This window comes from Zingiber officinale, chromosome 6A (genome assembly GCF_018446385.1).
Source record: "Zingiber officinale cultivar Zhangliang chromosome 6A, Zo_v1.1, whole genome shotgun sequence".
NCBI lineage: Eukaryota > Viridiplantae > Streptophyta > Magnoliopsida > Zingiberales > Zingiberaceae > Zingiber > Zingiber officinale.
This window is the reverse complement of record NC_055997.1, coordinates 107,767,945-107,840,033: the sequence shown is the minus strand read 5'-3', so window position 1 is coordinate 107,840,033 and position 72,089 is coordinate 107,767,945. Positions and strand designations below refer to the sequence as shown.

General features: G+C 35.5%; 4 protein-coding genes across 9 annotated transcripts; 3 read left to right on the top strand and 1 right to left on the bottom strand.

Annotated features, from left to right (window-relative positions):
- The first annotated feature begins 12,294 nt into the window (after positions 1-12,294).
- Positions 12,295-17,485, top strand: LOC121997317 (transmembrane emp24 domain-containing protein p24delta3-like). Its single transcript, XM_042551668.1, has 4 exons — positions 12,295-12,584; positions 16,301-16,510; positions 16,599-16,675; positions 17,121-17,485. Exons 1-4 carry the CDS (start codon positions 12,360-12,362, stop codon positions 17,263-17,265), a joined length of 657 nt encoding a protein of 218 aa, XP_042407602.1. The 5' UTR covers positions 12,295-12,359; the 3' UTR covers positions 17,266-17,485.
- A 6,616-nt stretch (positions 17,486-24,101) lies between these two features.
- LOC121997316 (chaperone protein dnaJ 1, mitochondrial-like) lies at positions 24,102-38,463 on the top strand. 6 transcript variants are annotated; one of them, XR_006116259.1, is made up of 20 exons: positions 24,102-24,381; positions 24,466-24,574; positions 25,635-25,724; positions 25,820-25,911; positions 26,533-26,616; positions 26,699-26,737; positions 28,796-28,939; positions 29,012-29,053; positions 29,128-29,215; positions 29,675-29,739; positions 29,860-29,922; positions 29,998-30,070; positions 31,413-31,504; positions 33,639-33,710; positions 33,865-33,921; positions 35,306-35,354; positions 35,426-35,495; positions 36,213-36,302; positions 36,751-36,819; positions 38,037-38,463. XR_006116259.1 is itself a non-coding variant. In XM_042551665.1 (19 exons), exons 1-19 carry the CDS (start codon positions 24,322-24,324, stop codon positions 38,134-38,136), a joined length of 1,479 nt encoding a protein of 492 aa, XP_042407599.1. In that variant the 5' UTR covers positions 24,102-24,321; the 3' UTR covers positions 38,137-38,463. The 6 variants fall into 6 exon arrangements, 2 of the variants coding, with proteins under 2 accessions (XP_042407599.1, XP_042407600.1); XR_006116257.1 differs by having other exon boundaries at positions 38,001-38,463; XR_006116260.1 differs by having other exon boundaries at positions 36,751-36,899.
- Positions 38,464-44,885: 6,422 nt separating this feature from the next.
- Positions 44,886-49,238, top strand: LOC121997313 (ABC transporter G family member 1-like). The gene is made up of 8 exons (XM_042551663.1): positions 44,886-45,161; positions 45,288-45,367; positions 45,914-46,378; positions 47,246-47,332; positions 47,422-47,547; positions 47,612-47,803; positions 47,988-48,074; positions 48,397-49,238. The coding sequence occupies exons 1-8, from the start codon at positions 44,894-44,896 to the stop codon at positions 49,084-49,086; spliced, it is 1,995 nt and encodes a 664-aa protein (XP_042407597.1). The 5' UTR covers positions 44,886-44,893; the 3' UTR covers positions 49,087-49,238.
- Positions 49,239-49,341: 103 nt separating this feature from the next.
- On the bottom strand, positions 49,342-51,957 carry LOC121997315 (RNA-binding protein pno1-like). Its single transcript, XM_042551664.1, has 2 exons — positions 51,642-51,957; positions 49,342-49,903 (listed from the first exon to the last, which is right to left on the bottom strand). Exons 1-2 carry the CDS (start codon positions 51,891-51,893, stop codon positions 49,481-49,483), a joined length of 675 nt encoding a protein of 224 aa, XP_042407598.1. The 5' UTR covers positions 51,894-51,957; the 3' UTR covers positions 49,342-49,480.
- Between the last annotated feature and the right edge of the window lie 20,132 nt (positions 51,958-72,089).

The following is a 72,089-nucleotide window of genomic DNA, read 5'->3' as shown; positions in this document are numbered from 1 at the left end:
TCTAACACCCTAATTGAATCGAAAAAAAAATCGTCGGATATAGGATTCTTATATTACATTATCCGATCTAGTAAGATCGGATAATTTTTTATCCTAATAATCGAATCAATCCGATCCGTGATCACCCCTACTTATAGTAACTACTGTCGATAAATTATTACATATTGTAATAGTTATTGCCGATAAACTGTTACATGTTGAAGCAGCTACAACGTGTAATGAATAATGTTTATTATTATTTTAAAATTTTTTATATTTTTTATTATTTTATATTTATATTTTATATTTCATTAAATATAGGATCGGATATCTAAATAACTAACAACTCGTCGGATATCTGATATATAATAATCGTCGGATATAAGACCGGATGTAAATTCTGATATTATATTATCTGATCTAATAAGATTGAATAACTTTTTATTCTAATAATCGAATCAATTTCATCCATGATCAACCCTACCCAACGTCAATTTTTCAAACTCGGCCAGTATAATATTTGAATTCTCAGTGCATGAAAATCATTCCATCAAACCGGGCCGCGTGGGGCACCTATAGTTAAGTCTTGGCAGTTGGATCTGCTCTCCCTCAAGCATGTCATGATTTCCCACCGCCTTATTTGGGAGATAGCGTGAAAACGAGAGAGAAATATATATATAAAATAAAAAATTAATGAGCCAGATATTTAATTTGAACCCATCTATATATTTACAGAGAAATTTAATTTAATTTCATCCTAACTTATATTCATCCTCAGACTAAATAAAAAATACTCATGACGATGGATCAATATAATAACAACAACAAAATCTTTCCCCACTAAATGGGATCGACTATATGAATCTTTTTATACTATTAAGCTCTATCTCCTATTATATTATCATTTATATTTAAATAAATTTTATCTTGTTTTATTATTGCTAACTAAGTCTTTTTTGATCTTTCTCTTCCTTGTTTGATATACATATTTATCATAGTTTCACATCGCCTAATTGGAGCATTTATTGGTCGTCTAAGTACATGTCTGTTCCATCTTAAACGTCTCTCGAAATTTGTCCTCAATAGATGCAACTCCGACTTTCTCTCTAATGCTCTCATTCCTTATTTTGTTCATCTTCGTATGTCCACACATCCACCTTAACATCCTCATCTCTGCAACTCTCATCTTATGCTCATGTGCTCGAGTCATAGCCCAACATTCAGCTCCATATAATATAGCAAGTCTAACCACGGTTTTATAGAACTTACCTTTAAGTTTAAGAGGTACTTTACGGTCACATAAAACATCTGACGCTCCCCTGCATTTCACCCATCTAGCTTGTATTCTATGTAAGACATCTCTCTCAATCCCTCCATCATTTTGTAAAAATGATCCTAAATATTTAAATCTCTTGGTTCCGGACAACTCGTCCTCTCCTATCTAAACAATTGTTTCATTACTTCTAATATTGCTAAACTTAAATTCCATATACTCTGTCTTTAATCTACTAAACTTAAAACCTTTCCCTTCTAGTGTTTCCCTCCAAGATTCTATCTTAGCATTTACTCCTTCACGTGTCTCATCTACCAAAATAATATTATCTACAAACAACATGCACCATGGTACTGTGTCTTGAATGTGTGCAGTGAGTTCGTCCATAATTAGTGTAAAAAGATAGGGACTTAGGGCTGATCTTTGATGTAACCCTATCTTTATTGGAAACGGTTCAGTTACTCCGCCTGAAGTCTTTACTCTGGTCGTTACATCCTCAAACATATCCTTAATTAGTTCAATATATGTTACGCTAACACCTCTCTTTTCTAAAATTCTCCATATAATTTCTCTTGAGACTCTATCATAAGCTTTTTCTAAGTCAATGAATACCATGTGTAGATCTTGTTTTTGCTCCCAATATTTTTCAATTAATTGTCGAAGGAGATGTATAGCTTCTATTGTCGACCTTCCTGGCATGAACCCAAATTGATTTTCTGTCACTATGGTCTCCTTCCTTAATTTTTTTTCTATTACTTTTTCCCAAAGTTTCATAGTATGACTCATTAGTTTAATACCCCTATAGTTTGCACAATTTTATATGTCTCCCTTGTTCTTATATAAGGGAACTAGAGTACTTATCCTCCATTGATCAGACATTCTTTTCGTTTTCAATATCATGTGTAAATAATTTTGTAAGTTATTCAATACCTTGTTTCCCTAAGCACTTCTATACCTCTATCGGAATATCATCTGGTCCAACGGATTTTCCATTGTGCATCTCATTTAAAGTTTATTTTACTTTTGATGTTTGAATTCTACGATAAAAATTAAAATTTCTATGCTCATTTGACCTAGTTAAATTACCTAAGTTAAGTTGGTCACCTAAACCTTCATTAAAAAGTTGATGAAAATACATCTTCCACCGTTCTTTTATTTCTCCATCATTTACTAATACCCTATTACATTCATCTTTAATACATTTTATTTGGTTAAGATCTCTTGTTTTCCTTTCTCTCACTTTAGCTATTTTATAAATGTCTCTTTCCCCTTCTTTTGTATCCAATTTTCGATATAACCGTTCAAAAGTTTCATTTTTTGCTTCACTCACTACTTTTTTAGCTTCTTTCTTGGCTATTGTATATTTTTTTAAGTTTTTCTCGTTTTTACAAATATATAATTCCTTATAAGCTATTCATTTTTCCTTCACTTTCTCTTGTACTTTCTCATTCCACCACCAAAATTCTTTACTTAGTGGTGCATGTCCCTTTGACTCACCGAGTACACTCTTAGCCGTTATTTTCAACTTTGATACCATCTTATCCCATGTTGTATTAGAGTTACCGTATATTTCACCTAATGCTTGTACTTCTATCTTCTCCTTAGAGTCATCGTCATCTTAGATATTTATGACGATGGATCAATAAATCCAAAAAAAATTACACATTTTATTTGATAGCAAAATATTTACAAATACACTATTACTAAGAATAAAATTATAAATATCTAAATGACAACTTAATATCCTTTCGTCATACCACGAGTGCTCAAGAGAGAAATATCTATGTGGCAAAAGATGTTCATTCGTCGTGACGCCCCATCAATCCGTCCCTAAGGAGATAAAAGTGGGGATAATTTTTCCCATTAATTTCCAATATTAGTGTCAATTTATGATCACTGAAGATTGTGACCCATATCAGCTTCTAATCTATTGGGGTTGTGGGGAGAAATTGCTGGAGAGTCAGCTAGAAGAATTTGACCAGGTGACTCGACTAAAATGACTCGGCTTAGAATGACTTAGAATTACTTAGAATTCTAAAATGACTCAGCCTGAAAACTCAAGTCAAGGATCTGGAGAAAACATTAGAACAATTTTCCTTGGATTCCAAGAACCTTGACCTACTTCTTGAAACACAAAGAGCAATCTACAATGGAACTGGACTAGGATTCAAATCGAAAAAAAATATAAATCATATTTATCACTTATACAAAGAACAAATAGAAAAATGGTCCAAGCATGGGTCCCCAAGTCCAACCTGATCAATCAAGTTGGACTTGGACAATATTTGGTCCCTAAGGATCAAATACATTACCTCGATAAACCATATCGAGGCTATGATCCAGGGGAAGCTAGAAGAAAAATAATAAAAATAAAACTAGATTCAAATTAAATTAAAAATTAAAATTAAATTCAATTAAATTTAATTTAAATCCAAATTAAATTAAATTAAAATTAAATTAAAATTAAATTCAAATAAAATCAAACTAAATTCAAACAAAATCAAAATCCAAAGGAAGGCTCCAGAATAGCTGGCACATCCGAAATTAATCCACCCGATAAGGGTAAACAAGAGTAGATTACCCGGCCAGGAAATTAAGGTTAGATTAAAATGGGCTAGGTTTAACTTGACCCACGGTACTGGTAAAGTATTGGATGATAGTACGTTGGGGAAACTTAGTCATCGCATGTCTAGGAAGATATGGCTTCGACCTGGTGCATTTGGCTAAGTGGAACTAACCGAAGCTACCCTTTATGGATCCTAACCAGTTAGACCAAGGTTTTGTACTAAGTTCAATTGGTAGGACTATTTGGAAAACCTCGAAGGCATGGTTACTTTAATGATGTCCTTGTGACTCACCATAGCCCAGAAGTTTATCCAAAGAAACGCCTACTTGTTGAACCCAAAGCCAAACCTGAATCTAACACAAAGTTAAACCAAAACCCTAAATTTGAATCTAATTTATCTCACAACAATTATATGATTACCTGAATTGAAAAGTTAGATCGGGTGAAATGACTAAGAAATAAAAATTTAATTAATTAAAAATTAAATTCGTAATTAAAATTAATTCAAAATTAAATTCATAATTAAAACTTTTTCAAAATTTAATTAACTTAAAATTATTTTTTTTAATTAACTTAATTTTTTTTTTCAAAATTTAATTAACTTAATTTTTTTAAAAAAATTAATTAACTTAAATTATTTTTCAAATTAATTAACTTAAATTATTTTTCAAAATTAATTAACTTAAATTATTTTTAACTTAAATTATTTTTTATATTAATTAACTTAAATTATTTTTCAAATTAATTAACTTAAATTATTTTTTATATTAATTAACTTAAATTATTTTTCAAATTAATTAACTTAAATTATTTTTCAAAATTAATTAACTTAAAATATTTTTCAAATTAATTAACTTAAAATATTTTTCAAAATTCAATTAACTTAAAATATTTTTCAAAATTCAATTAACTCAAAATATTTTTTCAAAATTCAATTAACTCAAAATATTTTTCAAAATTTGATTAACTTAAAATATTTTTCAAAATTTAATTAACTTAAAATATTTTTCAAATTAATTAACTTAAATTATTTTTTAACTTAAATTATTTTTCAAATTAATTAACTTAAATTATTTTCAAAATTAATTAACTTAAATTATTTTTTAACTTAAATTATTTTTCAACTTAATTAACTTAAAACCTTTAATATTTATGTCTTAATTATTCAAACCATCTAACAACCCCCCATAGGATTAACTGATAATTAACTTAGTTTGGGTGAGATGGAAAATTAGAGAGCTTATCTCAATTAAACTGTCTTTTGATCCAAGAGGAAAAATCTAATTCAACTACTTTATGTGTAGGAATTGGATCAATGGATATTAGACAGTGGATGCTCCAGACATATGACTGGACATAGGTTGAAATTTACTAAGCTCAAACTAAAGAACCTAGGGTCGGTTGCATTCGGCAACGACAGTAAACTTAAGGTAATCGGAAAAGGTAATATCGAACTTAACTCTGATTTTATTATTCGAAAAGTTTTATTAGTTGAAAATTTCAATTTTAATTTATTAAGTATAAGTCAATTATGTGATGCTAGTTACTCAGTTAATTTTACCAAGTCAGAATGTATAGTCAAACATATTGATAATCCAAAAATCATACTTAAGGGCGCTAGGAAAGATAATGTCTACATCATTTATCTACCAACACCCTCAATAAAGTGTTTTCTAACACAACAAGAGGAAACTGAGTTGTGGCACAGGAGATTGGGTCACACTCGCACTAGACTCATTTCAAAAATGAGTCAAAATGGACTAGTTAGAGGGTTGCCCAAATTAAAAGTTATTGAAAACTCAATCTGTAATGCTTGTCAACAAGGAAAACAAACCAAGTCAACCCACAAGTCAACCAATCTAGATAGAACTACTTCTTTACTTGAGCTCCTTCACCTAGACCTATTTGATTAACATGGAGCCAAGTCACTAAGCAAGAACCAGTATTGCTTAATTAGTTATAATTGATGACTTCTCCAGGTTCACCTGGGTAAAATTTCTAAAAACAAAAGATGAAACCTTTGAAGTATTTAGTAATTTTTGCAAATTAACAGAAAATGAAAAAGATACTAAAATTAAAATAATAAGAAGTGATCATGGAGGGGAATTTGAAAATCATAAATTTACCCAATGGGTATAAACATGAATATTCTTGCCCTAGGATCCCCCCCCCAACAAAATGGCCTAGTAGAACGTAAAAATCGAACCATACAAGAAGCCGCTAGGACCATGCTAAACGAATATAATTTAAAGCATCAATTTTGGGTTGAAGCAATAAATACGGCAAACTACATTCAAAATCGAATTCTAATTAACAAACTTCATAATAAAACCCCTTATGAAATATATTATAATAAAATTCCCAACTTAAACTATTTAAAAGTATTTGGATGTAAAGTTCATATTTTAAACACTAAAGACTACTTAGGAAAGTTTACACCCAAATCAAACCAAGGAATTTTTTTAGGGTACTCTACAACCAGTAGGGCCTATAGAGTCTATAATCAAAATACCCTAAAAGTTGAAGAAACAACTAATGTAATATTTGATGAAGAAAATAATCTACTAAAAATAGATCAAAATGTTTACATTAACCCAAGAAACAGGGAAGATGATGAAATTGAACCTGAACCTATCGAATCTGAAGAACAAATCACTAACTCAAATGGTATACGACCAACAAGAACAAGCACAAATCATCCATCTGACCAAATTTTGGGTGACCCAACTTTAGGAGTCAGAACTAGGTCATCTTATAGAAACCAGAGCCAAATAGCCCTGATTTCAAAAATCGAACCCAAAACCATAGAAGAAGTCTTACCGGACCCAGATTGGACTCTAGCAATGCAAGAAGAATTGGCCCAATTTGAAAGAAATCAGGTCAGGTCTGGGAATTAGTGCCTAAACCCGTTAATAAATCCATAATTGACACTAAATGGGTTTTTAGAAATAAATTAAATGATCAAGGTGAAATAGTTAGAAACAAAGCTAGGTTAGTAGCTAAAGGGTTCAGTCAAGTAGAAGGGTTAGACTATGATGAGACCTATGCCCCTGTAGCAAGACTTGAACCCATTAGGATGTTGCTGGCCTATGCAATACACAAGGAATTCAAGCTATTTCAAATGGATGTAAAATCCGTATTTTTAAATGGATTTATTAAAGAATAAGTATATGTAGGCCAACCCCCAGGATTTGAGGGCATAGAACAACCAAATTATGTCTTCAGACTAAAAAAGGCCCTATACGGACTAAAACAAGCATCTAGGGCTTGGTATGAACGTCTGTCCAATTATCTAACATCAAAAGGATTTAACCAAGGTCAAATAGATCCAACCCTCTTCGTAAAAACCTTAGAAAATGACATTTGATAGTCCAAATTTATGTCGACAATATTATTTTCGGTTCAACAAACTCTAAATTTATAAAAGAATTCACCAAACTAATGGAAAATGAATTTGAAATGAGTCTGGTAGGTGAACTTAATTTATTCTTAGGTTTACAAATTAAGTAAACTAAAGATGGGATTTATATTTATCAAACTAAATATGCTAAGGAATTAATTAGAAAATTTGGCATGGAGAATTCAAAAATAATTAATACACCAATGGCTACTAATGCTAAAATTGACTTAGACTTAGAAGGTAAACCAGTAGATTTGAAATACTATCGAAGTGCGATAGGAAGTGTACCGTACCTAACTGCGAGTCGATCAGATATTATTTTCTTAGTAGGTATGTGTGCACGATACCAATCTTGTGCAAAAGAGTCTCACTTAACCCTTGTCAAAAGAATCCTTAGGTATGTTAAGGGAACCTTAAATGTAGGACTATGGTACCCTAGATGTGGCACCCTTGACCTAACCGGCTACTCTGACTCAGACTACGCCAGGTGCAAGCTAGATAGAAAAAGCACAAGTGGTAGCTGTCAATTTCTAGGACAATGTCTAGTAAGTTGGTCAAGTAGAAAGCAACACTGTGTTGCTTTATCTACCACTGAAGCTGAATATATAGCCTTAGGTGAATACGCATCTCAGTTACTATGGATGATGCATACCCTTAAAGACTATCAACTGGAATATCATAAAACAAAAATCTTAATTGATAATATAAGTTCAATAAATCCAACGAAAAACCCAATTCATCACTCAAGGACTAAACATATAGAAGTGAAGCACCATTTTATAAGGGATCACGTAGCTAAGGGTGATATTGTACTCAAGTATGTTGAGTCAAAATCAAACCTACCTGACATCTTCACAAAGCCCTTACCTGAACTTGAGTTCAGCTCACTTAGAAGACAAATAGGAATGTGCTTAGTAGAATAGGACTTATCTTTTCTTGAAAATTCTGTCTTTAAATCAGTTTGGCTTTAAAATCTTAGGAAAAATGATTTTCAAAGCTCCAAATTTTTCTTAGTTTTTCAAAATCTGGTTTAGCATAGGATTCCCCCCTTAGAAATCATACTCCCCTAAAATTCAACCAGAGCATCTCACAAACACCTAGGCTTACCTTGCTTGTGGTTGAAAAACATAGAATTGCGTGAGATGCATAGGGTACAGCCTGGACTCAAGAATGCTTATATCTGTGCATCAATATGAGTCTGGCATTAAATACTTTATTTACAGTAATCAAGTCAAGTCTTCCAGTCTTAGTCAAATCTAACTGGACCAAATGACTTAACTTGACTAACCAATTGAAAGCTGCTGCCCTCTAGGCAATCAGCAATAGCTAAAGGTTAGACAGTTGGTAAACAATGTTAAGATTTTAAGACTAAGCATGCTTGAACTGTAGGGCTCTGATATCTCTCTCTAAAGTAAATTGGATAATTTGAAATATATTTAACGTGACTCATGTTTGGACTTAAAGACCAACTGAATTTGAATAAATAACCTTACTTAAATTTTTTATAAGTCTAGCCACTCCCTCTCTGCGACTAAAAGATAACTAAGTTTTTGTTAAAACTAAATATCTTTCAAAATTGAAAATGTTGTTATCAAGCTAAGTACCTTTCAACTTTAGATATATCTTTAAATTTGTGTTAAAACATCTTGTCAAATTTATAATATCCTTTTAGGATCCTTCAAAATTCAATATTTTCAACTAAAGTATTTGCAAAATGCTTAGTTAATTCTTGAGAAAATTTTATTTCAAATATAATAAACACTATCATATTTTCTCAAACATGTTTTTGATAAATGGCAAAGGGGGAGAGTAGGAAAATTCAAAAGAAAGCCTTCATTAAGGGGGAGCCTCAGAAAGTTTAAGTTTTAGCCTAATGACGCTTGCATTTAAAATTTATTTAAGCGTATTTACTTAAACTTTATGCATCCATACTACTTAACTTTGAATTTCAGTTTTCATAATAAAAAAGGGGGAGATTATTGGTGCGGAAAGCAACCGACGATCAAACCGTTGTTTTGATAATGGCAAAGGAATTCAAAGTTAAGCTTATTTGTGATCTAACAGTTTGATTGAGTGTTTCAAGAAAGACCTAGCTGCGGTTAGGCAGGTTGAAAATCCTAGGGGGTGGTAACCCTAGGTTATAGGGGGCGGTAACCCTATGCGGAAAGTCTTGGCGGGTCGAGTGCTTCAGGCAAAAATCCTAGGAGGTGGTAACCCTAGGTGGAAAGTCCTGGTGTTGCGAACCAGGTGAAAGACTAGACGGGTCGGGAAGTTGGCGTCCAGCAGAAAGTCCGGAGGCATCGAGCGCTGAGCAAAAGTCCAGTTGATCTGGAGGATCGCACTGCAACAGATAAATCTCCTGAGTGGAGTAGGTGAGGACGCATTCCCCGTAGAGGGAACAGTAGGCGTCGGGTCGACCTAGGATTTCCGATCGGAAACCCGAAGTCAGACCCGGACAGTCCGAAGGCTGTCAGTTTATTTGTTAACATATTATCTATTGTGTTCAAACTCAATTTTGCAGGAGACTAACATTTTTGTGCAGAGTTAGAAGTGACCGGGATCGGTCGACCGAACCCACAAACCAACAGATCAGATCTCCAGAGGTTGGACTAGGCTCAAGCAGGGGATCGGTCGACCGAACCTGGGTTGGGTGTCGACTGGATCAGGCTGACTGGGCTGAGTCAGAGCTTATCGGTCGACCGAACCTGTTTATCGGTCGACCGAACCTCTGATAGAGTTTGACCAGGACGAAGCGGAGCGAGAGGATCGGGCGGATCAGATAGGAAAAGATCGCCTGATCGGTCGACCGAAAAGGGGATCGGTCGACCGATCCGTCTCGGGTCAAACTTGATCCCGAAGCTTGGGGATCTGGATCAGACTTTGCAGAGCTATAAAAGGAGCCCTTGAGGTACAGCTCAAAACAACAAATTCGAACAGAAGAACCTGCGATCTTCCTTGTGCTGCTCCAAACGCTTCTGCGACGCTCTGCTACTCCGACATTCAGCGACTACGTCTACATCTCTTGTATTGTCGGTATATCTCTTGCTAATCATCTATTAGAGAAAAAAGAACAAATTGATCTTGTAGGATTCCCAAGAAATTCTTCAATTTCTTTCGGAAACAGATGATTATTTATAATTAGGGATCGAACTATAGATATCTGGATGATAACCTAAATATCCTACCTCGACAACTTACCCTGATGACTCAGCTCAGAATGACCTTGGTCTTGTGACTAAGCTAGAGCCACTCTACTAAGTTGGGGACTGGACTAGTCTCGAGAATTTGGTTAAACATATAACTTAACAACATGGAGCGATTAATTAGACAGGGCACTCCACCAAATTGGAAGACTCAGCAGACTGGGCACTCAACCAACTAAACATTCAACTAGAATGGAGGACTTAGTTAGACTAAGAGAAGGTCACGTAGACATGTCCCAGAGCGGGTCAATATTAACCATCTTTTGAGTCTCTCTCCCTTTAAGTAAAGCTAAGTTATACAAAGACTCGAATGAGATGTTTAGATCAATAGGATGTTGAAGTGAGCTCAAGTAGCCTGAAGGAGGAGATAATACTTGATCTCAAGTAACGTCGGGGAGAGAAAAGCCGAGTCGATTCTTTAGACCAAGCTAAATTGGGGAGAGATAAGTCGAGTCGATCCCTCTGTTGCAGGGGGAGATAGTGCTGAATCTCGAGATCAAGCTAAGGATAGGTAAACCGAGTTGAATCTCGAGACCAGATTAGGTACGGAAGAGGTAGGCCGAGTCAGCCCCTTCGAAGGGAGGGGAGCTTGATCTAAGACCCCTTCACAAGGGGGAGAGCTTGATCTCAACCTACCAACCCCTTTGCAAGGGGAGGAAGCTTGAAGCTGCCAAAGTTCAGAGAGAGATAAATGCTAAATTGACCCCTTAGTAAAAAACGGAGACATAATAATGCTCAACATGGTTCAAACTCCGCCAGTATGATATTTGAATTATCAGTGCATGAAAATCATTCTTTATCTCTTGCCATCAAACCGACCGTGCCGCGTGGGGCATCTATTGTTAAGTCTTGGTAGTTGGATCTGCTCTCCCTCAGGCATGTCATGATTTCCCACCGCCTTATTTGGGAGAGAGGGTGAAAACGAGAGAGAAATATATATAAAATAAAAAATTATTGAGCCAAGATTTTTAATTTGAATCCATCTGATCTTAACTTATATCCATCCTCAGAATAAATCAAAAAATACTTACAACAACGATGAATTAATAAATCCAAAAAATTTCACATTCTATTTGACAAAAAAATCTTCCCAAACACACTGTAACTGAGAATGAAACTACATATACCCAAATATACCTAAATGATAACTTAATATCCTTTAACCGTATCACGAGCGCTCAAGAGAGAAATATCTATACGGCAAAAGATGTTCATTCGTCTTAGTGCCCCACCAGGGAGATAAAAGTGGGGATAATTTTTCCCATTAATTTCCAATATTAGTGTCAATTTATGATCATGGATAGATCACTGAAGATTGTGACCCATATCAGCTTCTAATCAATTGGGTTTGGGGGGAGAACTCGCTGGAGAGTCGGCTAGAAGAATTTGACCAGGTGACTCGATTAAAATGGCTCAGCTTAGAATGACTTAGAATTACTCAGTAGCTCGGATTGATTCGGCCTAATGACTTAGGTAGAGTGACTTGACCAAGAGTAACTCGATCAAGTGGTGGCTTGACCAAGTTGGAGGACTCGATCAATTTTGAGGACTTAACCAAATTGGAGAATATTAACGGTATTAGACAAGTTTTTTCATCCTAAATAGATTTGCGTAATTTGTGATATTTTTATTATCAAAATTAATTTTTACCAAAAAAATGCTTTTATATCTCTGATATTATTGCTAACTTAAAAATGATTAAAATATTTAATTTTAAAACATTAACGGATTTGAGTATATTTTGTTTGGACCACGCGGTCCACGCAGGCGAGGAGGGGGCCAGTTTGGTAAAAGTTTAAAAATATGGAAAGTCAAAATGATAAATTCAAAGAGTACGGGGTGCATTTCAAAAAGTCTGTAACCTACATCATGCCGAACTAAATTTTAGCTACATCGAACGAATTGTAGATCCGTGGAGCTTCCAACGAGAGGGGCGAGATGAGGCGTCAAGGCGAGGCGATCTCGGTGCTCGCCGAGGCGCCGCTTCTCCTTCTGTGCTCGTTGATTCTGATTGTTCCGGGTGCGTCTGGTGTCTGGCTGAACCTGCCTGCGTCGGGCACCAAGTGCGTGTCGGAGGAGATACAGCCAAACGTGGTGGTGCTAGCTGACTACGGTGTCATCCACGAGGGCCAAACCGACAACTTGACCACCATCTCCGTCAAGGTACGATCGCTCCTTGCCTTCAAAACCATAGATCGATTAGTTTTGATCGGCGATCAGCGTGGTATTTATGATTTAGACTTGTTTGGGGGGTAAAGGTTCGAAATTTATTAGAAAGCATAATATTTTACATCTAATCTTTATATTAACATTTGTACCGAGGGAAGAACATAGAAGTACATAGTGGATTACTAAGGCCAGTATGTTTTTTGTTCATTTATTTGTTTCACATCACAGGAGCTAAGGTGTAGCGTGAAGGGGCATAGATATCTTTTAAAAAGGATCCGAAAGCTTGGATCTTGGATTTTGAGTTGTTTATTGTTGAGCAAATTATAGAGATGAGCTTGAATAAGGTCTCTTGAGGGCTTTAATTCTGAAAGCAAGAATTATATAGTAGAAAGACTTGAGACTAGCTTGTTATTTATTTATTTATACTTTCTTGAATGAGTTTAGATATCTGAAAACAGATCCATCCGTTTGGAGCTTTCAGTTGATCACTGTTGAATCATTCAAAGCATACAGATGATCTTGAGGCATATTGGTTGCTCCATCTTTGCATATATAGATGCATTAAATGTTAGTTTAATCCAGAAATGCCGGCATGTAATTCCATATCTCTTCTGCAAGTGACAAGGGTGTTTTAGTGTTGGTTTCATGATATGTTAACTAGATAAAAAAAACACTATCATCTAGATTAGTAAAATAATGGTTATATGTTTTCCCGGTGGTATCTCTTTTCCATTATAGGTGCTTACACGCTTGGTTGGATTGGAGATACTATGTAAGTATGCATGATGGTTTGTGGAAGTTGTATGAATAGGAAGCACCTAAGGATACATGCAGCTCTTGTAGATCTAGCAGAAAGATTCCTAAAAATTATGGTTTGTTTGGTGTTGATATATATTCCATCGCACCATTTGTACGAACCTTTTTCTATGCCCACTACAAAGAAAGTTTCAGCCAATGCCACAATTTTTTTTACTTGATCTAGACATATCATGCTACTTCTGGTTCAAGTATCAGTAAACATCAAGATTGATTATACCAAATTTTTGGCGCTATCACCTCCTAAGCTGAATTGGAGATATAAGAGTACATGGGCTTTGTTTTAGAAAGTAATTGGCATGGTTTTTAAAAAAGTGAATATCTGGGTGTACACAAACAATCCCTTAGTAGGATTTGGAAGGGGACCACAGAGGCATATGGCATATATTGCCCTCATATGCTATTTTTTCCCCCTTTTTTAAAAAGGTTTCTATTTGGTTCATTTGAACTTGTTTAGACAAAGCCAAATTTACTTAAACATTCTGAGCTACCCTATTTGGCACTTTGTAACTTGTAATTGATAACTTATACACTTATTTTTTGCAAGTGACAAACACTTTAGATATTAACTATATATCATTTATTCTACATTGTTTGTTAGTATTGGTTATTATATTTTATGTATTTGTGTTGTATGATTAACATAGTTTTCTTCTATGTGAAAGTATGGATTATATATGCGTTGATTAATATTCATAATTGTGTATGTGTTAGTAATTTTTATTGCCATAAAATAGTTTAAAATTTTTTAATACTAATCACATACACCCTTGCATACTATGTATAGTGGGTCCTCCATATACTGCTTGCATGCACTTTTTAGACCTTGGTGATTAAAACTTCTAATGTAAATTTTTCATGGTATAATAACCAGACTTGAATTTTGATTGATTATGGCTTACTCCACAGTCATTTGATTTTTAACTGATTATGGTTTACTCCACATTTATTAGAACTTCTAGCAGGTGTTCTATCACTATAGTTCACATATGCTTCTGATAAATATTGGATCTACTTCATGCAAGCAACCCTTTTCCTGGCTGTTTAAATCTTAAACCACGAGTGTTAAATCCTATTATGTCTTAGATGCATTGTCTAGAATCAGGATATCTGCTTATTAACTATCGTTGAATTTGAATTTCTTCACATTCTGTGCAATATTGAGACCCATGTCCTTTAAAACATCCTATGATTTTCTTTATTGATCTCTAGACACCTTTCTCTGCATTCTATGTTCTGTATCATTAGGCTAGGGAATGCTTGGACCTGGAGACTTGGGAGTTTTATGAGTGAGTAGCTTACTCACTTTGATATTTTAATCTAGTTTGAGAAGAATCTCCAGAAAATTTGATTGGATTGTTGTTCTCATGATAGCCTATTGGCGAGATGTCTTGCTCTTCATGATCATCAACTGCCAATTTTAGTTGTGGTTGAATTACCAATATTAAAACCTTATTACTGTCCATTGTCACATTTTGAATAGCTCTGGTTTTGGTTTAACTGGTAATTTATTCCAATTGAAAATGAGGGCCTCTAGATCAATGCAACACCTATTTATGATGAAATTGTATACAAAATGATATATGTTAGTTATGCACTATCCTAATTACTATTTCAAAATCATTCTTCAGATCAATCATCCGTGAACGATGTGTGAGTTTCACAAGCACTTGATGTCACAGCTTGTACACATATTTGCAAACTCTGGAAGTAAATTAAATAGCCAGGATAACTAAATCTTGATGAATTTCGTATTCAGACTTGAAAGTAAGAGATGGTAATGAATCATAAGACAGAAATATCTTTCTTTTTAGCAGATAAAAGTAACTTATCAATTGATGTTTTGGTCAGTAATGTCGGAATAAAGCAATTATAGCTTGTGACTTGGGTGGCGAAATATTGTAATAAGAGTATTCATCTAAAGAAGTAATCATTTCAGATTTTCATGTCGTTGAATCTTGGAGTCAAATGTGGGATACTAAAACAACAAACCATGAGTCTGAACTATTTGGTTGCTACATCAATCAGTTCTCAGTATTGAACTATGCAAGGCTATATCTCTGATTATATTTTAGATCTTTTGGGTCATTTTTAATTATGTTAACTATTTAGTTCAACTTGGCTAACCAATTCACCTTGAATGAATTATTTTAAGAACATAACCTGAAGCAAAATGTCTGTTTTAGTTTAATCAGTAATGCAAAGCAACATATGAAACTAAACGGTCTTTCTTATTTCATGGTTTGTGTAGTACAATGAATGCAAAATAATGTACAAAATGGTATATGCATCTTGCAACACATAAGAAAAGCAATCACAAGAATTGTCAAATAGTATCCTGTAATTGCCCGATGTTTGGTTTCCTAAATAAAAGTTAGATGCTGTTGGAAATAATCTGCATTATCAAGGATCACATTTGATATATACAATGCAGAGATGACAAGCAATTGAAATGTCCATGCCTGATAGTTGATTCCCTTTGTATGAATTAATGGCAATTTGAGATAAGCTCACTTTCTGATTCTGAAGCATCCAACCCTTAGTTGAAAGCACTGGATGTAGATATGTGGTGATAAACTTTGTTATGTTTTTTTTTTTTTTGTATATTGTGATGCGGGGAAATGGAAATGAATGACAATGGCTGCACATCTCAACATTCTTTTGACTGAGGAACTGATATTTTTTATTGTGATTCCACCTTTTGTTTATGTTAAGAAATTTCAAAATTGTTTTGCTTTGCAAAACGCTAATAAGCCCTCAGTTTATGTTCTTCATTCTTCATAATTCAACGGGTTGAATGAATGGAGATTGCATGAAATCCTATGCCATTTTCCCATTGACTTTAAGATTGCTGTGAAGTATATGATTTTATTGATAGGGTTGACCTTATGCAGGTTACATCACCTTATGGAAATACACTTCACGAGAAAGACCATGTTACAACTGGTCAGTTTGCATTCACCACTTCTGAGGCTGGCAACTACTTGGCATGTTTCTGGATAGATAGCAGTAACCAAGGTGTAGAGACAAGCATTAGCATTGACTGGAAGATTGGAATTGCAGCCAAGGACTGGGATTCTGTTGCCAAAAAGGAAAAAATTGAGGTGAGTACCTAAAATGTTAGATCGTCATCCACGGCAAGTTTATATGCAATCTTCTTGTGACAACTGTGGCATGGCTCCTCAATTCCAGGGTGTTGAACTAGAGCTTACAAAACTAGAAGCAGCTGTGCAGGCAATCCACGAGAACTTGCTGTACCTCAAATCCAAGTAATTCTGAAACTTGATGTTTCTTTCTAGTGCTTGTGCAAATTGTTAACTGCTAAGAATAATGGTTTGCTAAAATTTCCATCGCTTCCCATAATTCCCTCACATTTGCAATTTGTCTGTCAAACTTCCAAAATGTTAGTTTGCTACCCAAATAAATTCACTTCCCTCTCTTAACCTGAAGTAACTTTCATGAACTAGTTACACGCATTGAGTTTCTTTTTTTGGTACTCACTAAGTCATTTTGAATCAGTCATATCCCTAAGTTACAATCTGCAATTTGCCTATCAAACTTCTAAAGATGTCTGTTTTCCTTCAAAAGTTACATTCTGAAATCATTTCTCTCTCCAATCTCTGACATTGTATCTTGTGACATTTTACATTCAAAATCCTAAAATTTTATGTATCTAACACTCTTATGATTTTTTTCCCTCTTTTTTTTTTCCAGGGAAGCTGACATGAGAGAGGTGAGCGAGAGAACCAATGCGAGAATTGCATGGTATAGCATTTTCTCACTTGGAGTTTGCATCTCGGTTTCCATCTTACAGTTGTGGCACTTGAAGAGATACTTTCAAAAGAAGAAACTTATCTAAAACGCGATTGTATACAGAAGGATGTTGTTGTGTATTAATTTTTTGGCGTTGAAAAATATTCACACTGATACACCAACAGCCTTTCAGCTGCGTATTCCAATAGTTTGCAAAATGACTGAATTCATATTGTAAGGATCACACCTTGGCAATTGGTTGCTGAAACTTATTTTGTTGTTTTCTGGGGGTAAAGTTTGGATTTGACTGCCATTTGCTCGTTTAAGTCTATAGCCTTGATTGATTGTCTTTGTTCCAAATTAAAGTGATGTTGGCCACATCTTCTCTGCATTCGTGGTGAAAAGATTTTTTTATTTCTTAAGATCAAGTTAGTAGTACGAGTTATCCCTATTTACATGGTTAGTGGTACGAGTCATTCCTATTTACATGATTAGTGGTACGAGTCATTCCTACTTACATGGTTTAGTGGGATTAGTATAATGTTATCTTTATCTCTTGTAGTGTATTTAAAGGGTCGATGGTGTAAGTATTTGTACTGCAAGAAAAATAAAATAGTATTTTTTTTAAGTCTCTCCCCTCTTCTAATATTCTTCTTCACGGTTCGATCATCGAGGTCTTCCTTCTTGGTGGCTTCGTTTTTCGTTACATGGTATCAGAGCCAAGTTGCATTCGTGAAGAAGGAATCGTTTTTTTTAATATGGAAGGTGGTGGTCATATTGCGGGACTTGGTATGATGCTCTTGAATCAGTCCAACTATCGGATTTGGAAAACTTGTATGGAATCGTATCTTGTTGGTGAAGATCTATGGGATGTCGTCGTCATCAATGGTGTAGTTGCTCCGGAGGATGCCCCCGCTAATGCAGAAGTGCTCAAGAATTGGAAGCAACGTAATGCGAAGGCAAAGTTTGTTTTAAAGAGGTCTATTTCACATGAGATCTTCGAGCATATAATGGGATGTGCGTCGGCTCGAGAGATTTGGGATACGCTTGATCGTTTGTTTAATAAGAAGAATGAAGCTCGACTACAATTACTCGAGAATGAGTTGGCGGTTGCAAAGCAAGATGGAATGTCATGTTCAGAATTTTTTCTGAAAGTGAAGAACTTGTGTTCGGAAATCTCTCTTCTAAATCCCGAAAAAAAGATCTCGAATGCTCGGTTGAAGCGGTATATCATTCGTGGACTTCGGCCGGAGTACACTCCATTTGTCACCTCAATTCAAGGGTGGGCTCAACAATCGTCGCTTGAAGAGTTTGAGAATCTTCTCTCCTCGCAAGAGTTGTTGGCTAGACAAATGGTCGGAACGCGCATCAAGGAAGAATCAAGCAATGCCTTGTTCACAAAGAAAGGTGACTCGATGAAAGATGAAAGTAAACCGGAAAGAGAATCTTCGAAGTTATCGAAGAAAAGTTTCAAGTGTTATCGTTGCGGCAAACTCGGCCATATCAAGAGGAATTGTCGAGTTAAGTTGAAGTCAGGGAATTATGCGGATGTTGCGGAGAAACGAGAAGAACAAAAGGAAAAAGATTGGAGTCATTGTTTTCTCGCTGACTCAATCATCGAAGACTCACAGTGGGTGCCTTGCTTGATGGCTGAAGGAAGTTTAAATGAGAAAAATTCTACCAACAAAGAGTGGATCGTGGATTTCGGATGCGGTCACCACATTACCGGAGATGAGTCCATCCTCTCGCGTTCTTGGACACACGACGGCAGGAGTGGGATCATGACCACAGATAATACTGTTCATAAAATTTGAAAGGAAGGCACTGTTGTCGTCGATAATGACCATGGGGAATCAATCACTCTCAATAGTGTGTATCATGTACCAGGGATACAAAAGAACTTCTTCTCCGTCGCAAACACGGTGGATGCTGGAAATTTCGTGCTCTTCGGGCCGCGAGATGTGAAGTTTCTTCGGAACGTCAAGGAAATCAAGGCCGATGTTGTTCATACAGGTACGAGGGTGAAAGATTTATTTGTCTTGTCGACATCAAATTCTTATATCGAGAAGATGAGGAGCAATGATACGTCTTTCTTGTGGCATGCGAGACTTGGTCATATAAATATGACAAAAATGAGGGCCATTATCCAAAAGAAGTTGGTGGAAGGGTTGCCTGATTCCATGAAGATTGACAATGAAGGAGTTTGTGAAGGGTGTCAATTCGGAAAGTCACATCGACTTCCTTTTGAGAACTCAACCTCTCGATGCACGACTCCTTTAGAACAGATCCATAGTGACTTGATGGGTCCAACAAAAACTACATCCTACTCTGAAGGTAATTATATGTTGTTGTTCGTAGATGATTATTCTCGGTTCACGTGGGTTTATTTTGTGAAGCATAAGTCAGAGACATTCTCTATTTTTCTTGACTTCAAGAAAATCGTCGAAGGGGAATTAGGCAGAAAAATTAAGACGTTGCGGACAGACAATGGAGGCAAGTTTTGTTCAAATGAGTTTCTCTCCTTTTGCCGAGACAATGGTATTAAAAGGGAGTTGTCATGTCTGGATACACCACAGCAAAACGGAGTTGCGGAGAGAAAAATCAGACATCTTGTGGAGACTTGTAAGAGTTGGTTGCACGCGAAGAAATTGCCCAAGGAGCTATGGGCGGAGGGAATGAATTGTGCAACCCATGTGATCAATCGGGCGCCCCTTAGTTCGACAAATAACAAGGCACCATATGAATTGTTGTATGGTGTTAAACCAAACGTGAAGCATTTTCGAGTATTTGGATCTCTTTGCTATGTTCATTTGCAGGATTCTCAAAGGAGTAAGTTGGATGCAAAAGCAGTTAAATGCGTTTTCGTCGGCTACGATGAACGAAGAAAGGGTTGGAGATGTTTGGATCCTACAACAAATAAATGTGTTGTGTCTCGCAACGTCATCTTCGACGAGATTTCCTCCTATAACTTTGAAGAGCCACCTAGAGAAGAGAATGACATGGTTACCTTGCCGCTGTCTCGCTTTCCAGAAAATTCTTCTCTAGAAACTCAAGAAGAAAGGGGGAGTGTGGACCAAGGCGAGAATGTTCAAAAAAATCAACGGCCAAGAAGAAATGTTGATCGACCTCCTCGTTATAGAGATGAAAATTTCGTCACTACCTTTTCATGCTTTCTTGCTAATCAAATTGATGACGAAGAACCCTCTTCATATGAAGAAGCCAAAGGAGTAAAGGAGTGGAAGGTTGCCATGAAGGAAGAAATGGATGCATTGCTGAAAAATGAAACATGGGACTTAGTTCCGAAGTCTCCCGGAGTGCAGCCAGTTTCATGTAAATGGGTCTTTCGCATTAAAAGGAAGGCCGACGGGAGCATAGATCGGTTCAAAGCAAGGCTGGTCGCTCGGGGATTCTCACAAAAATATGGAGAAGATTACGAGGAAACCTTCAGTCCAGTAGCGAAAATGACTTCGGTACGCACCATTCTTGCCTTAGCAGCTAATTTCGGGTGGAAACTATGGCAACTAGATGTCAAAAATGCATTCTTATATGGAGAGCTTGATAGACATATATATATGGTGCAGCTAATCGGATTTGAATCTGAAAGTCATCCGGATTTTGCATGCAAGCTGAAGAAGGCACTTTATGGATTAAAGCAAGCCCCGCGAGCCTGGTTCGGAAAAATTACAGAATTTTTACAATTTTGTGGTTATGTGGTATCCGACTCGGATTCAAGTATGTTCGTCAAGAAAAGCCAAGGATTTTTTGTGGTTGTTCTACTATACATCGACGATATTATATTAACGGGCAGCAATCATTCAGAAGTTGCTCGACTTCAAGAAGAACTATCCTTGCGTTTTGACATGAAGAAGCTAGGCGAGGTGAGTAACTTTCTCGGAATACAAATTGAAAATTTGGATGATGGGGTTTTTGTGTCTCAATCCAGCTACGCCAAGAAGCTCGTTGAGAAGTTCGGAATGATAAACGGGAAGAAGCGATCAACGTCACTCGATGTAGGTACGAAGCTTCGTCGTGACGAAGGAACACAACTATCGGATCTCCATCTCTATCGTGTCCTTGTGGGAAGCCTGATTTATTTGACAATAACAAGACCGGATATTGCCTTCTCTGTTGGCGTTGTTAGCCGATATATGCAAGCACCGAGAAAGCCACACCTCGAGGAGGCAAAGAATATATTGAAGTACGTTAATTCCACTCTTGACATGGGCTTATTTTACAAGAAGGGTGCAAAATTCTCTTTGGAAGGATTTGTGGATGCTGATTTTGGTGGAGATTTAGATGATCAAAGATCAACATTCGGATTCGTTTTTTTATGCGGAAAAACAAGTATTTCATGGTGCAGCAAAAAGCACAGTTCGGTGTCACTGTCCACCGCCGAAGCCGAGTATAAAGCTTCGGCCCATGCCGCTCAAGAATGTGTTTGGCTTCGTAGACTTTTTGAAGATCTCCAAGAACCCATTGATGGATCGGTTCCTATTCATGATAATAACTGAAGTGCGATCAAGCTTACATCAAATCTCGTCTTCCACGCAAGGACGAAACATATTGAACTTGAGCATCACTTCATCTGTGAAAAAGTGCTTAGCGGGATTATCGACATGGTTGTTGTTCGAAGTGAAGATAACATCGCTGACATTTTTACAAAGCCCCTTTCAAAGGGTCCATTCGAAGACCTACGTTCTAAACTTGGGCTGATTCGGAAGACATCACTTTAAGGGGGAGTGTTACAAATTAAAGTGATGTTGGCCACATCTTCTCTGCATTCATGGTGATAAGATTTCTTTATTTCTTAAGATCAAGTTAGTAGTATGAGTCATCCCTATTTACATGGTTAGTGGTACGAGTCATTCCTATTTACATGATTAGTGGTACGAGTCATTTCTACTTACATGGTTTAGTGTGATTAGTATAATGTTATCTTTATCTCTTGTAGTGTATTTAAAGGGTCGATGGTGTAAGTATTTGTACTGTAAGAAAAATAAAATAATATTTTTTTAAAATCTCTCTCCTCTTCTAATATTCTTCTTCACGGTTCGATCATCGAGGTCTTCCTTCTGGGTGATTTCGTTTTTCGTTACAGTCTTTATTTGTTGTTTACTTTTAAATGTTTCTGTGTTTCAATTTTTTTTTAGTACTTTACAATTTTATTCAATGTTTATGTATGATATTGCAATGATGTCATAATTATATTGTATTGGTTGAACTCCTGTTGCATAATTAGGGGACGGACTGTGAGGGCGGCGTAGTTTCCTTTTGCTAGCATGGTTGAACTAATCAAATCAAATTCAATCTAAAAATCCAGTGAAGTTAAAATTAAAGAGATACATTGTTAGAATGATATTTTACCGTTTGGCACACTCAAAGTTCACTATTTTCCAAAAGGCACCACATTTTAGTCATTTGAAGAAATAACCATTGGTCACCTTGTCTAGCGAGATGTAAGATGTTGTGCTGCATGAGTGTGATTGATGTATTAGATTTTAGGGTCCATTTTTAGGGAATACGAAAATATCTTACTAGGTACTTGACCTTTTCATATAAAGAGTTGTTATGCTAGATAAATGCCTCAATAATTTATTCTACTCTGTGAGACTGTCTTGAAGGAGCTGCTAAAGGGACAGACAAGTGGGAAGGCATGAGCGACACAAACAGGAGTAACTGGATCAATTCCCTAAAGGGCATTTGTCCGATGTGATTAATTCTCAGGAAGTTCGGCTGGGCATTTATCCGATGTGATTAATTCAGGAAGTTCGGCTTAGAGTGTTGGATCACTTGTGGCTTCGTGGATTAACCCTGATGGCTAATCCAAAAGGAAGTTTGTATATTGTAAGAGCATCCATAATACATCATCATTATAATATTCATCATCTTATCAAAAAAAAATATGAGATCCACTATCAGATATTCATTAACAACATCTCTTTCATTCACATCCCTTTTAACATTAACATTTATTATTTATGAGTCTCATCGTTCACTCACTCATCTTAAAATTATATCATATTGAATAAATATATTTTAAATATGTTTTAAAATATTTAAATTATTATTATTATTTTTTAATAATAATCTTACTTATAAAAAAATAATTTTACTATTTTTTAAAATAATATTAAAAAGTTTACAATTTTTTTTAAAAAAAGAAAATAAAAAAAATTGAGAGAACCTTTGAACACCCTCTTTCTTCTCTCTTACTAGTGAGCATTATAACAATAGAGAGGGGGTGTTAACTGAGCATTAGAGCATCTTCAATGAGATATTAAATGAGCATTATAATACCCATTTAATATTCCCTATACATAAGAGAGAGGAGAGAGAATGTTCTCTCTCAATTTTTTTTCTTTATTTTTTTTTTAAATTGTAAAATTTTTAATATTATTTTAAAAAAATAATAAAAGAGATGAGTGGGTGGACGATGAAGCACATAAATAATGAATGTTAATATTAAAAGAGATGTTAGTGAAAGAGATATGCTGTTATAATGAATATGTGGCAGTGGACCCCATACTTTTTGATGAGGTGGTGGATATTATAACGAATTAGTGTTACGGATGCTCTAAATAATGTCCATTTAACAACTCATTGAAGATGCTCTAATGGGTAAATTTTGTCCCCGGAGTCATGGTGTTGTGGTAGGACATACCCGTGGTTCGAACCCCAGCTACGGTATATTTATAGGAATTTTTCCTCCAAATGAAGAATGTAATTAAATGATAATGGATTTCTGGACTAGTCGTCATGTGCACTTCCCGATCGATCACCCCTAATTCGACATTATTCAGACGGATTAATGATTAGTAAATTTTGTTAGGTCAGATTGATCACTTTCATAATTAATCATATTGGGCATTTTTCCTTTTTTTTTTTTTTTTAATTCCATCCCTCTTTTTCTTTGAACCAAAAGGGCCAAATTGGACCGCCAAAAAGAAACCGAGATGAGGCCCATGGCCGCTCTAGAATCCCATAGCCGCTCTAGAACAATTCTGGAGTACGACGGCGAGTCATCAACAGTGCCACCATCTTCGCCTCCGATCTCCAATTCGCTCCCGTTCAATCTCCCCGCCCCGAGTCCACCTCATCCATCTCTCCTCCACTCGCACCGCGACGCCACCATCTCCCGCGCCGCCACCATCTCTCGCCTCCGATGAATAGACTAAAACTTCTGGGTTCATCTAAAAACTCGATCCTTTTCCTCTCTAGAAAGGTTAGGTTCAATAAATTGCTCCTATTCTGGATCAACGAGTTCTTTTATTTTTCGAAATGGTCATTTTTTTTCTACATTTTTTAGGTTTCTGGTCACTCTTGGACTTCTCCGGCAGTAGGTTCGCAGTTTGATATTATCAGGGGAAGGGACGCTATCTCGCCATTTGTTAGAGCAATCTCTCATCTTTCAACGCGTAATCATTTCACTAAACCTGTCTCTTGATCATTTTGTTAAATTCAGTGCAGTTTTGACTTTGGTTAACTCTTGATGCCCCACGAGAACTCATACGAATGAATTGCTAAACTGAGCAAATAAAATAATTACTATAACATGGAATGTAGTTTTGTAATATCGGTGTATAAATATAGATTGCTGCGAAAATTACTACCAACAAACTGTTCCTGATTCTTGATTCTTCTGTGGGAAAGAGAACTTATCTATGTCCAATCAAATGATCCAAAGTCTGAAATATGTGTGGGTTAGTGCAAATTTTTGGGAGTTTCTTATATGAAAATACATAGTGATACAAATATTGTAATGTAAATACTACTAAGGTGAGTTTGCCTCTAGATGAAATCAATAGACTATAGCTATTCTGATATAAATATAGGCAAACAAGTTCCTATGATAAAGGTTGTTATTTGAAGGGCCTTAATTTATTATGAGCGCCTTTACCAAGATTTGGTGGATTTTTTTTATCAGCAAAGTGATTATCAGTATTGATTATGTTTCTTTGATGGTTCTTCTTCTGGCATTTATATTGGTTGCCATTATCTTCAGTTGTCCTCTCACCTTGTGATACTGTGATGAATATCATCGATTGATATCACGTGGATGAAACAATTTTTCGAACTGTTTTGCCCTTTGATATGGCATGGAAAATCTTGATACCATTGTAATTTCACAATATATGCATGTTCAATTCATAGTCGTGCCTTGGGGATTAGACAATCCTCCTTATGTCAATACCAATTCAGTTGTTATCACTTGGCCCATTAACCTATGGCACAACTGCTGACTGTGTCAAAGAGTGGTTCAGCTACAGCTATGGTATCTGTTCCTCCGTAAAAAACTTTTATTAGCCATATAGTTATCCATATAGTAGTTCTAATAATGATTGTCAATTTGACCCCGAAAGTTTCCTATGTTCATCTTCTTTTGGACTATATGAAGTTATCTAATATGATTTTGAGGTTGTGTTTGAAATGGATTAATTTAATATTTATGTATGTATCTACAATTCCTTTTTTTAGGTTATGAAGCTAATCTTGGCATTGCTAGAAGAGCTCATGACTTATTGAGATTGAAGAAAGTTTTGTTAAGCCAGTCATTTCATGCAACAGGTGATTGATTATTAAAAAAAATGGTTTTCTATCATAATATACAACAAATTTGGTACTTGTTGATGAAGTTTTCTTGTGAATCTTTGTTTTGTAAGGACCTTGTCATGCCATTGAGAAGGACTACTATGAAATCCTTAGTGTCCCAAAAAATGCTTCATTAGATGACATCAAGAAGGCTTTTCATGCGGTTGGTATCTTATCATCAGTTTGTCTAGGTCAACTGTTAATTACTTGTTTTCACTTGATTCTACTAAAAATTATGTTGTAGAAAAAATATTAACTGTCAGAATTTTGCTCCTTTTTTTCGTGCTGGAACTGAATGTTTGGTAATTAATGAAATTTTGAGAGGAAATTTGTTTGAACTATGGGAACTGGCATTGCAATCTGTTGGTGGTGCATGAATAGCATGTACCTTGTTTGCTTACAATGCAAGCATTTGTATTGCTCATAGATGAATAAACATAAATCAATATCAGAAAACTCATGGTTACCCGGGGAAAATTTTCTGTTCATGGATCTTATAGGAGAGAATTGTAATGCTTTCGCATGTCATTGTGAAAGAGATGAATTCATGGCTAATGAAAATGACTAGAATAATTTTGTTGTGAATAAATTCATCCAAATTCTGGTTGACCTCACTTTCTTGGTTGCCTTCACTTTCTTGGTTGGAAGACGCATTATTAGTTTAGTAATGCTTCCATGCTGATTTAGTCCTTACTGGATTTTAGCTCCATCTATAACTTGAATTGCCTTGTTCTTTGCTAAGGATCCTTTTTTGCCCTTTTCCTCTTCTTGTCCAATTTTTAAGCTTGCTAAGAAGTACCATCCAGATGCAAACAAGAACAATCCTGCATCAAAGAGAAAGTTTCAAGAGATAAGAGATGCATATGAGGTTAAGTTTTTAAAACCTATTATAGACTCTGATTGTATTCTAACAGAACACTCAGTTTGTTTACTTGGACTCCTTACCACAGACATTGCGGGATCCCGAGAAGAGAGCACATTATGACAAGGTAACTGTTATTGTTTGACAATTTTTGTTATTTCTTAATGCTCTTGTTCATGTACCTTAGTTTGAGTGTATTTTATTTAATTCATCTGAAATAATATCACAAGAAAGGATAGTCATTCTTCCTATCTTAGTCCATATGGCCTACGATGCCTCGTGTTGAATGCAACCGGAAAAAAAAAATCATATTGCCATGTGTGTGTGTGTGCTTGAGCACTCACACTCCTGAGGCAGTGCAACATCCATTAACAGTGCTCACATGAACACAATTGTACCTTGGTATATCTCAACATGATTGGAAGGTCAATCCTTGATCTGTTTGAATTTTTTTTAATTATCTTTTTGCACATCTTATATACCAGAGGACATTGTTTAGATTATATTCCTGCCTTTTGCTACATATATTGTCTTGAATTCATCATACAAAGGCTTCAAATTTTTGTGCCTTGCATTTCCTTCACATTATCGTGCTGAACCTATTTTGCCTTTCTCCATGCTGAGGTTATCCTGTATGCACATGCTTGATCATGCTAACTTTCCATATGGTGGATTAACAGGCCTTGATATGACTTGTAAAGAATCTCAAACTGTTAACATGAATCCTATGATTAAGTTGTGAAACCCATCTTAGCCTGATTATGCTCAGGTAGCAGAGCAGCTGATGCTTTTATTTACCAAGATAGATTGTGTGCTCTCACTGGTTTGCATGTTTCAGTAACTGGTGTGAGAGAAAAGTGGATCTCCAAAATTTTTTTTTTGGTATTATGTCAGAAAGTAGACTAGGTTTTCTGGAAGTAAGAAATTAAATATTGCATTGTACATTAAAACCAAAATACTAGTGTAAACAAAATTAAAGTTTGACAATGTCTAGACAAAATATTAAATTGCCTTTTAGTTGTGGCAATGGACATGCTAGAAGTAGATTAGTCTTCTCTTGGGGGATATTGTTATGCTTCAGGAGCCATATAGGTAGCTTTCCAGAGATCTTATATGAGTTGAATGACTATGATGAATACACAAATGATCGACTGTATTCAACCCTGATCCTGTCCGAATGCTGAATCGACGGACGCTGGACACGTGGCGCTCTCCGAGTCGCTGACGTGGATCTCAGGCCGGTCGGACGACGCTCCGGCGAACCTGCAAAGAAGTCGGGCCGGGAAGGGGTTCCCGGCGGCGACCCTCCGACGCTCAAGTCAGGCAAGCAGATGGTGGAAAAAATAGCTCCAAAGGCCTTTTTCGCGTGCCTCCGGCGAAGTCTGCGGCTCTTTATATAGAGCGGTGAAAGAGCCTCTACACGCCCACCGAGGCGCGTACGTGTCCGCAGCCCATACCTCGGTATGTGTTTGTCAAAATGCTTACCTGACGCCATACTGCTACAGTCCAATCACGTCTTCGATGGGACAGCAGAACACCTCGTTGTCAGACTTGGAATATGGCCTAGCCATAGGACTTGACGGCTGTCAGAGGATGTTCTTGTTCTCCTTTACCCACCGCCGGTCGGGACGTCTGTCCGTCCGGCTGAACGGGGAGTTCACGCGCCGGCCGGACGGATCTCCTCTCATGCGCAGTCCGGGCGGCACTCTCCTTACGTCCGGACTGCCGTTTGCAGCGATATGCTGGGGAGAACTTCGGTAGGGTGCTATGTAAGAACTGTTAGCAGTACATCACCTTCTCTTAAGCCTTCCGCTCGGCTCTTTGCTACTGTTTCATTGAGCGTCGGAACCCCGATCCTTGTTCTAACCGCCGGATCAAACCCCATTCGGGAACATGCCTGGTTAGCAAGCTTGGAACCCTGAACTCAGTGTTACACTTTAGTTTGATGCACTTTAGTGCCTCGTTAAGAGCTACTTCAACAATGCATACAATCTTTTGCATATGCTCTTAATGGTATGGTGTTATCAAGATTGGATATTCTTTATCTGTCATTATTTCATGCTTACACAATATGAAGCTGCATAATGCATGCGATGTCTTACCCTAGCTTTTTTTGGTGTTGCTTTTATTGTTAAACTAATTTTATAAGTCATGTACTTAATTATTCTCATAATGGTGATTGAAGAATTTCTCCAGAGGACCAGAGAGGGCAAGGTACTCTGCAGATAGTACAGAGGAGTTCCGTGAAGCTTATCGTGATCCTTTCTCAGAATTCCACCAATCCAACCGTGGTCCTTTCTCAAGTTCATTCTACAGAATTTTCTCGGAGGTATTTTGTTCTCAGTAGTTAATAATAATAATAATTTACAGGCCAATTCTATAATTATTGTTCTTGATTCAGGTCTTTGAAAATGAGAGAGAAACATATGCAGATGATGTAGAGGTTACTTTTCTTGGACCGTGTTTTTTTTCTATGATCATGTTTGTCTCTATGAATTTAAACCTTGTGGTGCATAGGTGGAGCTAAATCTTTCATTTGCTGAAGCTGCTAAAGGTTGTATTAAGAAGGTGTCTGTTGGTGCACAAGTTCTCTGTAACTCATGCTGTAAGTAGAAACACTCTTTGTATGGACTTCTAGTTGCAAGACACTCCTATTCTCTTAACTGAGAATAGGTGTTTCAAATACAGTGGTGCATCTGTTCACTTTCTAGCCAGATATCCTATTGCCTGATTTTGCATGCATTGCCTATAGCTTCTTATCTGGAATTTTCCATTACAGTTCTTATATCTTCTTTTGTAAATCGTTGTGAAGCATATTAAATGGTGACAGTTCTATTTATCCTTGTTTTTGTTAATCATGGTTGAATTTTTGCATTGAATTCTGGAGTAGAATTCCAAGTTGAACTAAGAATGCTGAAAGGAATTTCATAAGAAAATAATGAACCAAATGCTCACTGTGTGATGAACTAGGAGGCCATGAATACTCTCCCTCTCTTTGGTAAAGTTCCTTATTCTTATTTTTTGCGTGTGATTTGATGTTTTTGTGGCTTGCAATGAGATGCAGATGGAAGAGGCCATCCAGTTAATACAAAGCCAGTGAGATGCCCTACCTGTGATGGCGTTGGAAGGGTGAGCTCATTTATTTAGTTCATGGCTATATGACTGTAGTGATCTTCCATATCTTCAATTGAGGATAGAAAATAAATGCAACTCATTTTCTTCTTTTGCAATTGTCATATCTTAATCTAGGTCTCAGTGTTTCCTTTTACATCCACATGCCGATCATGCAAAGGGTCAGGGAAGATAATCAAGGTGGGTTGTTATTTTAAAAGAATGGTTCAGAATATTATGTTCTAGTTATGTTAAAGGCCAAGCATATCCCTGCAGGATTATTGCGCAACCTGCAGGGGGTCAGGGTTCGTTGATGGTGTGAAGAATGTTGATGTAAATATTCCAGCAGGTTATGTATTTTTTTGTCTCTAAAGTTGCACCAAAAATATATCTCCTTAAATTTTGGCACAAGAGTTTGTTGTTTCTGCTTTCTGGTTATATAAGATCTAATGTAACTCTTAAGATGTTTATTCCGCCCATGGGCGTATGTAAATTATTAAAATAATCCTTCTTTGACATGATAGTTTTATACAACTACTCCAAGACCAAGATCCCAATGCATGTATTGATTGTTTAATTGTTCATAGTATGACTATAAACAACATTTTGAAAAAAAAAATATTGGAATAATTGTATCAGACTGCTGAGAATGCAAGAAATACTTATTGTGCAAGATGTTGCATCCTCATACAAGTTTATCATGACGAGTGAACTTGATTCTTCTTATTTGTATTAACACTCATTCATTCATCTGAATACATGGTGGATTTTGCAAACAATTGGTAGATTTGGGTGAGAGAAATGAAAGTTTTCTTATAAACATGTGCTAAGCCTATCCATGGTTGGAACAATGTTCCAAATTTTGAGTCGTGGCCAGCCAATATGTGCTAAAATTTTCGTTCCTCTAGCTGATCAACTCGTGAAAAACTTCCGATATCTTGGTACACTTGAGATGAGTTCTTCCGAACCTTCTGTCTTTGTTGTGATCCTTCCGCCTTCATCTTGAGCTTTGATTGAGCCTTCATTGTCATGAGCCTTTTGCTTGCTTCACAAGGTCCATCAAGCTTCCACATTCATCATGATCTTCACTTGAGCTTCCTCTTTCATTGCAAACTATGCTGGACCTTCATCGTGAGTCTTTTGCAAGAATGAAACTTGCGATATTCATTCAAGCCTTTGTTATGAGCTATACCCAAGCCGTCGACTCGCAAGCTCCTTGCATAAGCATCTTCTTTCTTCATGAGTTCCAATGAGTCTGGAACTCCTTCCATAATTGCCCTCCTAAGCCCCAAATTCTCGAGTAAGCTTCTCCTTCCTCCACCTCCACCTCCTCTTCTCTTTCTTTTCCTTCCTCCTCCTTGTTCCAACAGTAGGCCAAAATTGAATGGTACACTATTGAAACTGTATCATTTCGGTCTATGACCAAAACTTCAGAATGAGCTAACCATAGGCTGTAGTATCTGCTACTTATCACCCCTCATTAGTGGATCATTTTGGTGAATAAAAAATAAAGCTGAATTATGATAATCTTTATAATTAAAATACTTGGTTCCACTTAATACAATTACTCACAGGTCACTGTTGTCATCATCAACCATGTTTATCCCAACTACTTGCTCTTCACTGTCACTGCATATATACATATATTGTATTTACACTTTTTTGTTGACTCTCCATTTTTTTTTATAAAGGGGTTGATTCTGGGGATACTATTTGTGTGCCAAATGCTGGAAATCAAGGAGGACGGGGCGCCCATCCTGGCGATCTAAACATTAAATTGAAGGTTTTTTCTCCTTTGACATTTTTATCTTTTCTTAGCATCTGCTTATAATAATGATTCTGATAGCCTAAAATATTATATTCAACATTAAAGTCTTATGCAATGCTTGCATTTGATGGAGGCCTCAGTTTTCATATATCATTTAGCTTTGTGATCACCATTGGAAACAGATTGAAATAATATTTTCAAAACAAGCCAATAATACTAATCAAGTACATTTATTAATGTTTTTTTATGTCAAAATGTATCATGTTTTTAATGTGCAGAAGGCATCTAATTTTCTTCATCGATGTTTTTTTTTAGTAAGTGATATATACTGTGTGAGTATTTTTCTACTGTTGAATTTGTGGATACAATTGATGCTTCCTTGGATATGAAGCTCTTTGAGAGTGTTATATGTGGCACCGGTTGTTTAAGGATGGACTAATTATTAACTCGAAGATCTTAGTGTGTAGTTATTTGTAGGAATTGTTTAATTAGTTAAGTAAGTAGAAGTAAGATAATATAGCTTCTTTACTCCCTACATAAAATTACTGGAAAGATTGAAAGAAAAGCAGGTTACAATCTCAACATCATTTATCTTCTTTGTTTTTCCCTCTCTTCAAGATCTGTGGGGTTCTACCACCTTCAAGCTTCAACGAGCCCACAATTTCAATGTATGTGGAAATTTATAATATCTGTTTTTTGTTTTACATAGGATAGAAATTGTGATGTGTAAATATTTTATAACTATCAGCTCTTTTTAAGAAGGATGCCCTCAATGCTGTTACTGTTGTGTCTCCTTTTCCCATTGTTTTTATGATTCTGTTATTTTATTTCTTAAACATCTTAGGGTGCGTTTGGTTGGGGGTTATCTTTGATAATCTCGATTATCCATCCAAGGTTATCAACGAAAATCCTGTTTGGTTTAGGTAATTGATGATTCCCGAGTAATGTTCCATGCCCGACACGTCAGCAAAAGGGGCATGCAACTCGGAATCGAAAAATCTCGGAAAACTGATGTTTTTCTTGATTTCGGGGTTAACGAAATTTTTTTACCTAAAATACCCTCGAATAAGGGAAGAATGTGATAAAAAAGAAAAATGTAAAGAAAAAAATATAAAAAATAAAAAATAAAATAAAAAGCTAAAAAAAAATAGAAAAACATTAAAAAATTTTAAAAATAATTAAAAAATAGAAAAAATAAAAAAAACATAAAAATGTAACCAAAATTAAAAATATATATAAAAAATTAAAAAAATAGAAAAAACTTAAAAAAATTAAAAAACGTTAAAAAATTAAAAATAGAAATAATAAAAAAATGTAAAAAAAATAAAAAACGTAAAAAAATTTAAAAACCTTTAAAAAAATAAAAAATGAAAAGAAATAAAAAAACCTAAAAATAAAGAAAAACTTGAAAAAAAAAACGTAGTTTAAATAATATATATATATATATATATATATATATATATATATATATATATATGGTTGGTTTTATAACTAAGGGTAATATAGTAAAATATTAAACTAGGTTATTCATTAAAACCTTCAAACAAACAAGTTTTTGTTGTATTACCTAGGTTGAACCAAACAACATTTGGTTATATTTTATTCACCATAACCTTAGTTATGTGATTACTTGGTAATCACATAACTAAGATTATACATGATAACTTGAACCAAACGCACCCTTAGGCTTAGTTTGGAAGTTGGAAGGGAAAAGAAAAGAAGAGAAAAGAAAGGAAGGAGAGAGAAAGGAAGAGGAGAAATGATGTGTTGTTTTATTTGGGAGCGGAGGAAAGAAAAGAAAGGAAATTACTTTTGAAGGGTATATTTGGAATAAAAATTAATGATTTTCCCTTCAACAAAAGTTTCCCTCCATTTTCTCCCATTTTTGGGTGGAAAATCTTTTAATTATGAAAGAAAAACTTTCCCTTCCCTCACTTCTTTTCCTTTACATAAAAAAACTCCCAAACGTTATTTTTTTTTCACTTTTCCATCCAAATCTTTTCCTTTCTCTCCAATTTAAAACTCCCAAACAAAGCCTTAGGGTTATGCCGATGAAGGAAATGGTGAATTATGCACATTATTTTCAATTATTTCCAATCATTATTCTGAACTTGTTTAATGTTAATCCATCACTACTGTGATGATTCAGGTAGGAAAGGACCCTGTTTTCACACGAGATGGTGCTGATGTATATGTTGACACCCATATAAGTTTCACTCAGGTAATAATTCTTTATTCTTTCACTAATAGTTTTTGTATAATAATAAAATTGATTTTTATACAATTTATACTATATGCTCCTGGTGGAGCTTTTCATGTCTCAAACATTTGAAATGATGAGATTCATGCATGTATAGTGTATTTTGTTTGAACAGGCTATCCTTGGTGGTAAGGTTGAAGTTCCCACTTTGACTGGCAAAGCAGAATTGAAGGTGTGTATTCTTACATGTATAGTGCTTTCTTAATAATGTGCCCATGACTCATCTTTCCTTTTTATGTGTATGTGAAACTTTCTGCGAGAAGTTTTCTCTGTAAAATTTAGCTGTCTCTCCCTGATATGTTTCTAGAGCCTATGAAAGATTAGAATTTTATTCACAAATGAGTTATTTGACACTTCCCCATACGAGATATCTAATATGAATAAACTTGGCAAAATTAAGCAAAAAACTGACCTTGTTCAATTAGGTAGCAACTTATTTCTACGTATGACAATTGGGACGAACACTAAGGGTGACGTGTGGAGTTGTGGTGAATTATAGAATTTGAGATTTTTTTGTATCTGTGGATGATTGGGCATAATCTTTTTTTTGGGGAAGGATGATTGGGCATAATCTTGATAGAAGGAAACATTGTTCTTGGTGATATTAGTTAAATGATAAGAGTTCATCATCATTGTGGGGCAACTACACGTATAGGTGGAGTAACTACAAGTATATTTTCCTCTGGCGGCGGCTAATGGAAAACTTTCATAAGGCCGGTCGGCCTATGTTCGGTGTTATCTGGTTCAACAATTTTTTTTCACAAGTATAGGTGGAGTACCAACATTATTTTTGACTAATTTAAAAGAAAATGAGGATGTAACAAAGGAAATCCATTTAAGATAATGATTAAAATAGAGAAAACATAAACATTCTAGATTTTCTACTCGAGTTTATTCCCTTCAAGTCACATGATCAACTATAATAGTTTGGCAAAATATCATGTATCAGCTTAATCACAAACTAATGCCCATGAGGAGAAATATCAAATGTTACTCAAGTTATGACTATATTACCCTAATTTTAGTGGGCACATGCCACCATTAGTGCTATTATAATGTTAATTCATATCTCTACATCTTCATCAACACACATACAACATACACAAACAAACCAGTCTATCATTGAATTGTTTTCATCTCGAACACGGTCACATTAACTTGATCGAGAGCATCACCTATGATGCATTGTGGTTTTACTCCAATCATTTGCAACAAAAAGCCAAGTGTATTAATCCAGCAAAGGGGGACTTGCTCCACATTGAGAGACAAATCCAGATTTCATACTATACTGTAATCCCGGTCTGTCTTAGAGACTTTCTCTATCATGTCAAGATGCCTCTTCGTCTTAGTGGTTTTCTTAGATGACAGTATGTCACCAGCAAATATTGCATTTACGACTTGCGAGCATTGACATGTGTGTGTCTCATGCCATACTTTGATTTGCACTTCACTCTTTAATCATACTGCTTCAACTGCCTTTCGCTTGGAATTTTTTTCCAAGTAAATATGCTTACTGGAAATTTCAGTTAACTTCATTTCATTTAAATTTTGTTCAGATACCAAAAGGAGTGCAGCCAGGACAATTGTTAGTTCTAAGGGGTAGAGGTACAAAAGAAAATCATTTTTCTTTGATGCAGATTTGTGTTTTTAATACTGAACATAGGATAAAATGTCAGGTTTGCCAAAGCAAGTTGGCCTAGTCGATCATGGTGACCAATATGTGCGATTCCGTGTGCATTTTCCTTCGTAAGCTCTTCTTTGCAGAAGAATCAGCACAGGATCTTTCAAGTTCTTCTTTTTACTCATAGATGCAATTGAATTTTATTTATCTGAGAAGATCTAGTTCTATCTGCGTTCTCAGAACTTAGCAGACTTGTTTATTAACTATCTTCCCTGGCTTTTAGGAATTCAGATGAAACAGATAGCTCCATGTGTGCATGTCTATCAACACCTCTGCTGGACTGAATCCACTGTGACATGATTGTACGATCTAGAGAAAAAAATGATTGCTACATGGCTTTGTGGGATAATTAAAAAGAAAAAATGTTATCATCATATTGCAACACACAGCTTCCTATGCATCCCTTTCTTATATGTATGGATCAACTTGAGTATTTAAAAGATTGTGTACAATAAATGGAAGTTCCTGTCTGTAGTTGACATTTTAATGATACATTACAACTCGGCAATTTGGGAAAGGAAATAATAGAAATTTGATGGAAACATTTTCTTCTAAGTCTCCAATTGACCACTTATATTTGATGCTCTTGTCATCAGCTCTGGAGCTATGATTATGCACGCATGAAGGAAATATTTTTCCAAACTTGAGTTCCAATATTTCAGTTATTGATTTTGAGAAAACTGCTCCTTGGTTAATTTTATTAAACATTTGAAATGATACCCGATTTGAAATTGCATTTGGTGTGCAATTTGTAACTGATCTATCTTTTGGACGTTTACCAGATCTGTAACAGTACGCCAACGAGAATTGTTGGAAGAATTTGCTAAAGAGGAGGCGGAACAGGAAAGCTATGTGTTCGCTAATGGAAACTGGTATGTCTATACCCACTCTCCTTCTCAAGGTAGAATAAAATATTTGAGAATAGGACATTATTAATCATCTTGTTAAAATGACTTTCAGTTTTTTCAGTCATACAACACAAAATAACAATGCTAAGAACTTGATTTTTAATCTAAGTGTTTTTGAATAATTAGTTAGTAAAAATTTAATCTTCATTTAGTGTTTATCTTGTGCTTTTTTACATTCTAGAAGCAAACTTTTTCTTAGAAACAAACTCATTTTATGGAAGATCTACTTGAAAGCAATTAGGTATAGCTTCAAGCCTTGAATAGATTATACAATAAGAAAAATTAGGTTGAGATGATATAGACTTGTTTAAGATAATTAATAGATTTTTATAGTTGAAAGAGTTGAATTTGTTAGACTGGAAGATATAATGCGTAGAGGAATTTGAATATTATTAGTGATATTGCCTTGCAGAGCTCAATTGAGTGATAAGATCGATGTAGGGATAAACACGACTTGTTGACGATGATGATTTTATGGAAGGTGTGGTTGATCTTGCCAATAATAACTGCTGTTTTATTTCTATGACCTAGTTGAAGCTCTATGAAGAGGCTATATCAACAGTAAGATTGATAAATTATCTTATGTTATGTTAATTTTTTTTATCTCCCTTTATCCTTTACGCCTTCTATTCTAATTTATAAATATTCTCTAGATATAAAATCTATTAGTCACCTTCAAAATTTTTAATACCATCGTAATTTATTTTCTCTCATTTGATCATTTATTGGAATTACATGAATTTCATTATTTTCTATTTTATCCTTTCTGATAACTTCTTGTATCTATGTTAGCATTTTCACTTGGGCTCCATTAACCTTTTGATGTGTTGCCTTTTGACAATACTGCACTTCCATCCATGATGCATGATGGTCTGTCTAAAATCTTATAAAAATTTTCGTACGATATGCTAAAATATTTTAATTTACTTTTAATTGTGCTAAATAGATCTTCCTTTTGTCTCCCTCTACCTTCTGCACCTTTGGCTATAGTTTACTCAACCTATAATTTATTCAATTTATGTTCCGCCCCTTGTTCTTCTTTTGATCATTCTTTCCCCGAATTTTACTTTTCAATTTAATCCGATTACAATTTTAATAATATTGATCGCACTTTGTCTTTGATTCTTCTTGCTTTATATATTGATATAATATCATATTTAAAAAAGAAAGTATTATGCAAGCTTCTACAGAGAATGCCATCACGACCTGAAGTTTTACCCACCTTCATTTTTCTTAAAGAAATTCATATATGATTTTTTTATTCCTAGTCGTGTTGTTAATTAATTTATAGAAACATTTTTAATCTTCATTTTTTATCAACAACAATATTTGGTGGTTCATCTCTTATTCATATAATGCTACCTAATTCTTGTTTTATATTTTAGTAATCCTGTTAAAATCCTTCTCTGTTGTAGCTATAGAATTTGCCAGATATGGGAAACTTTGTTATACTTTACAGATTTTCCCCCTCAGTTTAGCTACTTTGTTATACTCCTGCCTTTACAAGCAGTGGTCATTCTCAATTAGAACTCACTTTGTTTTGGTCCATTTCGTGTTGAATCTGCAAGAATACTGAGACTGTCCTCTTATTTCAAGTCTTTCACATTAAAAAGCATACGGTTTTAACCGGAACATAATGGAGATTTCCGATATGACCAACAGGATTTACCAGCAGCTCTCTACTGGTTGAAATTACAGGTGGCAGCAAGTCGTGAATTGTGTGAGCGATCCCAGGTTCATGCTCGGCATTGCCTTTCTCATGTTGCTTAACTTACTGGTGAGAAAAAGCTTGAGCTGAAGGGGCTGATGCATGGCGCAAACTATCAGTCGCCGTTAAGCATTTGGAGGAAGTCCTGATCGAGGGTGCTAAAGCTAAGCAAATGCCTGGATTTGCATGGTAGATGAGCCAAGGCATAGAATCAAATTAACATCTGAACCAATTTTTTCTTGGTAGGATTCAGATGCCTAATTGGTGAGAAGGCATTTATTTATTTTCCCCCCCTAATAGAATAAAGCAATTTACTTTTTGATACCTTAAGCCATGGAAAGTGAGTCTTCCAATCTGGATACTATATATTTGTTCTAGCTGCCCACCTTACAATGATAAAAGAAGATATTATTTGCATGCATTATTGTGTTGGAATTTGTAACTTGATTCAAAATTTTGCAAGTAAAATGAAATGTATTGGTTGTAGTTAATAATAGTGTTTTCATCAATTGGTCACATGCATAATCTTTGATGATATGATGTTGAAGGTACATCAGAGTTATTATTGTGTGATTTGGGAGTCATGGATTTAAGTTGCAGAAATAATCTTTTATAAACGAGATAAGATTATGTATAATAGATCTTTTCCTCATGACTCCGTATTGATTAGAGCTTTGTGTATTAAATTGTCTTTTATACGTGTTAATTCATTGAGAAATTAAGTTAATAATAGTGTTTCTATCAATTGGTTATATGCATAATCTTTGATGATATGATATTGTTGAAGGGGAGATTTGGCATAACAGTAGAATTGTTGTCACTAGAAATAACTTCTTGTAAAATATGATCCATATTAATTGAAACTTTGTGCGGCCTTTTATATATGCTAATTTGTTGAGAAATTAAGTTAATATTTCTAAATGCTTGAACTTCCATTTTTGTTATTTTTGAAAAATTAAATCCGTTTAAATGAATTTCTAATTAATCTTAGCAGAAATTCTAAACATAAAAATTAAGTAAATCTCGAACGGTTAATTTTCTCCACACAATCCCATGCCGCATCTCACTCACCACCAGCTGTTCGACAAAATGCATACCTATATACAACCCAATCTCATGCACACATCTCCATCCTCCTACTGATTATCAACAAGGTACATACAAATATGGGTGTAACCGGGAAGGTAGCATCGGCCGTATGGTTATTGTTGTTGGTGGCAGCAGTGGACTCCTTGCCGCCGGAGGACCCCTGGCCGTGTTTCTGCCCCTGCATGAAGGATCAGTGTATGGTCATCCCGGGCGTGACGAAGGAGATCTGCGCCGGCGCGTGTGACAGGGGCTGCCGGAATTCAGGTGTCCCCGGCCAACCCAACCCCAACGAGTTCTGCGGCTTCTGATCTCGTTCAGTCATATTTGCAAGCACCTTGCGTGCGTATATGACTTCAAATAAATTCAAATCTCTAGCAAATTTTGTTTTTATTTATTATTTTTTAAATATATGCTCTCCAATTTAATAGTTCTGTGTACACTTATTTTTAAATAAGCAACTTTTCTATGGATTACTCAACAAAAAACAAAATTACAAGATAAATTATATATTTCATATTTAAGTTTTATTAAACATCACAATAGTCGAATTTACCAATATTTAATAAGCCATTTAATGAGAAACTGTACAAAGATTTAGTTCAGTTGATGTCCCTGTTATGAATAATTGTAATTTGCAAGGTTTGGATGGGTATTCAAAGTATAGGATTATATAGACTTATTAGTAATAATTGGCATATGAAAGTAAGTTTAATTTTTTAGTTGGTAATAATTTTGTAATAATTATGGATTATTTCTAAATAATATTAATTTATTGTTGACGAATATTGATTTAATATATGATAATGATACAAGTATTTTGATTTTAATATATATATGAGAATATTCTCAAGATATCTATCTTTACCATTGAATGGACCAACATTTTATTCCATATCTATGCAATGTTTTTCAAACACTTTAATTCTATTTCTATGTCGTGTTTTTCTATTTGTTTCGTGAAACTCTTGTATCATGTGCATATTTAAAGTGCATCACGTGTCCTTGTTGCGTCTACAATAATATGATAATATATATAAAAAAAAAAACATTGGTTATTGAAGAACATAATTATAAATATTATAAATATTTTTTAGTTCAATAAAGAATTTTTAATTTTTTTATCTACAAATGGAAAAAAGAGCTAGGATATTTTAGACCATATATTATTTAGCTTTCTTTCTTTTGTTTAAGTAAACAATGTAATGGATCGATTTCATTCATCTTCCTTAATTCAAGTAATTAAATAAGCACACCCAATGAATAATTCCTTTCCTTTCCCAAGTGATTCTTTCACTTGGTATTTCTTTATTTCTCAATCCACACTTTGAAGTAAACATAGCCTTAATTAACATGAAACTTTACAATTAGAAAAGGTAATATTATTATATTCAATTATTGCAATTTACTTGTCTAATATTTATTCATGTTCTTAATCAATTGATTTAAGCTCGATTAGCAATTTGAAGCATTCTCAATTTATTTATTTTTAATTATTTGAAACTTTCTTAATAAATTTCCACTCACATTAAAATAAAATGCAAACCAAAAGTCGCTATCCCTCCCATATCCATCCATGAATGTGAGACCTCTTCCATTCGACAGAATGATTACTTACAATTCACTCTAAGAAAAACGTCACATTAATTAATAAATAGATCTTGAAATATTTGTTTCTTTTACTTTGACAAATCTTAAATTTGACTATTGTCATTCACTCTACAATTGATGATACCTTAAGTTTGTATACAAAATGATGTGAACACTTTACCTACTTAGCATGAACCACAAGTTTCACTAATTTTTTTCTTTGTCTCTTTCCCATCTGATTGGAACATGAGACTCAATTTTCTTGTATCCAGTTTGAATCCAAAAGAAATTTATTCTTGTCCTTCATTTGAGTTATTATCAACGCCTTTGCGATAATAACTTCCATATTTGGATTGTGATTTGTTCAATGAACTCTCTTAATGTGACATCTAAAATGGAAAGAGATAGATTAGTTTAATTTGGTCTATAATAGTAAAAGATGATTATGGTCATTTCACACGTTTTCATAGTCTGTCTCCATATTATGTGAAGGGATATAAATCACGGGGTCAACTTATAATTGCCTGCAATAGCCTATAATGGGAGGAGTTTTTTCTCAAGATCATTTATTCAATGATAATAAATCTATCACCTTCTATTAAATTAGATACCCTTATGAGGACAAATAATATTGCCCGTAAGTATAAAAGATGTGCTTAAAGCTCTATTTATATTTTGACCTATTGAAGAAAAAAATTAGAAAGAAAATTAGACACCTATTGTAATCATGAGTTTAACATTGAATATTAAATTTAAAATAGTTTTTTTTTAAAAAATAATTGATATATCATTAATGGAGAAATGTTAATTTGGTGCGAAGAAAAAAATTAATATATAAAAAGGAAATAAGTAACTATTTATTTAATTTTATTAGTAAATTTATGTATTAATTTTAAACACAATTAGTTAAATTTAGTAAAAAGAAGTGGCCGGATTAAATTGCCCAAATTGGATTAATTTTATCCTTTAAAAATAATTACTCATTAAATTAAATATATTTATCTCTTTTTTCAAAAAAAAAGAATTATTTTAATATACAAATTCATCAAAAATATATAAGTTATTTAAGTTTATATTTTAAACCTTTTTTTTTTAAAAAAATTGCCGAAATATTTCATCAATTAAACAATTTGACTAGAAAATGAGAGAATTCTGATTTAAATATCTTCTAAAAACTCAATTAAATATTTGATTAATAATTTAAGATATATTTAAACAATACCTCTATTTGATACACTTTTATAATGATTTTTATATGTTATAGTTCCAAAGAATGTTTTATTGGATAGAAATAAATAAACGATCCAATTTTAAGAGGGAAACAAGCCAAGTCTCAATTGTACTGTTTTACCGACTCTCCTCTAAATAGTCCTATTTTTTTTAAGTCCTATTTTCCCTCCACGGTTATAAAGAGCTAAAAGTTCCATTATTTGCCCCAGGACATGGCTTATTAACGAATATATGAAAGTTTACATAATAGAGTTGGGATCCACTATTTATCTTAGGACATGGCTCAATCGTTAATATATGGGAGTTTTCACAATAAAGTCCGGGTACAAAAGATCCTTTCATACATTCGCTATCTATAATTTATCTCCTTTGTATTGGGCATGGAATCGATTGGTAAAGATGCTAGGGACAAACATTTCAATTTTTGTATAATAAAAGATCCACTATTTTGATTCATGTTTCAAACATTGAGAATTTTATATCCAACTATATGAAAACGGATGTATAAGTTTATGAATAGGAGATGTTGTGCTAGTATCTGCCTAACCTAAATTATGTCCATGAACAAACTTATTTATAAATCAAGTTTATAAATAATTTATGAACAAACCTATTTATTAAACTATATAGATTTAAATTATAAATTTATTTTATAAATTTTTATTTATCTATATATATAAATAAAAATTTATAAAATAATTTTATTATTTAAATTTATATAGTTTAATAAATAAGTTTGTTCATGGACATCAATTTTTTGTTATTTTTTATATTCTTTCAGTGATTGATGAATATGAACAGATATTTATATTATTGACAACACCAAGTTTGTTCATATCCCTCATAGTTAACATATTATTATATAATTAGTTACCCGTCATTTTCTTTATACGTACCCATGTTACATGCCATATTGAAAACCTTGGTCTATCAAACTTACCTTATTTAAAAAAAAAAACAAAAAAAATCCGCGATTTTATTCACTATCAATAAACAAAAATAATATTTAAGAGACGAAAAGTACTATTTATTTTAAAGCACGTGAATTATAAAACAAGGGCGTGTTTGTTCACGTGAATAATAATGTAACATACTTCTTAATTAATTGTTCTAACGTTTTTTTTTCCGCTTCATCTGTTCGCATTTTTGTATGTCCAATTTGTTCGGTTTACTTTGCATGATACACGTTCTACATGTTCATATTCTAGAAGTCCTCAGAGTTACGATATCACTATAGAATATTTAGAAGATATTTATGATTCCATCTTTAATTATATCATATTTATATATTTTTTAAAAAATAAAATTCATAATCAAAAGGTATTGGACTTCACTGATTATCATGTGCACTTTCTGATTTATCCTTGTGGCTAGTGGAAAATTTCCGTGGGATCAAATCGATCACCCTAAGATAATCTAATAGAATTGTCATAATTTATCAATTGATGTTCTCTTAGAGTGGTACGATGATTGAGATATGGAGTGTTATCATATGAGATTTTAGGGTCGAAATTTGACGTGTCTAAACATGCCTTCTGGATTGACAGAGACATCGAAAGGAAATGAATCATCTTTTATCATATAATTTATATACGTGGATATAATTTATTAATAATTTAGGGGATGATAAATTAACTTGCGATATTGGACTGTTAGGCTAGCGTTGTAAATACTTTCATATTTATTTTAATAATTGATAAAATATCTGTAGCATCATTCTAAAATTTAGTCGGTTTAAAAAATTAAATAATGGGTGCTTAAAAAAAACATTCATTTCTAGCATGGGCAGCTGCATATGTTTAGAGTCATTTCCCATCTCCACTTCTGTAGTTATAAGTCTATAAGAACAAAATAATAAACCTTTATAAATGTGAACGGTAACAAAAGTGCTAAGTCCCATTTTCTAATAAAGATTAAAGAGGGCTTTCGGAGCTTGACAGCAATATAATAGTTACAAAGGGATGTAAATTTAGTGTTAAACCGTTAGACTGTTTGTTATGAATACTTTTAAAGATCGATAAAAAATATATTCATAAAATGAAATCGATCATAAATTAATCGATCTCAGAAATCAGAAATTAAATAGCTGATGTTAATAATTTTTTTTTAAAAAAATAAATTCTTCTCAAATTTGTACATGCTGAGTTAACACTGTAAAAATAACTTTAATAATTAAAGTTCTAAATAATTTTTTTTATAATCCTAATATACCACATTACTAACATAAAATTTATTAAAACATTTTCGATTGTGAGAACTCTATATAAATTTTGTTTATCCAATTAATAGAATGAGTTGTATAACTTCATTTATTACATCAATTTCAAATCTCAAACAAAAAAAAAATCCAATGCCACATAAACCATAAACCTCAAATTTCACCTTTATAATAATTTAAAACTTTTCATTAACTTTTTTTTTTTTTTTTTACCAAGAGATGTGTTCATTTCTAGTGTACTGTTGTGTGGGACAACACAACTGTCAACTGTATGAGTTTAATGAGTCACTTCCCATCTTGACTAGTGCAGCGACACGGGCTGTGAATGGCTTCCAAATGTTCCTGGATTTTTTTTTTTTTAATATTTAGGAATTAAAAATTAACACAATCATAACTGGCGTACCGGACTAACCTTATGCTGGGCTCAACCAATATTATAATAATAATAATAATAATAATAATAATAATAAATAAATAAATAAATAAATAAATAAACAAGCAAATCAATTTGAAGTTAATTTCTGGCATACAAATTAGTCAATTGACGCCAACTTACAACGATTGCTATTTTAACATTATTTTCCACCAATTTCGTAGTCCACATTAATTTTAAATAATATTATTAAAAACATTTTATAAATTTGGTCCCGACTTTTCTTCCTTCACTTATAAAAGGAGGAGGAAGGCAATACAATTATACAAACACCACCTTCCTCAAGCTCCATGGAGGTAGAGATTGCTCAGGAGATACGGCCGGAGGCCTCGGTCGAGCAAGCGAACCAATCGCCTAGTCATATAATTCCAGTACTCGAGTCGAACCGGAGCGGGATCTTTTTAACATGGGAGGATTTATGGGTGACGGCATCCACCAAGGCGGGCGCAATGCGAGCGATATTGTCCGGCCTGACTGGGTTCGTGCAACCCGGCGAGGTGTTGGCGATCATGGGCCCATCAGGGTGTGGCAAATCGACCCTTCTTGATACATTAGCGGGTAGGGAAGATCACAATCTATAGATTTTTTTTTTTTTTTTTTTGCAATTTTTCTTTGTTAACATATAATTTATCATTGAATAATTCAATGAATTAGTGGGAATTATGATAGTTAATTATTTTTTAGGGAGACTTGGATCCAGTGTGAGACAATCAGGGCGCATCTTGGTAAACGGAAGAAAGCAACGGTTGTCTTTCGGCACTTCTGTGAGTTTTTCATTTTTTTTCCTAATATATATTTTTTATTTTAAAATATTCTTATTGTAATATCGTTGTAATAGTTATTCTGTTAAAATAAATAAATAAATTAATTTGACAAAATTATTTAAATATGTTCAAAATCATCTGGCCATTAGCCGTTAAGTATTATTACACTTGTAACAGATATTAAATAATTACTCTAATGATTTTGAGTTTTCAACATGATATTAATTAAATTTAAATAATATTAACTAAATAGATAAATATGTTTTTTTTGATAAAAGTTGCTACTCTATGATTTCTATTAAAATTATATCTATTTTTAAAATTTAAGGGGTTAAACAAGGATTTTTTTTCCTATTTTTCCCCCATTTTTTCGAAAGATTCTTGGAGGGAAAAAAAAGAATAAATTATGTGGGTGAAAGAACAAAATTTTAATTTAGTGAAATGTAGCAAATGAATCCGTAATTTTTTTACAAACGGGGTGCGATTTGGTTAAAAAAAAAAAATTGGAACGGAGAGCGTTGATCTGGTCCGGTTCAATTGGTGCAGGCCTACGTGACCCAAGACGATATCCTGATGACGACGCTGACGGTCCGCGAGGCGGTTTATTATTCGGCCCAATTGCAGCTGCCTAAATCGATGAGCCTGGCCCAGAAGCGGGCTCGGGCCGAGGACACGATCCGCGACATGGGGCTCCAGGACGCCGTCGACACCCGCATCGGTGGCTACGCCTCAAAGGGCATCAGCGGCGGCCAGCGGCGGCGGGTCAGCATCTGCATCGAAATACTCACCCGCCCTAAGCTACTCTTCCTCGACGAGCCCACCAGCGGCCTCGATAGCGCCGCCTCATTCCACGTCATGGACCGGATCGTCAAGCTCGCCCGCCAGGACGGCCGCACCATCCTCGCCTCCATCCACCAGCCCAGCAGCGAGGTTTTCGAGCTCTTCGATCAGCTGTGTCTCCTCTCCGCCGGGAAGACTGTCTACTTCGGTCCTACTGCCAGGACCAATGAGGTATTTGGGAATCCAATGATTCAGTTCTGCCATTTTTGTTTTTTTTTTTCTCTTCTAATTTGCTTAGAATTTGGTGAACTTAGTACGTTCCTAAAACAAAGTATGCGTTTTTATTGAATAATTCAACAATTTTATTGTCTAGTTCAAAAAGAAAAACACAATGTTGTATCAAGAATACAAAGTATATATAGATTCAGTTTTGTTTTTTGCTGTTGTTTTTTCCCCCCTTATTTGCTTAAAATTTAGTAAGTTTAGTATAATCTTAGCATGAAGAAGGAATTTTGTTGGTTCGATTTATCAATCTCGGTGAATCCTTTTGTCCCTCATAGTTTGCAAACTAGGAACACAATATCCTCTCCTTCAGCCCTAATGGAGGGGATGTTGTTCATTCATTGTATCAAAAGGTGATTACGCTCACACGCCCCTCAGTCCCCAGGTTATATGAGGGGCGTTGTTCATTCATGTTCAATATGCATGTGACATGAAAGTTATTGATAAAATATCTACTCAGTCGTATCGAGAATACCAAGTGTAGATTGAACCTGTTCCTAATTGTTTATGAAACTGATAGCCTCCGTAATCCACTCAGGTCATATTGTTCATTCTCACTCTAATTTGTGAGCTTACTCTTATTAATCCAGCTAAGAGTTTTGATGGAGTGTTAGTAATCCAGCTACATCTTAGTTACAGAGCCATGTAGAATTTTTCATGATAAGGGTTGTTGAAGTTACAAGAATGGTTTATACAGCAGATAAGTATCAATTCTATAAGCATGCATGATGTCTAGACTGTAAAGGTTTAAGTCGGAATTGTTTGCTTCAAATACTTTAAATGATCATTCTATTTACTGTCGATGCTATTCTGCAGTTCTTTGCTCTCCATGGCTTTCCATGCCCAACCTTCAGAAATCCATCTGACCACTACCTAAGAACAATAAACAAGGACTTTGACATGGTGAGATAAATTGTTCTTATACATACAAAGTTTTTGAATCGATTGTACTTGTAACCTCTTCTTTGAATCTGAAACTTCATAATGAACAGGTGTCTGAAGGTACCAGTATGGAGGGCACCCAAGCAAGTGCAGCCATTGATATACTAACAAATTCTTACAAACAGTCCCAAGAATGTCAAGATACAGTAAGAAGAGTAGCCGAGATATGTGCAATGGTGAGTTATTCATTGGTTTTACCATCAATTTTGATTCGATTACTGATATTAATTTCTCGTGTAGGATGGGGCTCTGGTGAAGAACAAGAGACAGGCAAGTTTTGTTGACCAGTGCATTGTTCTCACAAAGAGATCCTTTGTTAACATGTTCAGGGATCTGGGTTATTACTGGTTGAGACTTGCAATTTATATTTTGCTTGGTCTCTGCATTGGCACTATCTTCTATGATGTTGGACACAGTTATGGATCAATTCAGGTAAAGATTAGTCAAGTTAAGATTCCTTTAAAGAATAAAATTTTTGCAAGCAATTTAGCAAACACAAAAAACCACAGATTAACTGCAACAAAAGGCCTTTAGGTGAATAAGATCATATGCAAAATTAGCTCTTTTTAAGATCTTCCATGGTATGAGAAGCTGAATTGGAGTTGTTAATCTTCAGGCCAGGGGTTCAATGCTAATGTTTATAGCTGGATTTCTCACCTTTATGGCAATTGGAGGATTCCCGTCATTTGTTGAAGATATGAAGGTAAAACACATTGATTTTGTTTCCCTTTATATATATTTTGCATTGACAATGTTTCAAGAACCAAGAATCTTTGAAGAAAAATATATATTTATGCTTCCTAAAAACAGTGTTTGTTTTAAATTGCATGTCAGTGCTAACCTATGTATTGGTTGACTAAATGAATTTCAAATATTGGCATCTTTTGAATTAACTCTGCTGCATTTTGGATATATTCTTCAAATTCTGCTAGAATAATGTCTTGACAAAATTCAATCATTTTTTCTCCAACTATGCTAGAATCACAACTGACAACTCATTCTTTTTTGTTTCCTCCAACTAAAAGATTTTTAGGCGGGAGCGACTAAACGGGCATTATGGTGTTGCTGCTTTCGCAATCAGCAACACTCTTTCTTCAGCTCCCTTCCTGGCTCTTATCTCCTTTATTCCGGGGGCCATCGCCTACTACCTCACTGGCCTCCAAAAAGGCTTCATCCACTTCATCTTCTTCTGCTTGGTTCTTTACATGTGCATGCTTCTCGTGGAGGGTCTTATGATGATTGTCGCCAGTCTAGTCCCCAACTTCCTGATGGGCATCATCACCGGCGCCGGAATCCAGGCCATCATGATCATCTCCAGTGGCTTTTTTAGGTTGCCTGATGACTTACCAAAGCCAGTGTGGAAGTATCCAATGTATCACATTGCCTTCCACAAGTATGCTAACCAGGGATATTACAAGAATGAGTTCTTAGGGTTGGTGTTTCCGAATAGCACCGGTGACGGGACACTAACTGGGGACTGGGTGGTGAGGAGTTATTGGCAGATGGAGGCAGGGTACTCCAAGTGGGTGGATCTCACCATTTTATTTGCTATGATGATCTCGTACAGAGTCTTGTTTTTTCTCAGTGTAAAGACCGGCGAGAGGCTGAAGCCAATGCTGGCAGAGTTCAAGAACACACGACGCAAGAATATCATCCAGAACGTAGAGCAGCCCCTAGAAGAGGAAGAAGAGGAGGATATCGAGCCTGCTCCTTGAAATACATTTATTTGTTTTATCATGTTAGTGGAATACAAATTATCAAATGACAATATGAGCTGCCATAAGCAGCACTTAGTCTGATATAATAGTGTAGTAACTTCTTACAAATAGGTTAGAGATGGAAAAAATGCCACTCCTATTATGCGTTCGATCTTTGTTTGCCTATCAGTTTCTTTCTTTGCTAAAATGAAAGTATTTTGTAGGCTGATAACTCATTTAGTCACATTATTGTGTTAAATATTCTCAACACTGTGATCTTAACACTCACCAATTTAACTTTAGTTATCCAAGGAAACGGACTGTAAAATCTCGACATTACATCATTAGTCACACAATCAAAACAAAATAACTCTCATTTCCAAAATACCTAAAGTAAAGCACTCAGCACTCTTTAATACTTTTCGGCTAATCGAGCACTAACTGTTCTAAGTTTAGAGTATACCTTTCCTGCTGGTGATCCTAATATAAGACTGCAAAGAGAATCTCGAGCAATCTTGATGTTCAAGAAAGATCCCAGGATGTGAATCTTACTGTCTGCGATCACAATTCGAGTTCTTGTAGAATTTTCAATAGCAAATTTTGTCTTGCCTCCCTTTCCTGACAACCGACCGATAGCTCGAGAAAGGTGCTCCCCTCGTAGGGTCTTCACGTCCTTGATCTCAAAAGTATCAACATAAAGATCGTCCAGACGCAACAGAGCAACAGCGTCTGCAACATCAAATCCAAGCATGAAAGCATGAACGAAGTCTGCACTCTTCTGCAAATTAGAGATGTCTGGAGTATCTGCTCTATTTTTAAGCTCCACCTTCTTTGTCTACATGATATAACAGCCTCAATCAAAAAGCTAGAATGTATATACCAAAAATATTCAAGAGGAATCTCATAAACCGATTTCGTAGTGCTAAAAAAGTAAAGGAAATCAGAAATAGAACAGAAACTAATCTTGCTTGATGCAATTAACTCAACTAAAAACAACAGGCTTTTAATTCATTAGTGAGAATCCTAAATCTAAACAGAAATAATCAACCAAAATATTTACATTTCAAAATACTTGCCAATACTTTCACAAGTTTGTATTTATTCAACAGATTTACAGCTAAAAGGTTTTAACCAATCAAAAGAAGCATTTCCATTATTCTAACAATTCAAGATAAATAATAAATTGCTCCACTTAAAATGTCAATATGCAATATGCGACCAACAAAGAATAAATGAGCACATGCAGAAGCCAAACAATCAAAACATACATATATGCATAAGATAAATCATGAAGTCCTAATAATATAAGCAGAGAACATATCTTTTAGCAAGCCTCATCAACAACTGATAACTCTTAAACTCTCCTCCAATCTAAATCATGAGAAACCACAAATCCAAATTCTAAAGACTAGAAGCCTAGTAGTTTCTCAAGTATAATATGCAAATAAAGGTAATGTTACCCGTGATTGTAGCTTCACTAATAGTAATTTCATTGTCTAAATTATGTTAGTGCATCTGTTTTGCTAACAATGGATCCTTAGCGCAACGATAAAGTTGTTGCTTTGTGACCAAAAGGTCAAGGATTCGAATTCTGGAAACAGTCTCTTGCAAAAAGCAAGGTAAGACTACATACAATGAATCCTTCCTTGAGACCCCGCATAGCGGGAGCTTTGTGCACCAGGCTGCTTTTTATCTGTTTTGCTAACAAATCTGAAATGTCCTTCTCTAGTGCAGACATGGATAATAATTTCCACAACAAATCATGCAAATGACACTAGTTGTAGATTCTATGAACCGCATGACAATTGGTTTCACAAATACAGCATGTTTGAATGTACTATTACCGCTTCCTGACCTTGTAAAAGTTGTAGAAATATAAGAAGTGGATGGCTCATATCTCAGACTGTCAGGTTCCAGTAATGAATACAAAAGGAATATAAAAACCATGGATAAAAAAGAGAAAAGATTGGAATAAAAAAGAAAGTGCATATTTCCCCTCTAACTGACTCCAATAATTCAAACCAAAAGGACAATACTCCAATTTTGCAAAAGAAACACCAAATATATGACAGGAACCACTCTGTATTACATGCACAGCAAGGAAATTTTAAAATTTGAGTGAAAATGTAGAATCCCATCCAAATGTCTTGCCCGTTGACATGCAAGTTAAGCACAAATTAATACAATAGCTCACTTCAAATGAGTAAGTAATGGAATCAGTTCTCAGTAAAAATATAAAATTTGTAGTCGATTAGTTTTCCTATAATTAAATTCCATGAAGAATAGATTAAAGTAGTACCTTAAATTGCACAATAACATCAGTGAAATTTTTACACTGCAGGGATTAAAGTTAAAAAAAAAATATTGTTTTGGTCTAATAAAACTGTTCCCGAGATTCTTCAGTAGGGCATAGGCAACAATGGGCAAATTTTAAAGTTCACAAATTTGAAGAATCTAAAATCCTAACCATGATAAAAATCGTAATTGTGGATGCCAATATTCTCAGATCATAGGACAAACTCTAATTCCAACGAAAAATAACTAAGAGGTGGAAAAGAAGACACCGATCAAACCTTGAGGTTCATCCTTATATCTATCTTCATCTGCTCATAGACAGGGGTGTAGATCTCCATCCAGCATCGTTTGAGCGGCGCAAAGCGGTGCTGCGGCACCGATACCTTCCGGAACTCAATTTTCCTGTCCGACATCTCATGCGGCTTCAACGGCTTGAATTGGGGGCGAGGCGCTGCCGCGGAGGAGGCCGCTTTCTCTACCTCCATAGCCGTCGCAACTGCTGTCTTCGCTTCCACTTTCTCCACCTCCATGCCTTTGTGGCCGACGAACCACAGCACCTGAAGAGTCGGCGGCAAAACAATGGAAGAGTGGGAAAGAATTACAAAAGATTGACCTAGGGCAAGTTATATATGGGCTGTGGTGGGCCGGATACTACGACAAAATATAGAATTAGGCTTGGGCTAGGTGGAGCCCAAATGCCAGTCGTAGAAACTTTTATTTTGCCGCTGATATTTTATCAATATTTTTGTTATGCCCCTTATGAGTAAAACATAATAATTTAAATTATAGGCATAAATAAAAAAACTGCGGGGAGAAAAATGGAGATTCCGACCCCGTTCAGATCTTTTGTCCCCTCTGATCCCGGATGCTAATTTATTTATATTTAAATTTTTCCAAAAGACTATCTAACTCATCAGTACATTTAGATAGTTTATAATTAAAGTGGGTCTAATTTTACCTTTTTCGGACTAATGCATTATTTTTATACAAGTGAGAATATTTTAGTTAAATTTTATGGTTTTCAGAATGGATAGAGTGAATTTCATTTTAAGTGTGTCACTAATAAATTAGATAGTTTTTCAAAAAAGTTTTAGCATAAATGAAATGATATCTGAAGTGTAAATGAGAGAAGAGACTAGGAGGGGATCAGAAATTATAGATCCTTTGGTCTACAATCTCTATTTCTTTCTAAATTATAGATCCTTTGGTCTACAATCTCTATTTCTTTCTTGTTCTCTTCTCTAGTTTACACTTTGAATACTATTTCATTTAAGCTCAATTTCTCAGAACGACTGCCTAATTCATTAGTGACACACCTAGATAATTTGTAGTTAAAGTCTATTCATTTTTACCTTTTTCCGGATGAATTCATTATTTTTTTTATGCAAGTGAGAATGTTTTGATTAAATTTTGTCGATTTGAACATTGATAGAATGAATTTCATTCTAAGGGTATCACTAATGAGTTAGGTAGCCTTTCAGAGAAATTTGAGCGTAAATGAAATAATATCTGAAGTGTAAATGAGAAAAGGGATAAGGGGAGATTAGGGATTATGTACTAGAGAATCTAAACTGTCTTTAGTTTTTAATCCAAAGGGCAATCCTAGTTAATACTTATTCATCTCCTTAGTGATGTTTGTCATACCCTAGTTAAAGATAATCTTATATACTTGATATTGTAATTTCCTCTATTTTTTCCATAAAAAATTGGATGCTAAAATAAGAATATGATGTTAAATTCTCTGCACAGCAAAAAGAAAATGATCTAAATTAAGATCAGTATCTCTTCATCCTATCATATGTAAGTTGATATGATATTAACACATCGAAAGTCACCCAATAATTAGAGTGAAAGAGGTAAGGATTAGGAATTAATTGAAAAAAAATTATCAATATGATTAAAGAATAATTTTATTAGTTTGAACATCATCAATGATTTGTCTTACATAGATATTAATAAATCATCACTAAAAAATACCTTAGAATAGTGACAAAATTATCGACAGAATTAATCCGTCGGTAATTACCGACGAAAATAGTAATACTATGTCCATCGATAATTACTGATAGAATATTATTTTCATCAATAGGATTAATCATAACTCGAAAACCCTAACCTTACCGACAGAATTATCGAAAGAATCTGTGTTACGTCAGTAAACACCGACGGAAGACACATTTCGTTGGTAATACCTATTAGGTATTACCGACGAACACACATTTCGTCGGTAGTACCAAATAGGTATTACCGACGGAACTTGATATCTGTTGGTAATACCAAAAATGTATTACCAATAGAATGGGTCTTCCGTTGGTGTTTATCGATAGAACATATATTTTGTTGGTAATACCTTTTTGGTATTACCAACGTATATCAAGTCCCATCGATAATTATCGATGGATTTCTGATGAAAATAATTCTGTCGATAAGTCTGCATAAAATTTTGGGGCACAACCTCAATTTTTTTCATGCTCGCGTTCGATCCCCAATCCCAATCTACTCCTGTGACGATTTTTGGTGAGTTCTCTCCCCTCTCTCTCCCTCTTCCTGACACCGGTAGCGACGGGCGGCCAGCATAGCACGCGGTTGGCTATTGGCCACTAGCACGTTTAGTTCGTTTATTTTGTTTTCAGACCAAGTCAATTTTTTATCTAAGCATACGATAATTTAAAAAAAAAAAATCTTAAAGTAAATTGTATCTCGTTGGAACCTTCGGAAATGAGTGTGGACTCGTGGCTTGATTCGGGTTCGGACCTGTCTTCTTATTCGCTTTCTGATTCAGGTCCGTATGACATCAGTGCGAGGTAGTTTGTGTGATTTGGTTCTTTGTTGTCCGATTCATCCCATGTTGCTTTGAGAGCCTTCTTTTTCTTCAGATTCGGGCAGTCATTCTTGTAGTATCCATTTTTATTGCATCTGAAGCATATGACACTCGTCTTATTGTTGCTGGAGTTTGACGTTGAGTTAATCTTTTGCATATCCCTTTTTGTGAAATTCTTCTTTCACCCAGTGAACATTTTTCTTACCAAGTATTTTTCATCATCTAAGTCTTGGTCAAACTCAACTTCGGGTTCTAATTTGGTTCTGATCTTTTCTTTTGATGTTCCTACAATAAAGGCAACACCTTTCTCGGGTTTGACGTTAGTGTTAGGACCCTTGGAGGCCGGTAAGAGGGAGATGCGAATAACCTGAAAAAGAAAACAATATCTTTCCTGTTCTTTTAACTCAAATTAAAAACAACAATAATAATAACTTAAATTAACAACTAAAAAGATGAGGCACACTATTTACTTGGTTGCAATCTAAGTGGTTGTTAATCTAAAGGCAATGAAAAGCTCTAAAAGATCTCCTTCGTGTAGAAGGAAAAGCCTCTTACAATCGTTAGACGCTCAAACAATTGCTTGGAAAAGAATATAGGAGTTGATACTAAAGTTGTTATCTATTTTCTAACTTCAGGGGCCTTTTTATAGCTCCAGGAAAATCCTATTCGTGGGTGGAAGGCGCCTCTAACGGGTTGGAAGACACCTTCAGCGAGGCGCCAAAGGATAAAGCTTTATCCCTTGGCAATGGTAAAATTATCCTGGCCGAAAGCGCCTTCCATAGGGCTAGAAGGCGACTTCGTACTGTTCATTGAAGGTGCCTTCCAGCCATGGAAGGCGGAGGCGCCTTCAATTCACTTTGAAGGCACCTCCAACAGCAATTCCAGCTTCCTTTCGCTCTTCTGCTGCTCTGATCACCTGGGTGATCGCGGTCATCTGAAATAGGCTCACCCGGGTCTATTTTTTAGCCTTCTCCTCGAGCAGGCTTCCGCTCCGGCTTCTCATCCCTTGGAACGTCGTGCACATCCTTCTCGTCCAACGGTGTACTCTTTCACAGCACCTTGTCCCTCGGATGCACCGAGCTCGTCGGCTCCCTTCCCGTGCCATCATTCTCGCTAGTTGCGTCTTCTACTCAACTTCTTGTGTTCCTAAGCTCCTGCACACTTAAACACAATGTCAAACACAACATGACCTAACTTAACCTAGTTGATCACATGAAAACTACCACAGGATTTCAACAGTTAATCTGTTCGTGTAGCTCTAATTCACAAAAAAGTTCATCTAACTTTAACTTGGTCAAATTCCTCGAAATCTTATAGGCATCCACAATGGATGCCCATGATGCATTTCGAGGAAATGCATTTAGAGCATACCTTATAAGATTCCGGTTCTCTATATGATAGCCGATTGTGTGAAGTCAGTTGAGGATGTCCTTTATCCTCGCATGTAGTTGACTCGCAGATTTTCCTTCCTGTATTTTTATGTTAAATAGTTTATTTAAAAATAGATCCCTTTTTGTTACTTTTGCGTCATTGGTTCTCTCGTGCAATTCTATGAGTTTGTCCCATAGCTCCTTCACGTTTTCATGTGGGTTGATGCGGTTCAGTTGTTCCTTCGTTAGCCTACATTGGATTGTGTTGAGGGTCTTATAATCAATCTGGGTCTTCTTCTTCATTTTCGGATTCTAATTTTCCTGGTCCATTGGAATTTCAGCGTTGTCAGTGGGCACCTTGTATCCTTTGGTGACCCTGAACCATTGGTTGAAGTCGGTCTTCAGGTACACCTCCATCTATTTCTTCTAATATGGATAATCATCACCGTTAAAGAGGGGAGGACGTAAGGTAGAGTATCCCTTATTTTAGGCCATGAACCTTGCACGCAAAATAGGAAAAGGCAAAAAAAATCCCAAGACTAGGTCTTGAATTAATAGTGTGGGAGAAGAGAAAAAAAATATTAAGACTCGATTAGTGTTACACCAATTCAGAGTTGCTTGCAACGAAGAAAAAAAAATTATCCAAAAAGATAATTGTATCAGTTTGGACTATATCGAAAAAGCTCAAAATCCGAAAGAGAAAAAAAATACCCCTTGCCTGATTGGTGGTTGCACCGATTCAGAGCAGTACCTGCTCTGAAATTGTTGGTTGCTACTCGAAAAACCTAATGGTTCCACTGTACAAAAATTTTGTACAAAGGTCTGAACCTTTCCTAGCTACCATGTGTTCTTTTAAATTAAACTTGGATCGCCTGCGGAACTTAACACGTTTGATCCCAAGTTTAACTTATATGTTCTTTTAGGTTTAGACTTGGATCTCCTGCGGAACTTAACACGTTCGATCCAAATCACTTAGGTCACAAAGGTAATTAAATATTAATTTTTAAATTTGGCTTCCAGGACTGCATGGCGAGGCACATGGCCTTCTTGGATATGGGAACAACCACCACCGCCTAGACAAAGCCTTTTAAGGAAAGTTAATATTTAATTTCCTTAAATAACTCTAGGTTAACCAAAAAGAATAATCGAAGCACAAGTTCGAAAAGAAAACAAAAGAACACAACATCGAAAACTAATTCGAAATCTATAATCACATGCCTCTTGTATTTGGTATTTTTACAAAGAAATAAAACTAGTATGATGCGGAAAATAATTATTAGTTATACCTTTCTTTGTGAACTTTCAATGACCTCTTGATCTTCTACCATATTCCTCTTCTAACCTCGGACATTGTGTGGGCAATGATCTTCCGAGATGAGAACCACCAAGGCACCTTCTTCTTCCTTCCTTCAAGTTTCGGCCAAGCAAAAACTTCCAAAGGATGAAAGACTTTTTCCACCAACCAAGCTCCAAGGGATGCAAGAAACAAGCCTCCTTTCTCTCCTTTTCTCCAAGCTAGATCCGACCACTTCTATGTCTCCAAGAGGTGATGAAGTCTCGGCCTCAAGAAGGAGAAGAGAGAAGGGGAAGGGGAAACTCTAGGGGCCGGCCACACCTAGGAAGAAAAGAGAGGAAGAAAAAGAATAGAGTCGTTCACCATGAAGACACCTCTACCCCCTCTTTTATAATCCTTGGTCTTGGCAAATAAGGAAATTTAAATAAAAATTTCCTTAATTCCTTTTCCATGAAAAAGAAAAATTATTTTAATTAAAATAATTTTCTATTTCAATTACGCCGGCCACCTCTTTCCCCAAAACAAGGAGAATTTTAATTAAAACAAAAATTAAAACTTCCTAATTTGTTTTCAGAAATTTATAAAAAAAATTTCCAATAATTTTAATCCCTTCATGATTGGTTAATAAAAAAGAAAATTTTATAAATTAAAATATTTCTTTTAAACATGTGGATAATATTCAAAAAGGAAAGTTATCTCTAAAAATTAAAGTCTCATTTCAATATACAAATAAGGAAAGATATTAAATCTTTTCTTAATCTTTTGTAGAAACTAATAAAAGAGAATTTTTAATTTTTAAACTTTCTTTTAAATCATGAACATGATTAAAAGGAAAGTTTTTACCAAAATTAAAATCAACCTTTTAATCTACAAATAAGGAAAGAGATTTAGCTCTTCTCTTAATCTTTTGTAGAATCTTATAAAAGGAAAGATTTAAATTTTTAAACTCTCTTTTAAATCATGTTATCCACATAAGAAAAATTTTTAAAATTAAAATTCTTTTTTATTTTAATAGGGCCGGCCACCTAAGCTTGAGTTCAAGCTAGGGCCGGCCACATGAATTCACCCATGAACCAAGCCATGGTCGACCCTAGCTTGGTCTCCAAGCTAGCTTGGCCGACCCCTATAGGATGGTTAAGAAGGTGGGTATAGTACTTTATAATTAAGAGGCTACAATATGGACCGAGAGGAGGAATTGGTTTTGGTCTCCCGATGAAATTAAGCATCCCAACTTAATTTCATCAATAATAATTCATTTCACTAAAGAATTATTATTGAACTACCGCACCAATCCCAAATTACATTTTTTTTGGGCTCCTTCTTATTATGAGTGTATTAGTCTCCCTGTGTTTAAGATAATAAATGTCCACTAATTAAATGAATTACTGACAACTCACTTAATTAATATCTTAATCCAAGAGTAGTACCACTCAACCTTATTATCATGTCGGACTAAGTCCACCTGCAGGGTTTAACATGACAATCCTTATGAGCTCCTCTTGGGGACATTCTCAACCTAGATCACTAGGACATAGTTTCCTTCTATAATCAACAACACACACTATAAGTGATATCATTTCCCAACTTATCGGGCTTATTGATTTATCGAACTAAATCTCACCCATTGATAAATTAAAGAAATAAATATAAAATATATGTGCTTGTTATTATATTAGGATTAAGAGCACACACTTCCATAATAACTGAGGTCCTCGTTCCTTTATAAAGTCAGTATAAAAAAGAAACGACCTCTAATGGTCCTACTCAATACACTCTAAGTGTACTAATGTAATTATATAGTTAAGATAAACTAATACTTAATTACACTACGACCTTCCAATGGTTTGTTCCTTTCCATCTTGGTTGTGAGCTATTGTTTATAATTTATAAGCTACTGATAACATGATCCTCTGTGTGTGATACCACACACCATGTTATCTACAATATAAATTAATTGAACAACTACATTTATCATAAATGTAGACATTTGACCAATGTGATTCTTATTTCTAGATAAATGTTTATACCAAAAGCTAGACTTTTAGTAGACATCCTAACAGAAATCACTTGTTGTTGGATTGAGTCGCACATAAGGGGGGAGGGGGGGGTTAATCACGTGGTTTTGAAAATTCGTCTTTTCAATTTTGAAATCAAAATTACGCACGACTGAAATTAAGTAAAAAAAGGAGAACACAAGAAAACACGATCAATTTACTTGGTTTGAAGTCTTCGACGACTCCTACTTTAAGACCCAGGTCCCGAGGATCTATTGATGGGTAATCCACTAAAATATCTCTTCTAATACCTCTGGAAGAGGGAATCGAGTACAAGGATAAGAAATAGAAAAATGTAACAGGCTACATTTTCCTTTATGCAGAAATTAATATAACAAAGTAGCTTTGTTACCGACAAGTAAGCATTGAATTTTGAATGCTTGTTTGTCGATGTCGGTTTGTCGTCCGCGATCGAAAGTCCTCAGAATGGTTGTCGAGTACAACAACTTTACAGCATAGCAGGAGGACGAAGTAGCAACACTTGGAAGCCCAAAGGATCACGTGGAAGCTCGTATAGAAGTTGTGTTTGAAGCTTTAGGCGAGCATCCTTATAAAGAGCTTGGAAGACGCCTTCCATAGTCATTGAAGGCGTCTCCAACCCGAGAAATCTGATCCTGAACCATCCGGCTTCTATTCGTGACGAGGTCTGAATTCTATCCTACGGAAGGCACCTTGAAGCCATTGAAGGTGCCTTCCATGAACAGTGAGAAGATGCCTTCCATAGTCATTGAAGGCGCCTTCAGGTACTATCCAGCCGAAGGCTTTTTGCTCCTTTTGCCCTACAAGTTGTGTTAGTCCAAAACTAAAACATCTAACCTGCAAAACAAAATTAGCATGGTGAAAAATAAGTAGTAATTAGTTCTTGTCCTCCCAAGACCAAGAATTCGTCAAGGTCTCAGATTAGTGATAAAAAATAGACCTAACTTGGACCAACGCCTACTGTCCCTTAATTGGGACGCGTCCTCACAAAGTCACTCTCCTCTAGTGACTTATCTTTACTTATCATCTTGCAATTTGTTTGACTAATCTTCTGATCCACCAGGTTTTCATGTCAGTTGTCCGGTCTGCACACCCAACTGAACTTCTGTTGGTTGTCTGATCCCGTGGACCTAACCAGATTTCCTTCCAGATATCCGGTTGGCCCATTAACCTATTTGGACTTCGTACCAGCTATCTGGTCCCGTGGACTAAGCTGGGTTTCAGCCTGGTGTCTGGTCCGTTTGACTCGTCAATTCTTGCACACTCGGTAAAAAAATTAGATCACAAAACACCTAACTTAACTCATTTGTCATTTATCAAAACCTGAGTTAGACCGTTAGTGTAATCCACACCAACAGAAGGTGCCTTCCAAACATTTGAAGGCGCCTTCTATAAACAATACTCAAGGTGCCTTCCGTCGCCTAGAAGACGCCTCGGGTACTGCTCACTCGAGGTATTTTGTTCTCTTTTACCCTACAAAATATGTTATTTTAACACAAATAAAATATACCCTACAAGATAAAGTTAATACAATAAAATTAAGTAGTAATAATTAGTTTCTGTCATTCCAAGACCAAGAACTAGTCAAACTCTCAATTTAGGTTTTCGAAATAGATTTAAATTAGACTGACGCCTACTGTCTCCTCAACCGGGGTGTGTTCTCACTGAGTCACTCTCCTCTAGTGACTTATCTCCACTTACCAAGTGTCAAGTTACCTTCTTGACGTCAATTTGACCCACCAGGTCTTCTGTCGAAATCACACATCCGGACTTCGCTAATCGGGAATCGAACATCCCGACTTCCTGTCGGAATCACACGTCTGGACTTCAACCCATAGAGAATCGAATATCCCGACCTCCTACCAAAATTCCACATCTGGACTTTACCAATCGGGAATCGTACATCCCGACTAGACTTCCTACCTGGTGTCTGATCCTCTAGACCCGTCAAGTTAGTCAACTCTGCACAATCGGTAACAATGTTAGATCACAAACATATTTAACTTTAGTCCACTTGCCATTCATCAAAATTTAGATTTGACCATTGGTGCCAACTATACCAATAGTAATATTATTTTGCAGACACTATTGTGGTAGAACAACATCATGCAGTAGCACTTCGTGGCTACAAGGTGCTACGAGTTGTTGGGAATTCGTAAGTTTTTTTTGTTATTAGTAATTCAAGTTCATATATGACTTTATTTAAAATATATTTCTCATACTTTAATATTTTTTCATACAGGTTTACCCTTGATGGCCAACAAGTTGCCACATATATCACCAGAAAATTCAAAGAACGAGTATGCACTTTTGGTACTATATGGAGGTATGTAGACGAGGAGATGAAGACTTTTTATTATAATAAATTTGTAGTAAGTAAACTTAATATATTTTTTATTCTATAATATATTTATCCTTTAATATACTAAATTTTTTATTTAACTTATAATTGTAAAAAAAATATACATGGGAGGAAGTGCAAATACCCTGGGTAAGTTTTGATATGATTAACCGGGTTAAGTTAGGTCATGTGGTATTTTGATCCTTGTGTCTAAGTGTGCAAGAATTTAGGAACATAAGAAGTCGAGTAGAAGACATAGCGAACGATGCGACGGATGAGAAGGATGACACGAGAATCGAGTAGACAAGCTCGGTGCATCCAAGGGACGAAAAGTTGTGAAAGAGTACACAGATGGAGCGAGAAGAATGCACTCGACGCTTCTAAGGGACAAGAAGCAGAGCGGAAGATTGCTTGAGGAGAAGGCCTGAGTTGGGTTCGAGTGAACTCAACTCTAGAAGGCCGAATGATCATCCAAGTGATTGGAGAAGGAGCCAACGATCAGAGAAGACGTTGGATTGTTAGCCCACCACCAGGGTGCCTAAAGGGTACCATGTCACAGTGGATCACTTTTCAAATCCACGTCAGCAACAGTTCGGGCACCCAGACATGGTCCAAGCACCCGAACATGAAAATGTCTATCTTCCAGCCATTGCGTGGAGATAGAGTTTGCCTCGCTGAGGGAGCCTGGATCATGCCATATCATCAAATTGTCACTTCGACCAGTGAGCCTATAAAAGGAGCTATGGTGCTCGAGATTTAATACAACACTCTATGTAATCGAATTTCTATTTTATTCTTTAAGTTCTGTACTTTCAACGTTTGTAAGAGATTTCTCCACCTACGACGAAAGAAGAATTTTATTGTACTTCATTTGTCTTGAATTAACAACCTCTCCGGTTGTAACCAAGTAAAAACTGATAGTCTCTTTTATTTTTATGCTATTTAGTCTTGCTTTTTAAATTGTTTATCTTACTTAAGTCAGAAGCTTCGAGAAAGGGTATCTTTGTCTTTTTAGGGTAATTCACCCTCTCTTGTCGGCCGCATGAGACCTACAGGAAGGTCACAAGGAATAATTTAAAGATACTTGGAATAGTTATTGTTCCAAACTTTATAGAGACCTTTATTATTTGAGAAAGAAGGGCACCAGACCAACGTATGTGTCAGTCGAGAAATGGAGTGCATGGACGATTACCTGGGCTACAAAAAGATGATAAGAAAATGTTGAAAAGGCACGAATAAACAGGAATACAGAGTCAGGTGGCCCGTGCACCAGAATCGTTCAGTATACGTCTAAATCTAGATCAATTGTTCAGTATGTCATAGATATGGTGAGTTTAATTTAAAGTTATATAAGAAAATTTTATATTTATTATCAAACTTTAATAATTTTGTCTTAATTTATTTGTGTATGCAGGAATGCGAATTAGCCCACCAGCCCACTTGTATGTAGGTATTTCTCGAGATCCACAAGAAGAATGATGACACATTTGTTGATTTTTTTTATCTCAGGTCATACACGTAAAATTATTAACTTTATTACATTTAATTATTTTTATCTTGATTAACTTTATAATTGTGATCAAATTGAATATTCATCATATTATATTTTCTCACACAGGATCAAATGACAAATAGAGTGACTCAGACATTTCAACCACCAATAAAGAGGGGGGGGGGGGGGGTCACAACCTCTATACACCAAGACGCTAATAAGATTTATTATGATGTTGTCGGTGGACGAACAAAAAGACTCCACTCTCTATGACCTTGGCTCCTAGGCTAAAGTTACATTTGATCATTTGAGGACTCTTAGGGACCGTGATAGTCCCTTTTCCTCTTCTTCTGTTGAGGTACAATATTTAAGACAGGAAAATCAAGAACTGCACATTCAAATTACCTCAATGGATGAGAGGATGAATCAGCGGATAACCGCTGAGGAGCAGAGGAGGAGGGCTACTAATGAGCAGAGGAGAGTCAAGGATGATTGGAGGAGAGTCGAACATGAGGCTCTCATGGCCCATATACGAGCGGTCATGGCTAATTTCATCCAGATCTAAACACCACATGATTTTGAGTCATAGGAGACTTAAAGCGCATCAAACTGTGATGATTAATTATTTTTGAGGTTTGTTCAACTACAACTTAGTTTTTTATTTTATTTATATTCTAATATGCTCATTTCTAATTATTGTATTACTATATGTTTCAGGAGTTCTACCTTATATATCATATGCTCATTTCTATCCCGGTATCAAAATTAGTTTTTTTTTTCTATTATTGTGATTTGTTTTAGATGATTTTGAGGGTTGGATATTAATACTTTATATTAATTAGTTTGTGTGGATGTTTGTTTGTATAATGTTAGTTTATTGTGATTGTTGGATGTTTGTTTGGGATATTTAGATTTTGTTTGTTTGCATGCGTTTGGAATATTATGGATGGTAAGAAATATATGTATAGATTATTAAGATGTATGAAATGCATTTTATATGTGGATTGCGTGAAATGTGATTGTATGGATATAAATGTATAAAATGTTTTGTGATGATTTTTTTTTTTTTGTATATATAGAAATTGTAAATAAGGTAGATACTGAATTTAAATGGTACTTAGATTTTTTTTTATATTACCGATGGAAAATCGACGGAATCGATATTCCATCAATAAATATCAAAACTTTTTTTACTAATAAAAATAATATTTTTGTCGATAAATCTCAAAAATATACGGATGGAAATAGTGTTTCTGTCGGTATATTTTACTACAGAAAATAAGTAAGTTCTGTAGTAAATTCTACCGATAGAAAGAGTATTCGATGAACCATAAGTTCCATCGGTAATATGATTTCCAACTAATCAACTCCCGATAATTTATTTTCCATCTTAATTCCGTCCCTAAACTTCTTTACGATAGAATTACGAAGGAAAATTCAGCGAGCAATGCCAATTTTTTGTTTGTTTGTAATGCATGTAATTGATACCATGATATTTTCACCCAACTGGTGGACTGAATAAGCCATCCAACTTGATTATCGACATGATAAAATCCAAACCATTAAATGCACGTGTAAGAAAAGATTTAAAACATGAATTCTTTGGAATACAACTTTAAAGTCTCATTATTGCTATTGCTAAGGCTGAATACATATGTTTGGATTCATAACTACCATGCATTGAGTGCTGATGCAGCAAGAAACATGTCCTCGTCACTCCCAATCCACTCACAGCAATCACATCCCTTCATGGCCATCCTCCTGCAACTCCTGTTCTCATTCAAATTAACCTTCGTCTCTACCAACAAACATCTATTCGGCATCAACATGAAATCCTTCCATGCAACTTCAACTCTCGCTAAGATCTTGGAGCATCTGAACCTTCCAAGGATCATACTCTTCCACCCTAGCTCCAACATGAGTTTTCGCGGTTCAAGTGCTTCGTCCAGGACTCCTGAGGCCACCAGACACTCAATTGTGCCGATCTCATTGCTACATGGATTGCATGTGGTGGGAACATCCCGCGTGCCTATGCAAATTTTCTTCCCATTACCTGGAATTAGGTAGTATCTGATGTACATGCTGTTACCTGCAAGTTCAAGACCAGAGGGGAGTCCATTGATTTTGACATCAAATCTTAAATGAGAGCCATCATTGCGCTGAGACATTGCCATGTAGAGTAATAGGAAAGGAAGCGAATAGACCAAAAGAAATAAGATTTAGTGAGTTTGAAAGTTTTGACTGTGGCTTCTTATATAGTCGATCGGTGAGTGGGTTTAGTGCTCTTAATGCATGTTCCTTTTGGCCTTAATCTATGGGCACTAAAAGGATCAGGGATCCATAGATTATGCTGCAATAGAGGCAAGTTGGAAGTGCTTTTTTAGAGATATGCTTCAGAATGGTGGATCTCTGACTTGCATTATTTCATTAAGTGGCATTAGAACTCTATAATGGCTTAGAAAACCACAATCATAAGTGCAGCATGGAATGGCAACACTAGATATTTATACGACACAATAATTGACTTGTAAAAGTAGTTTACTAAGTGCAGATTACTTTAGATACTGCATATTTTTATGTGAACGATTGCCAAAACCCTCAGTACCTCATCGATCCAAATGATATGGTTTCAGTATTCGGAACCTTACTTAAGTATCAACTTGTCGAACTTTTCTAGAGTCTAATGGCGGGATAAGACTCACAAACAGTTGAGACTATCGTCTAAATGTTGTTTGTTAGATTATCACTGGATTCAAGTTGTCATATAGTATTTGTTTTTTTCTTAGATAGTGGGGAAGTGAATTTTCTTTTGTCTCCTTGTACTAAAAAATTGCCATTATACTGTCAATGCCATCCATCTACTCTTGGCTACTTTCCACTCTCCGCTTCGTTGGAAAAGAAATGGTTTTGCTGGCTCTTGGGTGGATTCAACCCTTGTCAACAGGAATGGTGACTGTTTCCATGATGGACCCTAAATCCATCCACAACGAATTAATAACAGAAGAATCTAGAAAAGAAAGAATAAAGGATAAAATGATTACAGTCATTCAAATCTCTTTTATTTGGCAGAAAATATAAGTTTTTTTTTGGTTTTTAAGTAGTTTCCTTAAAAAAACAAGATCGAAATTATTTTTCACACGTTGTGACTCAATGACTTTATTAATAGTGATAAGGTAGTAAAAAGAGTCTATCAAAGATGAAATTAAGTGTAAAAATATACTCGATGTGGAGGTCAAAATTGATGTGGAGGTCAACATGAAAGCAATTAAAGATATGTAATTTCTAGGTCATCAGTGTTGACCGAGTGGAGATAACAGATCGGGCCTGAAAAGTCCAATTGGACATGACCGCCTATTCAGCGAAAGAAAGATCTAGTATATCACCCGGAGGCTCGTCCGACTAGATCGCTTGTCCTACCGAGCGATAAGCATCGACCCGATAGTCGAACGATTAAAGAGAGGATAACATATGTTTGCAATTGTGACAACCCTATAAGTGCTAGTCCGACTGGATCACCCTCCGGCCGTATGAGAAATAACATACCGAGCCGAGTGATCATAGAGAAGAACAACCCAGAATGACCGAGCGGGGAATCCCAGCCGAGCGGTTCCCCCGCTCAGCCAAACAGTGGAATCTCTTTAGCTCATTGTATCCTTCTGGGAGTTAGTGTCACTGACAGTAGAGGATGATCAATAGATAAATCATACGACGAAAATTTCTATTGCCATGTCAAGGATTTGCACATCTTGTTAATGATTAGTGTCAGAGATGCTTTTCTAACCTGTCTTTTCGTAGGAAAGATGAGAAAATGTACACGCATTTTGAGAAATGTGCATGTACGTTACAAGACCACTATATAAAGGGGGTTCATGCACCGAATGAGGTATACATTATTCTGCGATCAAACTCTTGTTGCTACAGTTTTTACTATTTTTTTACTATTTCGATGACTGACTTAAGTGTTGAAAGGCCAATGTCGGGGACTCCTTCCCTATATCGACACTGATATCTTTGGTTTTGTATAGGATGAAACAGAGTCTTCACGTAATCAATCATATGGTCATATTCTCGACTAACTAGTCCTCTCGGATGGGTCTAGTGGCTAGTGCGTGAGGTTTTGCCATCATAAGATTTGAGATTCGAATCTCGGCAAAGCCGAGGTAAATGCCTCCCTTATGTGCTAGTCACTATTACAAAGACTAGTAGCCGTCCGTGATTTACCTCCTCCGTATTGGCCTTGGAACGAATTGGCGGGGGCGCTGGGGCGAATGTATTAATCTTTTGTTATCATATTCCCAACTAACTATCTTGAATATTTTTAAACAGATCAAATATATTTCTGTTTGTATTCTTTGGAAATTTCTGTTTGTGCTATCCTGGAATCTCTCAGACTAGACAAGAGAATTGCAATATAACAACATGCAACTTGAAAAGAGAAGGTGAGGTGTTGTGTTTCGGGATTTATCCGATGGAGAAAGGCCGTTAGTTGGATCGGTAAGAATCGAAGTCATATATAGTCTTGTCCTACAAGAAACTTTTGACCAAGAAAAATCGGTCCATAAGATCGAGAACAGATCCTCTAGATCATATTTTACTATTTAAAGGATCAATCATTATATTGATTAGTTAATTTACATGAATTCTATCTATTAAATATATAGGTCCATTCAAATTAACTAATAAATTTTTGTGATCGTAAAAAATCCTGCATACATAAGACCAAGCTGAGCATTGGTTTGGTGAGCGAGAACCTATAAGTTATTGGGTCGGATTTCAGTCATTGTGATAGATCCGAAATTCGTATAATTGTTTTCAATTTTCTCATTAAACTCGTCGCTTTACAAATAGTTGATTGGCCGAGTTCCAAACTGTGGGAATAAAATTTGAGTCTTGACATTCAGTATGACATTAGGGCAGTTAGTGATACAAATAAATAAATTTATCACTTTATAGAACCCAATGAAGTGGATCGGATGCAAGTATTAAACGGGGATGGACCCGTTAATTAAGCTGACCGGATCATCCATTCCACGGCATCGTCTCGGGCTCTCGGCCCACCGGATCAACGGAACACTGCCTTAAATTATAAAAGGGATGAGTGAAGAGTAGCAGAAGAGTGAGCGCAAGCTGCCATCGACGCAGGAAGTCATCGACATCATTGCTGTATGTTTCTTCCTCCGTTAGCTCCGGTCCGTGCTTCGCAGGCTCACCATTCGCCCAGCGGTAGCCGTCTCGGATCCGACTCCTTTACACGATCGGTGAGGTTCGATTATGGATTTATGGTAACTGTGGTTGATCTCATTTGCCTTTCATGCTTACTTTGTGATCGTGTTGATTTCTACATCAAAGAACGGCCATTTTTTGAAGCTAACTTTTTCTTGTTGTCATTTCTCTCTTTGATTTTGCTCGTAGCATCCGACATTTTTTTTTCGTTTTCTTCTTTGTAGTCTGAGGATTCGGTTTACGAACCCATGTTTGCGATTGTGTTACGGAAGTTGCTCTTTGTAAGTTTTGGGTTTGCAGCTATCTTAGAGAATCATTGCTGATTTGGATGTTATTGACAGTTATCTTATATTTTTATAAAATAACATGAGGAAATATGGTGGGTTTTCTCTTAATTAAGAAAGAGTTGTTTTTGGTGTAGTATATCTGAAAGATTTAGAATGTGTTGGTAAGGGTCTATGAAGTTAGAAGTGGCTGCCGTGGTGTTGGGTTAAAATCCCACCTTCACTTTGGTGGTGTGTTCATTCGTTTCTATTCTAAAACATGAAATTTCTGAAAGCATTGGGCTTTTGCATTTTATTAATGAAGGTTCTAGGACATACAATGCAAACTTTCAAGTTTAGTGTTCCTAATATATTCTCTCCCACTTTCTTTTTATTTGGGCTTGGTAACATTTTAATGCTTTGGAGTTGGTGAATAGTGATTGTCAAATTATTTTTGTGAAGGAAAATAATGAATCTCGGAATTATTTTTTTATTTATTGCAAAGAAATCAATATTAGAAGTATACACGAATATGGTTTAGTATGAAAAGACCTTAAAAGGAAAGGGAGCCTTGACGCCCCTTCCTGGGACCCCATATTGGCGGGTGCACCAGGCTGCCCTTTACATGAAAAGATCTGAAAAGGGAATTTTTGTAGTTGAATTGTGGAGGCCTTAGGAAAATGGATGACGGCAATAACTGTGAGATGATTCCAAAGATGTACACTTCTGTTATACATGACTGAACCATCATTATCACTCTATGCACTCGCGATTCTCATTGTGTGTTGTAGATGCACTTATTTATGCAATTCAGAGATGGAATCTGACAACAATTGCCTTGACACGAACTGCAAACTCTTTGTTAATTATTATGACTGTTAACATCTCAATACAGATATCATGGTCTCCTTCCCATAATCATCCTTGTTATATCCATCTAAAGCCACACGCTCAAGTTCACTGACCTGAATGATCTGTGGAGATGTATGAATATGTCCAACTGCTGCCACTATGATATCATAAGCACAATGTTTATTACACTGGATTGGTGGTATGACAACAAGCATTATGGGCCTTGTATGTGGGATGCATAGCTTGAATGTTTATTGATAGTTAACATAACCATCACAACATGATGCAAACAGAGTTACTGGATTTGTGCATACCATGGTGTCTCATGCAACTAAGTATATAACCATAGGAATTAAGACTGCAAATTTTTGGAGGTTCAAAATCAAAAAGTGAGAAGTGAGAAGGACAAATCAGTGAAGAATTGTGCAGCTTGTGAAAGTCCGGTATCAGTTATTTTTATGCTGTATAAGCATGTCAGACAACCATTTAATAGCTTGCATATAGATGTTCCTATCAGAGGAAAAGTTGTGCTAGAACTAGTATTGCATCTTATCTACAAGCTGGTAACCCATTGAATGTCACATGGTTTAGACCAGGAGAAATATGCTTTTTCTTTCCATCATTATTTACTGTTATAGACAATTTCCTTGTACTAATTAATATCTCTAGCTAGGAATTTATTTGTGTTTAATTTCCTTAGGAACATCGTATGCGTTTATATTTGTATGTTTCATTTCAAGTTTGAAAATTCTAATTGTATATTTTTGCTGTAGGCTTTGTCATTCTCTTAGCTTCCAATCTCGCTGTTACTAGTGACCAGAATATAGAAAAACGAGTTTTAGAAGATAAAGAGCACTTGGCTTCTCAGTCTTGAAGCGCTTATGCTACTGTATGTGGACAGCAAATCATCAATTTGTTCATTGTGATTGTGATTGAATATGTCTATTGCCCGAACCTTTCTTTTGAAATTTATTTAATGGAATTTCTTGTATTGGTTTTTCACAGCCTGCAGCTGTATTATTTATTGCTGATACAGGCCTGTATGTCCATCATAATGATGAAAAGTGAGCAATTGTAAAAGGTATTGTCTAGCATATTCTTTGAAAAATATTTATTGCTTGTAATTGTGTCTACTTTCTTTTTTTCCTCATCTGACAGAATTGGTGAACAAATTTTTATGAAGTTGATTCATTTAGATACATATTGATCCTGAGAGTGTTCTTGAACAATCTCTCAAGAATTCATCACTCAGAGACCCTGACACAATTATATATCTGAAAGCTGCAGAACCAGCAGCATTTCTATTCTAATTCTTGTCATCAGACAAACAGACAGGATGCTTCATACTAGTAAGCTGGACATGGACTGTAACAAGTTGGATAATCCCAAAAAAATGTTTGAAAATATGCCTTGAAAACTTCTATTGTGCCAATTACAAACTTGTGTTACATGAAGTTGTACGGGAGATGAAGAGTGAGGACTTGAGCACTAAAAGGTATTAGTTATGAGAGAGGGAGAGTTGATGTGCTGTTTGCCCGCAAGTGCACGGGTGTCGTCAAGTAATAAAAGATTATCGATCCCACGAGTACTGGTTATAAACTTTAGCGATTATTCATGGCGAATTAGCTAAGCGATCGACGGTTGAGAGTCACACGCTAAGTGAAGAGAAGTAGGATTAAAAAAGAGAAAGAGAGAGAGAAAGAGTGTTGAGGACCTTGGTTCAGGAGATGTTCTAAGAGTTTGGTTTCATTGTGATGTTAATCAATGTATCATGGATCACCTATTGCCTATCCTCTACTCCTATGCACTTGTAGGAAGCTAGATTCATTATCGGCTCTTCTCCGCAAGGTCGAACCGGAATGCTATTGGAAATGATTCCTATGAAGTCCGGTAACAGGATACCCCTATCACTAGGGTCCCTCAGTCTTAAATCACAAAAACACACTAACACTCCATAATCACAGAGATAGAAATAACAATTACGTCTAATTCCCTACTTTCTTCTGGAGATTTGCTCCTCCTTTCGAGGTAATGCTCTAGACATTCGGAAACAGGATACCCTTGTCACTAGGACCCGTCGGTCATACAATCTAGGGCATTCTCTTTACAGGATCAACAATTCTACACAAACATTCAATCAAACATGAGAATTATGGTCAAAAACATCACACACACACAAGATCAAATGAATACAAGGCTTAGCAATGTCATAGAGATAGAAAATTAGCAAATTCATGAGTTCTCACATTAACCCACATCACAATTACTCCCTTAATCCTAGAACAATAGATCTACTCCATGACACAGAGGAAAGAATCCAAAGACATAGGAATTACAAACATCAAAACCTAAACAAGAAGAAGAAGGGAGAAGAAGCTTATCCGATGCATTGAGTGATCTTCGAATCCAATCCTTGCTTCTGGAGTCGATGAAATGATGAAAGCGACTTCAGATTGTTGAACGGAGAGCGGAGAGAGTGCAGATCGGAACCAAAATGGATCTCCCAAGGGGAGAACCTCCTTCTCCTTGGAAAGGGAAGAAACCCCTTTAAATAGTGCTGGGCACGAGCCTGGCACAGTCCGTGCCACGGTCGTGTGGCATCCACACGGCCAACCTCTGCTTGGCCTCAGGTCAAGTGGCACGACCTGTTGGATCGAGACGCACATGAGAGAGGGGGGGGGGGGGGGGGGGAATCCCGTGGCTTTTAAAACTTTTCTTTTACTTTTAAAAGATAAAGTAAACATAGTGGAAACAAGAATAGAAAACAAAAAAGTAAAAGACACGGTTCAATTTTACTTGGTTCGGAGCCTTCGTTGACTCCTACTCCAAGACCTAGGTCCCGCGGATCTATTTATGAGTAATACGCTAAAAACCTCTTCCAGAATCGCCGGAAGAGGTGATCGAATACAACAAGAATTGGAAGAGTGTAACAAGCTACACTTTCCTTTTGAAGTAATTAAGAACATAAATTAACACTTTGTTACCAAACACTTTCTGTAGATAGTCGGCTCGAGCTTGGTGTTTGGATGACTTCTCG

What these genes read in the sequence shown, in the direction of transcription:
- LOC121997317 (XM_042551668.1), top strand. Translation starts at nt 12,360, where the DNA reads ATGAGGCGTCAAGGCGAGGCGATCTCGGTGCTCGCCGAGGCGCCGCTT. An exon ending in TGACCACCATCTCCGTCAAG is followed by an intron (nt 12,585 to 16,300) that starts GTACGATCGCTC and finishes GACCTTATGCAG; the next exon opens with GTTACATCACCTTATGGAAA. An exon ending in CCAAAAAGGAAAAAATTGAG is followed by an intron (nt 16,511 to 16,598) that starts GTGAGTACCTAA and finishes CCTCAATTCCAG; the next exon opens with GGTGTTGAACTAGAGCTTAC.
- LOC121997316 (XM_042551665.1), top strand. Translation starts at nt 24,322, where the DNA reads ATGAATAGACTAAAACTTCTGGGTTCATCTAAAAACTCGATCCTTTTC. An exon ending in AATCTCTCATCTTTCAACGC is followed by an intron (nt 24,575 to 25,634) that starts GTAATCATTTCA and finishes TCCTTTTTTTAG; the next exon opens with GTTATGAAGCTAATCTTGGC. An exon ending in TGATGTAAATATTCCAGCAG is followed by an intron (nt 30,071 to 31,412) that starts GTTATGTATTTT and finishes TTTTTTATAAAG; the next exon opens with GGGTTGATTCTGGGGATACT.
- LOC121997313 (XM_042551663.1), top strand. Translation starts at nt 44,894, where the DNA reads ATGGAGGTAGAGATTGCTCAGGAGATACGGCCGGAGGCCTCGGTCGAG. An exon ending in ACAGTTATGGATCAATTCAG is followed by an intron (nt 47,804 to 47,987) that starts GTAAAGATTAGT and finishes GTTAATCTTCAG; the next exon opens with GCCAGGGGTTCAATGCTAAT. An exon ending in CATTTGTTGAAGATATGAAG is followed by an intron (nt 48,075 to 48,396) that starts GTAAAACACATT and finishes TCCAACTAAAAG; the next exon opens with ATTTTTAGGCGGGAGCGACT.
- LOC121997315 (XM_042551664.1), bottom strand. Translation starts at nt 51,893, where the DNA reads ATGGAGGTGGAGAAAGTGGAAGCGAAGACAGCAGTTGCGACGGCTATG. An exon ending in ATATAAGGATGAACCTCAAG is followed by an intron (nt 49,904 to 51,641) that starts GTTTGATCGGTG and finishes TATATCATGTAG; the next exon opens with ACAAAGAAGGTGGAGCTTAA.